This window comes from Mesoplodon densirostris, chromosome 11 (genome assembly GCF_025265405.1).
Source record: "Mesoplodon densirostris isolate mMesDen1 chromosome 11, mMesDen1 primary haplotype, whole genome shotgun sequence".
Lineage (NCBI taxonomy): Eukaryota > Metazoa > Chordata > Mammalia > Artiodactyla > Ziphiidae > Mesoplodon > Mesoplodon densirostris.
In genome coordinates, this window is record NC_082671.1 from 11,621,581 (window position 1) to 11,693,669 (window position 72,089).

At 43.5% G+C, this 72,089-nt stretch overlaps 2 protein-coding genes and 1 long non-coding RNA gene across 4 annotated transcripts in view; 1 reads left to right on the forward strand and 2 right to left on the reverse strand.

Annotated features, from left to right (window-relative positions):
* GPRC5D (G protein-coupled receptor class C group 5 member D) overlaps positions 1–687 on the reverse strand; it is a 946-nt gene extending 259 nt beyond the window's left edge. The window contains 2 exon segments of the mRNA XM_060113468.1: positions 1–3; positions 5–687. The exon segment at positions 1–3 is cut by the window's left edge and continues 259 nt beyond it. Of these exon segments, the coding sequence (XP_059969451.1) occupies positions 1–3; positions 5–687 (686 nt within the window).
* A 19,000-nt stretch (positions 688–19,687) lies between these two features.
* HEBP1 (heme binding protein 1) lies at positions 19,688–43,226 on the reverse strand. The gene is made up of 4 exons (XM_060113319.1): positions 43,070–43,226; positions 34,465–34,603; positions 32,539–32,719; positions 19,688–20,286 (listed from the first exon to the last, which is right to left on the reverse strand). The coding sequence occupies exons 1-4, from the start codon at positions 43,145–43,147 to the stop codon at positions 20,109–20,111; spliced, it is 576 nt and encodes a 191-aa protein (XP_059969302.1). The 5' UTR covers positions 43,148–43,226; the 3' UTR covers positions 19,688–20,108.
* LOC132499017 (uncharacterized) lies at positions 21,794–26,815 on the forward strand. 2 transcript variants are annotated; one of them, XR_009533820.1, is made up of 3 exons: positions 21,794–21,955; positions 22,397–22,564; positions 23,955–26,815. It is a non-coding gene; the product is annotated as an uncharacterized LOC132499017 (long non-coding RNA). The 2 variants fall into 2 exon arrangements; XR_009533819.1 differs by having other exon boundaries at positions 22,400–22,564.
* Positions 43,227–72,089: the final 28,863 nt, after the last annotated feature.

Sequence of the window (72,089 nt, forward strand, 5' to 3'; positions counted from 1 at the left end):
TGGGTTGCCTGTCGTGAGCATGGAGATCCACACCACCCAGGTAATGATGGAGATGAGCACGGTGACCAAGATGAGCCTTCCGTGCTGCTTCCAGTTCTCACACGGCCCACAGAAGGTGGCTTTGGAGACGAAGAACGTGAGGGCCATCAGGAAGAGGACGTAAACCAGGAGGACCACGAAGTCCACGTTGAGTTGACAGGGTGTCATATCCATAAACATCGTACCTCTGGTCATGATGAGAGTCACATACTCAGTGGCGATGATCGTCTGCAACAGGCTGACACTGATAGCAATGCACAGAATTGTCATCCAAGAGGAGGACACTTGACCCTGGACCAGCTTCACCAGGTTGGAGGCATGAGCCAAGAGGCACGAAAAACAGAGAGCAAAGAGGACCCCAAAGAGAAAGTAGCGGATAGGGTCAGTCTGCTGATTGAGCTGGATGATGAAGGCAAAAGCAAAGCTGAAGAGCCCCAGCCCACCCAGGAGGAGGAGGAACTGGGTGGGGAGGACATTCCACTGGCTGCGGTCTTGAACCCTTCTCATGAGGAAGAGAAATGCCAGGAGCAGCAAAACTGTAACTGCTATGCCAACTGCTGCCAGGGACTCCAGAACTATGCCCCATGCTCCCGTGGTGTCACAGAGGAAGTTATAGTCCCCAGTGGACTCTTTGCAGTCCTCATACATGGTGACTTGTAGGTGGACCTCACGAGAATGGTCTTTTGTTCCCGTGCAAAAAAAAAAAAAGTAAAAGAAAAAGGAACAGGGGCTTCCCTGGTGGTGCAGTGGTTGAGAGTCCGCCTGCCGATGCAGGGGACATGGGTTCGTGCCCCGGTCCAGGAAGATCCCAAGTGCCGCGGAGTGGCTGGGCCCGTGAGCCATGGCCGCTGAGCCTGCGCGTCCAGAGCCTGTGCTCCGCAACGGGAGAGGCCACAACAGTGAGAGGCCCGTGTACCGCAAAAAAAAAAAAAAAAAAAGGAACAAACATAACTTCATAACTTTACCTGCACCCTCAAGAACCCCTGTTGCGTAGTCTTGGGCAGGACACTATAACATCTCTGACTCCCACATGAAGACACCTGGACCTACTGAATGAAATAGGTCAAAACTATCAACCCCTCAAAACTATCCTAGCTCTATCCTGCTGGGAAAGGAGAACTATCTTCGCTTAGGGGCTCCAGATAACTCATGAATTTTCACGTCATAACTTCCACCAAGGCTTTTTGAGGGCTAAGGCGGAATCTTTTTCATAAAAATCGGGCATGTGACAACATTTGCATGATGGTTAGGACTCCAGTTATAGAGGCTCCAGAACAGGGGTTGTCAACATGAATGGACCATTTGCTCATTCAAGACATGAGGCACAGCTCGAAGGAGACAGGCAGATGATGTTTCCCAGTCATTTTAATGACTCTTCCTTCTTTTAATTCAAGTCAATCCAAGGCAGCTCATTACAGTTAAATACCCACTGGTGGTCTGTCAAAGAATTTTACAAAAAGGTCTCTGCCTTCGATGAACTTTTTGGAGAGTTTAGCGCCAAACTCTACGCCTTGCCTGGGGTTGTCTAGAAGAACATCACACACATTCATTTGGAAACAAGTACCTTGCAGCTGAATACCCCTAGATCTACTCCCCTCCAGCTATTCCCAAGCCAGCTGCCTGGAGTGACCCAGGCTGACAGCTGAGGGCATGGCCCCTTCAGTCCCACTTACCTCCTCTGTGTGCACGCTGGAGGCCGAGACTGCGGTGGCTGCGAGGTTGTAACTGCCAGTGAGTAAGAAGGAGACGACCTCAGCGTCTTTAATCTCTCCCCAAACGGGCGAAAGGATGGAGGCCCGCACTCGGGTTCCTGCAGGGCCTATAAAGGGGTGTGGCTTTAGGAAAGACCGCCTCCTCCCCACAGCCTCCGATGTGACCTGGAGGCTGCGAGAGGCCCTCTGTTGGGCTCACGTGAGGACACTTTGTTCTTCTTCTGACCTGCTCCCTAAAAAGCCATCTCCAGTCTTCCCTACATCTTGATCATAAGATCCAAAAGAGCATCCATCCCAGAGGAATAAGACGTTTACTGGGCCATAAAGAAGGGTTACGCACATTAAAAGGGCCAGTGGTTGGCATCAGTGTGAATTAGGGGAGATTTGTCTTCTCTGCTCTGCCCGTTTCTTTTCCTCTCCTGTGGAGGTGCTTCCTCAGGCTTTGGCGGCCCATCAAGTGGGGTCCCTACCTGGACCAGCTCTCCCAGGATTGCCAAAGCCTTTGGTATAATTTCCCTCTCTCCTTGCTCTCCTCACCCCCATCAGAAGGTACTCTTTCTGGGTCTCATTCCATTGGGTCTTTCCCGGGGCCCAAGATAGGAGAACTTGCAGGTAAAAGTTCCAGCTGATATGGGTATAACATATTCTTTTTCTCTGTGGTGATGTATAATAGAGCGCACAGTACAGGGTCCAGGCTATGCTGACCGCAGGCCACCCCCCAAGCTCCTCTTCAAATTTACTTAACTCCTTGGTTCTTTTCCTGGATATTAGCCTTTTAAAAAAATGTTTGCAGGTTTTCCTTGCTTTCATTTTTTAAATGAATTATTATTTTTATTTTATTTAAAAAAACTTTTTATCGGGGTATAGTTGATTTACAATGTTGCGTTAGTTTGTGCTGTACGGCAAAATGAATCAGTTATACATATACATATATCCACTCTTTTTTTAGATTCCTTTCCCATGTAGGCTATTACAGAGTACTGAGTGGAGTTCCCTGTGCTAGACATTAGGTCCCTATTAGTTATCTACAATTAATTTTTAAAAATTGAAGTATAGTTGATTTACAATGTTATGTTAGATTCTGGTGTACAGCAAAGTGGTTCAGAGATATATATATCTTTGCTGTTTATATATATTCTTTTTCATGTTCTTTTCTGTTATGGTTTATTATAGGATATTGAATATATGGATATTTGCATTTGACAGAGGACTTCTGAAGACCCCAATCAGTGCTTGTTAGTGTGGTTTCAAGTGTCCCTGTGATCTGGCCCCTCCCTCCCCCATCCAACCATATTTCCTTCAGGTCTCCTGACCCTGGGTTTTATTCAGGTTGGTTTTCTCACTCCCATCTGCTTGCCTTCTCTTAGAGGTTGTCCCTGTCCTGAACTGCTTTTTTTTTTTTTTTTTTGCGGTACTTGGGCCTCTCACTGATGTGGCCTCTCCCGTTGCTGAGCACAGGCTCCGGACGCGCAGGCCCAGCGGCCATGGCTCACGGGCCCAGCCACTCCGCGGCATGTGGGATCTTCGCGGACCGGGGCATGAACCCGTATCCCCTGCATCGGCAGGCGGACTCTCAACCACTGCGCCACCAGGGAAGCCCCTGAACTGCCTTTTGCTTTCCTCCCACTTATCCTCTGTGCTCAATTCCCATTGATCCTGCTTCTTACCCAAATACACTTTCCCCACCTCTGAGGTCTAGTTCATCTTATCTCCTCTGTGAGCTTCCCTGATCACCCTGGGCCTCACTGATCACTCCTGCTGGGAACTCTACAACATGGAGGGTCTGTGCTGTCCAAAATGATGGAAATAATATTTTCTGCCCATTTTACTTGTATTAATCAATTTATTAATAACTATAAGCAATAAATGAATTTAAATAATACATCTATTAATTACTTTTATTTGTAATGGTCTCATTCCCTTGATTAGGCTTGTAGTTGCTTGGGGGTTAGGCTCCACATTTTATGTCCCCATAGCACCTGGCCCTGTGGGGAGCACCTCCTAGGTGATGGATGGGTTGATTAATTGAAGGATTCTAATGATAGAATTCCAGGCCATGTGAAGGTACTTTTTAGCAGTGTGGTTTTCCAACCAATGTTGTTAAATGGAAACCACCTGCCAATAAATCAGAATCTTAACAAATCCTGGACAAATTCATTCTGCAGTGGTGTTCTATCATATAAAGGCTCTTTAACTTTATTTTTTATTTTTTAAAATTTATTTATTTATTTATGACTGCATTGGGTCTTTGTTGCTGTGCGCAGGCTTTCTCTAGTTGAGGTGAGAGGGGCTACTCTTCTTTGTGGTGTGCGGGCTTCTCACTGCGGTGGCTTCTCTTGTTGTGGAGCACAGGCTCTAGGCACGCGGGCTTCAGTAGTTGTGGCACGTGGGCTCAGCAGTTGTGGCTTGCGGGCTCTAGAGCACAGGCTCAGTAGTTGTGGTGCACGGGCTTAGTTGCTCCACAGCATGTGGAATCTTCGCGGACCAGGGCTCGAACCCGTGTCCCTGCATTGGCAGGCGGATTCTTAACCACTGCGCCACCAGGGAAGTCCCAAGATTCCTTAACTTTAAAAAGCTTTTTATTTCCTCTGAGAGAAGATGATTCTAGGGAGAAGAGTCCTCCCCTTTACTTGCTTTGGGCATAATCACGGTCTGTCTGAAGCTGTAAAAGCTAATCTAAAGTTTACGTTAAGTGTAAAGGAATTTTCCAGATGCTAAAATGTGACATCCAGGAGGATTCACTCAAAGACCCTGTGAGCTGTGAAACTGCTGTTAGTAGACCAACAGGAAGATTTCCCATTTAATTCTTCCAAGAGGACTATTTTGGTGACCCTGTCTCTCCTCCCATCCAGTTCTGGCTGGCCTTTAGTCATGGCATTCCTCACTGTTGTGAGGTTTGAGTTCCTGGTGTGTTAGTCTTCTAAGGAGCTTCCTCCTGACCCCATGATGGCTTGAGGCAGGTGAATTAATGGGTTAATGACAACAAAGCCCTATGAACACCTTAGATAAAAGAACTGTCACAGGTACTAATTATTGTTATTTTAAAATCTGGAGTCATAGAATTAGCCTATCTGCTCTGGGCCCTAAGGAAATGAGGGCTTCCTTTGCTTACACACATCCAAATTACTCACACCTCTTTACTTTTGTCTTTTATGTGGTGACAACATCACACCAAACAGCTCAGATATGGCTTTGATAAATCAAATTATACTGATTATAATGAGTCCATTGAAAATGGAGATAAAACAGTCAAGAGGCCAAACGCCTTTTGCCAAACATCTATTTGCATTGTTTCCTTCTCCCAGAAACAGAGCTGGAGGGAATGTTAGAGGTGACCTAGTCTAACCCTTTCATTAATAATAATAATAAGGAAGCCACCATTATAACATGAGGAATTTAGCAATAAGGAAGCAGAGGCCCAGAGTGACGAAGGGACGCGCCCCAGTGTTGTCTGACTCCTGGTCCCATTCTTGCTGCTGTACCAGGTTGCTTTCCTGACACTTCTCACTTCGTGAGGACAGGCCCTAAGAGAGATAAGCCCTTAGATGTGATAAGTTGGTCATGACCTAAAAGAAAAAAAAAAGATTAGGAGAGCGCATCACATACCCTTCATCCCCAAACAGCTGCCATGGCAACCATGTGAGCACCAGCCAGCTGTGTGAGATGGGGTGAGTTAGCCGGGAACGTCATTCACTCTTTTGCTCACTGTCCTCTCCAGGGCTGGCTTCATGGGGGGGCCACCTGTGCCATTGTTCAGGGCCCAACACACAGAAGTGTCCTGTACTTGGAATCTAATGCTTTGCTGTCACTGTTTTGAAATTCTTATTAATTTAATTTTTGAATTTGTGTTTTATCAGTGAAGTCAGATGGGACAATGGAGCGGGCACTGGGGGCTTGGAGCCTCGGCTCATGCATGACCTGCCTTCCATGGTGTCTATGTCTCATTGCCTCCCTCTCTCTCTGGGACAGGTTCTCAGCCACCCCTCCATGCCACCCCAGGTGCACTGGGTCACCTGGTTTCCCCGTTTCTGCCCCTGTCTCTCGACGGCTGCCACATTCCACTGGGCTCACCTGTCTGACGTGGGTTGGGGTGATGGGCCCTTGGAAACGGGGGATTGACTTATGTCCAAGCAGGGTCCTACATTTTCATTGTGCACTGGGCCCTGCAAATTATGTAGCTGGCCCTGGGCATCTCTTTCAGTTTTCTGGTATATGATGGCTAACTTGATCAATTTCCTATCAGGACGTTAATGTTGTACAGTTTAATTGTATATTATAATGTGCAGTTAGTTGTGAAGAACGACAGTGTTTTATTTGGGTCAGGAAATTGTGAAGACTCTCAACTGAGTATTATTTAATTAGTATTCAGAGTATTTTGGGGGAAGGAAGTTATCTGACATTTTTTCCCCAGTTGGTGGCTATTATAACTTTTTTTTTGGGGGGGGTGCTACATTGGGTCTTTGTCGCTGCGCACGGGATTTCTCTAGTTGCAGCGAGCAGGGGCTACTCTTCGTTGTGGTGCGCGGGCTTCTCATTGCGGCAGCTTCTCTTGTTGTGAAGCATGAGCTCTAGGCACACGGGCTCAGTAGTTGTGGCTTGCAGACTCTAGAGCACAGGCTCAGTAGTTGTGGCGCATGGGCTTAGTTGCTCCACAGCATGTGGGATCTTCCCAGACCAGGGACCGAACCCGTGTCTCCAGCATTGGCAGGCAAATTCTTAACCACTGCACCACCACGGAAGTCCCTATTATAACATTTTAATTGAACTAATATTCATTGCTCTTATACTGGGTTGTTTTATCATTATTAGTAGAAAGAAGATGATGGGGAAAATGTAGAGGTATGTTCAAGTTCAACTTCTCGATCTGGAAGTGTAAACATGACATTATTGAGAAAAATGCTGACCAATAAAAATTTTTGTTTTATTTGAGCTGCATTCTGAAAAGGAAGAATTAGATGCAAAACCTTATAATGAAGATTATTTAAGTGTGATTTAATAAAATATGCAAAGCTTAACAAAAATGAGAGACAACATATAATTTGTGATGAAATTTTTACAAATGAAAACTTAAAATCTTCAAAATTAAAAACACACCCGAGAAAATAACATGGTAACCTGTCAATAAGTCCCTCACATTTCCGAAGGGAAAATACATAAATTTATGAATGATTTCTAAGTTGTCATCTACTGTTAATGAAAGAGACTTCTAATAATCTATTTAACAATGTATTAAGTGGCAAAAAGGTAAACGGGTCACACAGCTGCTAAAAATTATTCTTCCAGTATGTATGGAATAGTACATATGATTTTTGAGGGTAAAATGATAGATCAGCTGACAAATTAAAAATTAAACCTCTTAATATCTCAGAATATCTCACCAAATCTGTACTACTGCAGAACATAGGGAAGCAACGCTTTAATGCAATTATAATCTGATATAGAGTTTGTGATTCAGTTTGATAAAAGCACTGATATAAATTTCCAACACTTTCGATTAGATCGGATATGAGTGACAAAAGGATTTTTTTCTTTTTTTAAAAATATATTTATTGGAGTATAATTGCTTTACAATGTTGTGTTGGTTTCTGCTGTACAACAAAGTGAATCAGCTACACATATACATATATCCCCATATCCCCTCCCTCTTGCATCTCCCTCCCACCCTCTCTATTCCACCCCTCTGCCACAAAGCATCCAGCTGATCTCCCTGTGCTATGCGGCTGCTTCCCACTAGCTATCTATTTTACATTTGGTAGTGTATATATGTCAGCGCTACTCTCTTACTTTGTCCCAGCTTACCCTTCCTCCTCCCCATGTCCTCAAGTCCGTTCTCTATGTCTGAGTCTTTATTTCTGCCTTGCCACTAGGTTCATCAGTACCGTTTTTCTTAGATCCCATATATGCGCTTTAGCATATGGCATTTGTTTTTCTCTTTCTGACTTACTTCACTCCATATGACAGACTCTAGGTCCATCCACCTCATTACAAATAACACAATTTTGTCCCTACAAAAGGATTTTTTGGTGGTGTTTAATTTCACTTACAACTGGATCATATCTAATGATCTCTGAGTTGGAAAATATATATATATGTTTTTTTAAATAAATTTATTTATTTATGGCTGCGTTGGGTCTTCATTGCTGTGTGCAGGCTTTCTCTAGTTGCAGCGAGCGGGGGCTACTCTTTGTTGCAGTGCACGGGCTTCTCATTGTGGTGGCTTCTCTTATTGCGGAGCATGGGCGCTAGGCGCGTGGGCTTCAGTAGTTGTGGCTCACAGGCTCAGTAGTTGTGGCTCACGGGCTTCAGTAATTGTGGCATGCAGGCTCTAGAGCACAGGCTCGGTAGTTGTGGTGCACGGGCTTAGTTGCTCTGTGGCATGTGGGATCTTCCTGGACCAGGGATTTAACCCATGTCCCCTGCATTGGCAGGCAGATTCTTAACCACTGCGCCACCAGGGAAGCCCAAAAATATATTGTTAATTCAGCCGTTTAAACTGGAAAACTGTAGAGGAATTACAAGCTTAGACAACAAATATGACCACAAAAATGACTAACAACCATGGTTTATTCATCATGAAGCTTTGGCACCTAAAGAAATTTTACTTGAACCTCACAAATGTATTGAAATCAAATGAAATGCCAGTGAGCAAAACCTTTAGACATATTTTGTTCAGATGTTGGAGCTGGCTATATCCACTTACGTACATGGTGGAATTCTTGGTTGCCAGATGGTAAAATACTAAGCTAAGCATAACACATACACTCAGAAATAAGATGTAGATTTCTTGAATTGAAAAACTGTCTCATTTGGCAGATATTTTTGGACATGGTATTCGGATAATAAAAGTGCACGTTTAACTGATTTTGGGACATTCTTAAGTACAATTTTGGAAGAAAATCATGATATATTTTAACATGTCAAACACATTCAAGGATTCCAAAAGACACGGTGGTTTTAAAAGATGGCTGTAATTCATCAAGAGATGGGGTTGAATTCCCCTCCGCTTGAAGCCCTGGCTGGCCTTAGTGATTCTCTTGTAACCAATAAAATGGGGTGGAGGTGATGATGTGCAAATTCTACCTAGCCTAGGTCAAAATATGCCTTGCAGCTTCAGTTTTGGTCCCTTGGAATGCTTGGTCTCTGGCTGCTTTCTCCTGAGACACAGTTGCTTTGTTCTTAGAATCCCAAGTCACACAAGAGACCCCATGTAAGTTCTCTGGTCAACAGCACCAGCTGAGTCCAGCCTTCCAGCCATCATGGCCAAAGCATCAGACGTGGGAATGGAAAAGCCAGTTGAGAAATGGATCCTCTTGTTCCAGCAGTTCAGTTAAACCTTCGCTAAACAGGATTTATGTACATGTCAAATGCAAGACTTACTTGCATTGCTATGAGTTTTCTACAAGTTAAAGTTTATTTCTATAGAGTTCTAAAATAGCCTAGTCGAAGCCAAAGGCACACATCTTTATAGGATCAGGTAATCTCAGAGGCACCAGCATTCCATCGAAAGGATGTTCATTCCAAAGTCTTTAAATTTTCCTTATAAAGAAGGTAATTCTAGCTGCTGTATGTTCCCAACGTAATTGTAACACATAGAATGGAAGGTTATAAAGTCAGTTTGAATGAAATAAAGTTAGAGATATGCACTGTTACATTTTGCTTTTCTCTCAAGGTCACAATCATTACTTTTTTGAGGAAAATATGAAGATTGAAAGAAAAATGTTTGAATAAAAGATCCATTTGAGGGACTTCCCCGGTGGTGCAGTGGTTAAGACTCCGCGCTCCCAATGCAGGGGGCCCAGGTTCGATCCCTGGCCAGGGAACTAGATCCCACATGCATGTTGCAACTAAGAGTTCGCATGCCACAACTAAGGAGCCTGAATGCCGCAACTAAGGCCCGGCACAACCAAATAAATAAATAAATATTTAAAAGAAAAAGATCCATTTGCTTTTCAAAACTGTGAATCAATAATTGAATTAAACTTGAACAATGAAGAGAATAAATGATTGCATTTAATTCTTATACTGAAGAATGATAAAAAGACATTATGTTTATCATGTGAATTAGGATTAAAGAAAAATTTCCAGTGCTAAATAGAGAGTATTACTATATTACTAATCAACAACAACCTATCTGGGTGAATTTTTAGGGTTTTCAATTTTGTTTGGATTTAAAAAGGGAAAGAACCAGGTCCAACAGTGTACCAGATGTACACACTGCTTTCTCCTCAGGTAGTCCATGGAATGAATTTACAAACAGGTAAGCACATTCGTTCACTAAATAAAAATCATGTCTAAATTTTTGTTTCTGTGTTGTTATTTAAAGTTTTTACATTCTATATAAATATCAATAAAATACTATGCTATGTTGTCTCTGCTATGCTTTTTAAAATGACTTTTTATTATTTATTTTGGCCATGCTGCACAGCGTGTGGGATCTTAATTCCTCCACCAGGGATTGAACCCATGCCTCCTGCAGTGGAAGCATGGAGTCTCAACCACAGGACCACCAGGGAAGTCCCTAACAGACTTTTTAGAAAAAGCAGTTTGAGGTTTACAGAAAAATGGAGTGTAAAATCCAGAGTTCCCATTCTCCCCCTTTCCCACCTCCTACTCCAGTTTCCCCTATTATTAACATCTTGAAATAATATGGTATATTTGTTACTATTGATGAACTAATATCGATACATTATTATTACCTGAAGTCTATTGTTTCTGATGTTTACATTTGTTCTTTGTGTTGTAAATTCTATGGATTTTGACAAATGTATAATAACGTGTATCCATCATTACAGGATCATATAGTATCGTTTCACTACTCTAAAAATCACCTGTGCTCCCCTCTTCATCCCTCCCTCTCTCCCCTACTCTGCTTTTACTTTACCATTGGTAGTAATGGGAAATACCTTTTCATAAAACATGTGTTACGTGTGTGTATGTGTGAGCGCTCGTTCTGGATTGAAAGGTAAAATGTATTTCTGATGCTGGGTTGGGATGAAAAAGAAGCTTGAAAAATACTAGTCTCATCAAATGAGCACTTGCTCACCCTCTGACTTGAGTTGGATGTTTGCTATGATCTTGGGCAAGTGTCTTGATCTCTTTAAGCTTAATAAATGTTTCCTCTTCCCTGTGGGTATATTTACATAAAGGAAAAACGGATTTTTGTGATCATTTGGTCTGGGCTTAGTTAAAGAGTTTTGAAAGCAACATGATGGTATAAACCACACCAAAAGTTAAGTAAGACTGCTTAACCTAAGAGTACTACGAATTTTAAAGGACTTTTATACCTTAATTATCAGCGTGCAAAGGATTATGTTAAATTCAAATGTTAGGTCTTACATATTAAAGTAGCCCATTTATTTACTCCTAGAACCTCTCCCTAGAAATATGTTGTTGGCATTAACTCACTCATGGGCTTGTTCATTCTTCTAATGACTTTTTAAAATTTTTTATTTATTTATTTTTGGCGTTGGGTCTTCATTGCTGCACGCGGGCTTTCTCTAGTTGTGTTGAGCGGGGGCTACTCTTCGTTGCGGGCTCAGAAGTTGTGGCTCATGGGCCCAGTTGCTCCGTGGCATGTGGGATCCTCCCAGACCAGGACTCGAACCCGTGTCCCCTGCATTAGCAGGCAGATTCTCAACCACTGCGCCACCAGGGAAGCCCCTCGCTCTACTTTTTAATTTTCCACAGCCTTTATTGCTTTCTAAAATATAATGTAACAAAGAATTGTTCACTCTCTCTATTCCCTACCCTACAAGGGCAAGGGTCTTTGTCTGTTTTGTTCACTGATAAATCTAATTGCCCAGAACAGTGCTTGGCTTATGGCAGGGGCTCGGGAAATACCTGTGAAATGAATGAATGATGAGAAGGACTTCAGAATGTGTTTAGCCAGAGGGCGGAGCCAAATATCACAAACAATAAGCACAGGCTAAAGCAGGGCGAAGGGGGAAGACTTAGAGGCGGAGTCAGCAAAAGGTGTGTGCTCTCCCAGAGTCCCACTCCTGACCGGGCACGGCTGCGGGCACTGCGGCTGACTTCATGCCGCAGGAGAGGATCCCCACTCCTCCCCACCCACCCCTCCATCTCCTGTAAGAGACACTGGGAGGCCAAGCCATCAAGATGAAATGGGGGCTTTCCTGGGGAAGGGCGGGGAATGGCCCTGTTGGCAGGAGGAATGTTCTGACCTCAGATGATAGCTGCGTGGGGAGGGGAAACGGCCTGTGGTCCATCCAGCAAATAAGGAAGATTTGTCTCTTAGGATGAGTTCCAGTTTTTTTATTTTTATCTTTTTACTTATTTTTTTTGGCTGCGTTGGGTCTTCGTAGCTGCGCGCAGGCTTTTCTCTAGTTGTGGCGAGCAGGGACTACTCTTCGTTGTGGTGCACGGGCTTCTCATTGCGGTGGCTTCTCTCGTGCAGCACGGGCTCTAGGTCCGTGGGCTTCTGTAGTTGTGGTATGTGGGCTCATTAGTTGTGGCTCGTGGGCTCTAGAGCGCAGGCTCAGTAGTTGTGGCGCATGGGCCTTGTTGCTCCGTGGCATGTGGGATCTTCCTGGACCAGGGCTCGAACCCATGTCCCTTGCATTGGCAGGTGGATTCTTAACCACTGTGCCACCAGGGAAGCCCTGATTTCTGGTTTTTTGACTTGAGCAAGTTCATAAATGGTGGTGCTATTTAGAGAGTGGAGGAAGGTGGAGGGAGGAAAAGGTTTGGGGGGATGGAAGAGTCTAAATCAAGACTTCTGTTCTGGGCATGTCGAGTCTGAGAAATCTGTGAATTACTTGTGTGGATACATCAAGCAGTTCGTTGGATCTGTGCATCTGGAGCTTATAGATTTATTTCTGCCTCTTTGTACTTTTTTTATGTCCAGCTTCCTGTTGGCATTGCAGATATACACCAAGCTGGAGAGCACACAGGTGGGCTGGCTATCCCTCTGCATCCTTATTTCCCAGCTTGCTTTCAGCAGTTGCAAGAATCAGGAAACATAATCATTCATTTATTCATCCCACAATCATACACTGAGCTTTCACTGGGAGCTGAGAGTACAGAAATGAATACTACTAAATATCAGCCCTCAGGAAAATCACATTTAGTTGGTGAGACATGCTGACAAATACTTGAGATTTCTGTACTCTGAGATGTGTGTAACTTAAAGAATAAATGAATACTTCCACCTCCTGCAAGAGAGAATGGATCTTAGCAGTGCCTTATGAGACCGTACAAGTGGTTATTTCAAAGTTTTTATGCTTTTTGTCACAAAACATGCAGGACAAAACTTGAGGGACAGTTCAGAGTATGTCTCAGCAATGAACCCATTTCTTACTTCTGCATGCCTGAGGGTCACATGTTGAAAGGAGATGGGATGCATAAAAAAATCAAGTCAGGAAAAGAGATGGGCTGGAAATGAGCGCTTGGGAGTCACCAGGACATGGATGGTCAGAGAACCAGTGGGTGTGATCTGCATCGTCACAGATGGGCTCATCTTGGGAGAGTGTGCAGAGATGATGCGGTAATAAGGGGACAGAGTAGGTCATCCTCCCTTCCCCCACCTCAGAGAACGCCAACATTTAAGGGCTGGGCGGGAGACAGAAGCCAATGAGGGAAGGAGGGAAGTGGTCAGAGGTGGGTGCACCTGCAGATTGACAGGTTACAGGTGCCAAAGGAGGAACTCAAGGGGGAAGGAGAGGTGTCAGTGTCAGCTGGTACAGAGGAGTATCCAACCCAGTGGGGACCAAGTGTGCCTGCTGGACTTTGTGGATGCAGATCAGTTTCAGAGGAAGTACCTGTCTATGAATGGAGCGACAGAGACGAACACTGTGCGCGGAGTGACTTGTTAGGCAGTTTGTGGGGGAAATGGGAGCCCTGACATGGTGCCTGGAAAGCCAGATGGGACCGAGGCAAGGTTTTCGTCTGTTCACGTTGGAGCGTGCGAGGGAGCACGATTATGTGGTAGGAGGAAAGCGCCACGGAAGAGGGAGAGACTGAAGTCATAAGGACGGAGTGAAACAGATGGGAATTCCGAGGGAAGGGCAAGACCTGGCTCCCAGCACAAGTGACAGGATCCGCCTTGTCTGGCAGGTGGGACACCTCATCCTCGAGAGAGAGGCCAGGAGGCAAGGAAGGCGTCCTCCACTGCGTAACAAGCTGCTTCTGCTAAGGATGAAGCCGACTCCCCAAACCCTCCTTCCTCCACAGAGCCCTTGCAGATGCATCCAAGTGCTGAAGGATCCTTCGGATTCTTAGAGTGGCTGAGGCTCTGCTGGGCTCTGCCTCTGGTTCAGGAGACCCCATTCATTTGTGGGTCTGCTCACACGGCAAATACCCTGCATGAGTCCACAGCGTGGCAGCCCGGAGGAAAGGACTCTGGGAGTGGAGAAAACATGGTTACATACATGCATTATATGTTCAGAGGCACATATGCCGTGGGGTGGGGGGAGAGGGAATTGGATGAAGGTGGTCAAAAGGTAGAAACTTCCAGTTATAAGATGAGTAAGTCCTAGGGATGTCATGCACAACAGGATAAATAGAATTCTCACTGATGTCTGTTACACAGGAGAGATGTTAAGAGAGTAAACCTGAAGTTTTCTCATCACAAGGAAAATATATATTTTTTTATTTCTTCAACGTTGGTTCTTTTTTTTTTTTTTTTGGCTGTGCCACATGGCTTGTGGGATGTTCCCCGACCAGGGATTGAACCTGGGTCCTGGAGGTGAAAGCCCAGAGTCCTAACCACTAGGCCACCAGGGAGCTTCCATTTAATGGTGTTTCTATATAAGATGATGGATGTTCACTAAACTTATTATAATAATCATTTCATGATGTATGGAAGTCATTATGCTGTACATTTTAAAGTTCTACAGTGCTGTATATTAATTATATCTCACTGAAACCTGAAGAAAAAAAAGTCCATATTTTGTAGACATTATTTAATGTGGGACAATGGTCCTGTGTTAGTACACCAGAACTTCTTTTAGCTCACTGTTTGTTTGTTTTTTTTTTTCCAGTAAGCGGGCCTCTCACTGTTGTGGCCTCTCTCGTGGCGGAGCACAGGCTCCGGATGCGCAGGCTCAGCGGCCATGGCTCACGGGCCCAGCCGCTCTGCGGCATGTGGGATCTTCCCGGACCGGGGCACGAACCCATGTCCCCTGCATCAGCAGGCGAACTCTCAACCACTGCGCCACCAGGGAAGCCCTTAGCTCACTTTTAATGTATAGAGGGAGAGAAGACAGACAGGGCTGCTGCTGTGACAGGGGGCAAATAGGTTGCTGCTGGGTCTCCGTGCTGTTTCTGGAGTTGTAAGTTCATGGAGTTTGTTTATCTACATTCCGGGCAGCGGCATACGCCCTAGGGACATAGGGATTATACCACTGCCACTGTGGTGGAGCCTTGGAATAAATGATACAGGGAAGAGGGAGCATCCACCCAGTACACTCACGTGTAGAGTCACATTCTGCTTCATTTCCTATCTTGCCAGACAAGGAAAACAGACATTGAACTGAGTGTTTAGTAGTATTTGGTCTTGGAGTTAAACTGCCTGCGTTCCACTCCTGGCTCAGCTGGGTACCATCTGTGTAGCCTGGAGCGTGTTAACGAACCTCTCTGAGCTGCTCCAGTTCATCTGTAAATGGGGAGAGATGACAGTGCCTGTGACTGCCTCATAGGACTGTGGTGTCTAATAAATAAGGTAATGCGTGTAATGAGCTTGCATAGTGAATGCTTAATAAATGTTAGCTGTCAATAACTCTTAAAAATTCAAATGGATCTACATTAAGAAGACTGAGCGTCTACTGTACACAGACCCTTATGCTAGGGGGTGACGTGGGGACTAGAAATCACTAGGAAGAGGGGTGTAAATGGAGGGCTCAGGGAAGAATTCAAAGACTCTTGAGCTGGGACTCGAGGGATGGGTAGAGGATGGATAGGGAGACGTGGGGGGCGGACTCTAGGTGTGGGAACAGAGCGAGTAAAGTGGGGGACAGTGCAGGGGAACCAGCATTTATTCTCGTTCTGCTGGAGGGTAAGGAACCCAAGAGAGAGGAAGAGGCATGGTCTGAGAAGCGGCTGTGTTTGGGCCAGCTCATAAACTGACTTTTTGATGAGGGTCTAATTAATTCATTTCCAAGGAAAAGGTAATTCAAGTTTTTTTTGTTGTTGTTGTTTTTGTTTTTGTGGTACGTGGGCCTCTCACTGCTGTGGCCTCTCCCGTTGTGGAGCACAGGCTCCGGACGCGCAGGCCCAGCGGCCATGGCTCACGGGCCCAGAACCACTGCGCCACCAGGGAAGCCCGGTAATTCAAGTTTTACCTGATGTTTGATTATGCGATAGCTCTACACAGCCCACACCAACTCCTGCCACACCTTCAGTCGACTCTGGCCATTTTCACCTTACACGGATTGGTTCTTTTTTTTTTTTAAGATTTTTTTGATGTGGACCTTTTTTAAAGTCTTTACTGAATTTGTTACAATACTGCTTGTTTTATGTTTTGGCTTTTTGGCCACGAGGCAGGTGGGATCTTAGCTTCCCGATCAGGGATTGAACCTGCACCCCCTACATTGGAAGGTGAAGTCTTAACGACTGGACCACCAGGAAAGTCCCCACGGATTGGTTCTTGATTCTGCATTTGTAGATACTGCTTGAGACTATCCCCTAATTCCTAGAGAATGCTGGTTGTTATAGAAACCAAATACTTTAAAGGAAAAACCTGGAGTTTGTCAAGGATATACATTCAAAGGCAAAACCCATGGCACTCGACCAAATAAATACCCATTCGTGTGGCATGCTATGAAGCTTTAATTACTGTGCTCAAGATCAAGGTAACATTACTCAAGAGTGGAGAAGCCAAATGTAAATGAAGGAGGTCTTCCTTAAACAGGTGATGACCAACTCCCTGAGCTCAGCCAAGAGTCCCACAGTATTTATACATAATCACCTGACGGCCTGTAAACACTCACATAAGCAGGAAAGTGTAGAATTGTGTTGTGGTACATGCAGGACAAAATTTATGAGGTGGTGCTCACAGAACATACAAGGGACATTTAAAAATTTTTTTCAATTTTATCAATATTTTAAAAATTGAAGTATAGTTGATTTACAGTGTTGTGTTAACTTCTGCTGTACAGCAAAGTGATTCAGTTATACATATATGTATACTTCTTTTAATATTCTTTTCCATTATAGTTTATCATAGGATATTGAATATAGTTCCCTGTGCTATACAGTAGGACCTCGTTGTTTATCCATTCTATATATAATCGCTTACATCTCTCACCCCAGCCTCCCACTCCATTCTTCCCCCAACCCCTTCCCCCTTGGCAACCACCAGTCTGTTCTCCATGTCAATGATTCTGTTTCCGTTTTGTAGAAAGGTTCATTTGTGTCATATTTTAGATGCCACGTATAAGTGATATCATATGACATTTGCCTTTCTCTTTCTGACTTACTTCACTTAGTATGATAATCTCTAGATGCATCCATGTTGCTGCAAATGGCATTATTTCGTTCTTTTTTATGGCTGAGTAGTATTCCGTTGTATACATGTACACAATGAGTTGCATACAAGAATACTAATGGCACAGGAAGATGGTCTGTGGTGGAAGGCAGAGCATCCTTATACATGCAACTCCAGGGAGGCTGCAGCCTTAAGGCTGTGATTCCGAGCATTACACCTAGAGCGCAGTTTGAATATTTGCTAATATCTCTACTGTTTACTGTTTTCAAACTTAATTATACAACAATCTAAAATACCGGCCATATGTTCTACTCCTCTAGGGAGAGGAGGAGAGGGATGGGGCCAGAGGGTCTTTTCATTGACCTCTATTTTGGGAAAGATACGGACAAGAAAGTGGGTTGGAGTTGGGAAAAAAGATTGCTTTGGGGACTTCCCTGGCGGTCCAGCGGTTGAGACTTTGCCTTCCAATGCAGGGGGTGTGGGTTCAATTCCTTGTCAGGGAGCTAAGATCCCACATATCTTGGGGCCAAAACACCAAAGCATAAAACAGAAGCAGTATTGTAACAAATTCATAAAGACTTTGAAAATGGTCCATATCAAAAAAAAATCTTTAAAAAAATAGATTGCTTCATTAGTCCATAGATTGACAACTAGCAACCCTGGTCTCTGTTGTTCTATTTTTCATTATTTAATCCAGAATGAGGATAAACAACTTATTTCCTTGGCTCCTGTCCCTCTCTTTTCTTAATTCACTGTTTGATGCCATCCTGTCAGTCACCTGTATCCTCACTGTGGGGCAGGGGCCTGAAAGCCCTCCCTTATCCACCTGATGACGCTCCACTGTTTGGGGTTTTTAGGGATAGACGAGAGCAAAGGAGCAGGAGACCCTGGAAGAGAGGCAGCAAAGTGCTCCTGAGCCACTTGCATTGGCTCGGAAGTGAAAATGCAGAATTAAAACCTTTAAGATCCTCTGCAACCTGGCTTCAACCCATCTCTCCAGCTGTCTCTCACTTCTCACCTTCCCTAACTCTTGATTCCAGATGTACACACCTAGTCATCGTCCCTTTGCAGAAAACCCTGGAGATTAGCTACCCCAAAGCCATGCTGAAAATCATTCTCCTCTGCTGCTCCCCAGCATAGAGGCTGGAAAGCCAAACACGCACACTTTCTCCATCTCCGTGGCAGGTATGGGTGGCTCCAAGTGTCAGTTCTGGTCCATTAGATGTAGGTGGAAATCTGCTAGGGCAACTTCTGGGAAAGCTTTTGTTTCCTCATAAAATGGGGCAGATGCAGCTAATACAGCCTTTCCTTCTCTCCCCTTTTCCAGCCCTGAACATGGATGAGATGGCAGGAGCTTGCAGCCATCTTGTAATCATGAGGGAAAGAGCAAGGCAAGTACAGAGACATAAGCACTGAGCCACTGACCTATCTCTAGATGTCCTGCTCCATGAGAAAATAGAGTTTTATTAGCTTAAGCTACTGCTGGTTTAGTTTTCTGTTACTTACAGCTTAATTCATTCTTAAATGATGGATGACCCTGAACTGAGTGCTGGGGATATAATGGAGAACAAAGCAGGTGCAGACCTCTTTCCCATCAAACATATTATCAAGTGTGAGACTTGGAACAAAAGGAAATGAGTAAGTCCAAACATTACAAGTGTTGGGACTCTCAGCTCCTCATGTTCATGGGGGTCATGACAGCACCTCCCTCATAAAGTGTGCATGGGAGGCACCCAGCATGGCCTCTGACAGCAGTCAAGGCCGGTAGCCACTGTGATTTCCCAATGATCTTCAGAAAGGGGGAAGCCCATCCCCTAGAAGAGACCACTGTTTTGAAAGGTGGCCAGGAAAGGTGAAGACATAGCTCTCATTCCTCTTTAGCAAACCCCATGGAGGACTGTGGACAGGACTGGCCCGTGCACCCTGGGAGGATGGCACGCCCTCCCAGTGCTGTGACCCACTGGCTCTCATCCTTACTGGTTCACCCAGGCACTTGGTTCCAGCTTAGCTACTTTCCCCACTGCCCCTCACAGCCTCGAGTCCCCTTTCCTTCTCTGCTGGCCAAGATGCACATTGATTCTTTCACTTCTATCCTCTTGAGTTAATGAAACTGGACCCCAGCTTTTCTAACCTCATCTCATCATCCTGCATAAACCCTCTGGGCAGTTCTTCCCGTCTCCACAGTTATGCATCTGGGGTAGTGATTTTTTTCTTCTTGGTCTATCTTTGTGGTCCCTGGAACCCTTTGTGGCCCATAGCTGCAAACAGTTTCCTCAACTTCAGAGCATGGAATCACTGTGACACAGTCACAGTAAGTGTCTGTGGTTTAGAGATGATCAAGCACGTGGTGAATGTCCTCCTTCCCTGGGATCTTTGGGCTTCTATTCTGAAGGACTTTGGAACTGTAAACACAGGATTCCTTCGACAGTAAACACCATCAATAGTATCTATACACCTGTGGAATCTTGGAAAATAACTACACAGGATTCGTCTCAGCTGTTTAAGTCAAAGATCTTTATTTCCAGTTTCTTTTTAAAGAAAGCTCTTATAAGAATCAGAGATGAAAGATCACACGTAAATCACACTTCTTCCTCAATAACAAAAATACGGTTTCAATAATTTTTAAAAATCAGTTTTTAGGGATCCAGAGAGCTGGGAAAATGCTGCTGGGTTTTTCTGGTCTAGCACGGAATTTTCTAAGTCATTTAGAAGGAGGCATATGTATCGTGGGTACCTTATTTCCCTCCACGAGAACAAGAGTCTCAGGATCTGGAACGTGCTTATTTCAGGAAATTGGCAGTGACTGATTGGCTCTGAAGGAAAGTCGGCCCTGCTGGAGCTGCACAGGGAACTTCATTTCCTCCTGGAGGAAGTGGGCACAGACGCAAGCATCCAGGGAGCTCTAGTTCAGCCAATTATTCATTGCTCTTTACCAGCCAGACCTCGTTGCGACGTCCGTAGGGCTTCATGGGAGGGTCATACCCAGTGCAGTAGTAGAAGTCACTCCGGCAGGTGGCTGTGCCCTCCAGGGTGGTGCGCAGCTGGGTGGCATGAGCTACGTAGTCAGTTTCCTTGGCATAACCGCCAAACTCCCTGAGGACACAGAGCAAGTCACTGGTTCAGACAGGACAGGGTCTCAGAGAGATGGGGGGATTTCAAAAGAGTCACTACTCTTATTACGACAAGCATGCTCTAGTTGGCAAGATTTCAGATCCGCCCCTTCCTACAGGGGTGGACTGGATCTCACTGAGCGTGAGCCTCGTTTGTAAAACAGGGACATGTTTCCTTTTTCTTCCCATCGGTTACGAGCATTAACTACAATCACGGATGTAAGAAACTCTAATGCAGGGCCTGAAACACACTACATTCGGCCCTCTGCATCAAGGGGTTCTGTACCCACAGATTCAACCAACTGCAGATTGAAAATATTTGGGGGAAAAAAAAACATTCCAGAAAGTTCCAAAAAGCAAAACTTTAAATTTGCCATGTGCCATCAACTATTTACACAGCATTTACAGTAATATGTATTATAAGTAATCTAGAGATGATTTAAAGTAGATGGAAGGACGTATGTAGATTATATGCAAATACTACACCACTTTAGATAAGGGACTCGAACATCCTTGGATTTTGGTATCTGTGAGGGCCCTGGAACCAGTCTGGAACCAGTACTGTAGTCGCCTGTACTACAGGCGAGCTTCCCTTCCCTTTCTGAAATTTCCTGAAGAGATGGGAGGCTGACTTTTCCCAAAGCCATGCCTTTACCCTTTTCTCTAGCTTCCTCTGCTGCTCCAGTCACCTCTCTTCCCTGCCTCTTTGTCGCCAGCTGGCGGGGAGGAGAACCAAGGGAGTTAGGGTGGAGCTGGAGCTCATGTTTCTCCCACTGCAGAGCAGTTCTAAGGACAAGTAGCAGCTTTGTTAAAAAACAGAGCTACCTTGTGACCACCTAGAGGGCTGGGATAGAGAGGGTGGGAGGGAGACTCAAGAGGGAGGAGATATGGGGATATATGTATACTTATAGCTGATTCACTTTGTTATACAGCAGAAACTCACACACCATTGTAAAGCAATTATACTCCAATAAAGATGTTAAAAAACAAACAAACAAACAAACAAACAAAAACAGAGCTACCAAAGGCAGGGCCCCGAGGCAAGCTTTAAGTATGCCCCAGATAAAGAAATCACTTCTAATAAATCCCTTCTCCTGCTCAAATCAGGAAAGCCTTCTTTTTCTAGTAAGTAAAGATGATTTTTCCTAATCAGGCTTTTCTCTTGATGGCAGAAGGTGGAGACAGAGAAGCAATAAAGTTTGTCTTTTCACAACTATTATTCTCTCCTTACGTCACCTGCCTGCGCTCCAAAATTCATCCTGTTACCTATCCTAAATATACCACTCTAAATCTGGGGCTGCATTACAATCTTTACTAGCGTCAAACACACCCCATTTCTAACGAGCTTTATGACTCAAAGGTCCGAGAATCTGCACCAAGCCAGGATTCGGCCAAATGCATTATTTTGGGTGGGGTTCTCTGACTCATGCTTTGCTCTTTTATACGCGGTTAGTCATGCTCGCTAAGCATTCAGCACATTGGTTACAGGGTTACTGCTTTGAAAATACCCAGGATTTCATCTCTAAGGAGTAGGTTATTCTAATGTCTAGACAATGGCTACAGAACATGGACAGGGCTGAGACCAATTTGGGAGACAGGAGGCTTGGTCCTTCAAGTCTATTGAAGAAAGATTATAAGGCAGATGGAGAAAGGTGAGTTCTAGCTTCATTGAGGCTCAAATGAGATAAAACGGGATTAGGAGGCAGAGGATGAATATTAGGGAAGGATTGTTCTGACAATAAAAGCCTGTAAGACACTGGGCTTATTTTCGAAGAATGTCTATAGATTGAGGACCACCTGTCTGAAACGAATCAGATGCTGGATGGGGGTGGGGTGATCAGGTGTGAAACGCCTCTGCAGCCCCCTCTCACGCTGTGATACGAAGCTGTTTTCTGTGTAAATCGATGATGTTGGCTCTTTAAGCTACTGGTTTCTACAAACGTCCAAAGGAGTGGTCCTCAAATATCTTCATTCATCAGTTGAGAGGCAAAAGGGCTAGTTGTGCGCTCACATCCTACCTCCGCCACCGTCTAGCTCATGGTCTTGGGCAAATGCTTGCATTTCTCTAACCTTCAGGTCCTTCCTCTGTTCAGTAGGAATGAGGGCGTCCCTTTCAGAAGGCGGTTGAAAAGATCAAAGAAGAGAAAACCCTGCAAACTCCTCACTCAGCCTCCTGCCCATCACGTGGGAAACGGACGGCAAACAGTAGCTATTGTTGTTACTTTGCAATTTGCTCAGAACCGTCGTTCAGTACGCCCGAGGTGAGAGACATAATGGGGATGTAAAGTAAGATCCTGAACCGAGCAAGAGAGCTTAAGGATGAACTGGCTCAATTAACAACCTCATCTTCTCAGTGAGGCCACCTCTAAAAATGCTTTCAGTCTTGTAACCCCACTCTGCTTCCCCATTCTTCCTTTCCCCTCCCTCCCTCCCTCCCTTCCTATCCTTTTCTTTCTTCAGAACTTCTCACCTTCGAACATACTATATAATTTATTCTAACATACTATATAAGTTATTCATTGTTTATGGTCTGAGGACCCTGGTAGAATACAGGCCCCACGAGGGCAGGGGTCTTTGTCACTCTTTGCCCACTGGTGTATTCTGAGCACCTAACACACATATTAGACCTCTTGGCTAAATGAACAGTCTGGGATAAATGACGGAAGTTGCTGTCTTCAGGTGGATAGACCTAAAGATGAGGGCCAAGTCTGTTGGCTTCCATCTTCACTCACTCGTAGAATAAAATCTGAAGCACCTACTAAGGGCACAGTGGTGGGAATTCAAACAAAGTGCATGGACTGGGGCCATGTTGGAAAGGGCCTTGAAGGTCACGCTAAGGACTCTGAGCCCGACCTTAGATGCAAAGATGGACTCAGGAAGGGGTTTTAAAGTTAAAGGACTGCCGTGATCAGACTGTATTTTGGAGAGACCCCTCTGGGGTTGGGGGGTGGGGGGATGAGGGGAAGGGAGTCACGGGGGGCCAGGAACAGCTGACGGAGAGATGACGGAGGCCTGGACAAAGGCAAATGTGGGAGGTGAGCGTGGGGCGGGGAGAGGCCAGGGCGGGGATGGGGTGGAGGGAGTCAAGGATTCTCCAGGGCTTCCAGTTAAGTCTCTGAATGGAAACTGACACCGCCAACCAGAAGGGGGATTCGGGGCTGAAGAGTCCCTTTGGAGAGGAGGGGTGGGTGGGTTTTTCATCTGGTTTGGGGCATATTTCTATGAAGGTGCCTCGATGAAACGAATTCGTGCAACAATTATTGAGCCCTTAAGTGTGTGCTGGGCACTGCGAAATCTCCCTAGACTTGGGCAGGAACTGGAGTCAGAGATACGACTGGGGAAAGAGACGGGTCTAGCGACAGAAACTTGGGCGTCACCTGTGAGTAGGTGCTGGCTATGGTCACAGCGAAGAGGGAGATGAGGCCCACGTGGTGAGCATACAGAAAGTCAGCAGGCTGTTCTCAGAAATCCTAGTCCCCCGGTGCTGGGAGGAGGATGAGGACTCGGCAAAGGCCACTGAGAAGGACCCACCTGAGTCCAAGGAGACCCGGCAGAGAGTGATGCAGAGAATGTCATCATTCAGGGATTCTTAAATTCATTACCAGAAAAAAAACCAACAAAAAACCCTTGACTTTTTATATTTTTTCCCAGGCTAAGATGCTCATAATGAGGATGAAAATTTCCCAATTGCTTCATCAAGGAAGCATTCTACTGGGAAACGAGCAAAGCTGGATGAGCTGCGGAACAGATCGCGTGTGCTCCCCACTGCCAGTCTAACCAGCTGACCCGAACCCCCATCACAGAACTGCACGAACAAGCCAGAGAACCAAACCCTCCCAGGCGCAGAGCCCTAAGACGTGAAGGAGGCTCAGCTTCCACGCAGCACTCGGAGGATAACCATGCTGCCGCCCCAGCTCTCCAAGCCCACGGGCACATCTGAGTGTGAGTCAAGGAATGCTCCGTAAAGCGCTCTGAGCTTCTCAAAGGAAAGCAACAGGAAGTCTATACATCATTTCTGCAAGCCTGTTAACAAGTGTCTAAGTCTCCCTCTTCAAAGCTGCTCACCACCACCAGGGCTCTGTAGTCAGAGCTCAGTATTCCCAAGAATTTGGTTACCATGGGAACCGAGGAAGGACACACATGCCCTGGATTCCAGAAATACAAAAGGAACTGTCTAAACAGGTCTGGAAGAGTTGGAGTTGGGGGGGGATGACGCAGGCGTCATTGAGGCGGGTTAACAGACGGAGACTTTGGTCCAAGGTCTGAAAAATCAGAACGTGTTATCTTTCAGGGAGTGCTTGGAGCAGGCACGCAGCGAGGAAGAGGAGAGATGGAATGACTCTGAGCCTGACCATCCGACGTGGCCTAGAACTTTCACAAGATAGTCTGCCACGCACATAGCCCTGTGCTAAGCAGGAGAAGCATAAGACGGAAGAGCTGATAATTCCACATCAACAGGAAAGAAGCTTAACCCCGTGTGGCATTTCATTCAATCAGATTGAACCAGGCTTATCGAGTTGAGCATCGCTCAGGTGGGAAACACACGCTCTTGAGAGCATAGAGCCCTAAAGACGATGGGGAAGACTTTCTACCCGGGCGAGGTCTCACCGTAGTGGCCAGGACAGAGACACACATAAAGATTAGGCAGGGCAGAAGAAAACACCAGAACAGAGGTACACACAGAACGTTCTGGGGGCAGGGAACAGGGAAGGATTGGTTTTGACTTAGAACATTTAGGGGAGGATGCTACGGACGTGATATCAAGCTGCTATCTCTTGAGCGTCTCTTCTGATGCCGGCAATGAACAACATGACAAAAATTCCTGCCCTCACAGAGCTTCCAATGAGCAGAGGTTGGGGAAGGGCTGAGAGGAGCTGGGAGAGTGAGTGAAGGTCTGGGAGTGGATATCGTATGTGTGTGTGTTTGAGGCGGGGCTTGGGAGGTGTGGGTGGGGTGCTCTGAGGCTAGGCAGACCCCTGGAGTGGGGCTGTGTTGTGGAGGACAGTACACACCACAACAAGGCATTTTACTAGGCTTCACTGCCTGGCCAAACATTTGGGGACCCAACCCAAAGTCCACCCATCTCCCTTCTTATTTTATTACTATATTGGCCTTGGTCCCAAACCTCGGGCAGAGTCAGGCGAGGCCCACAGCCAGAGCCAAACAGCAGGGGGAAGTAGCGCGATCGGTCCTGTGCTTTAGGGCTGGCGGAGACAAAAGGACATCTCAGAAGAGGCACAGGTGGAGGGACGAGAAACACGAAGGAGGCCTCGGCAACGGTTCAGGCAAGAGGTGATGAGGACCGTGGCCGTGCGGATGGAGGGGAAGGCACAGCCAGGAGGTGACTAGGACTCGGCCAACACTGACGTGGAAGATGAAGGAGTCAGGATGGATGTGGACGGGATGGGTAGGACGGAGGGGCCTCTAGGAAGACAGAACACTGGGGGTCAGATGTGGGAAGGAATGTGAGTTCCATTCAGACGTTGACTTGGGAGCCACCCGAGGAGGCTTACCCGGCGATGCACTAGCCATGTTGATCTGGGTTCACCCACCTGCAAATAGTGACTGAAGCCCCTTCCAAGTACTAGACCAAAGGGACAACTGAGCAGCTGTGGGGGGGAGTGAACGGTGATGGATTAGGTTTTAGTTACAGAATCTTATCACTGGCGGGGTGCTCAGAGGGGAAGGGGCTTAAATAGCAGAGGTACCCAATAAACATTTGTCAAATGCAGCCAAACTTGCCACTTGGGACAAATGTTGCGTGCCTAATTGTCGCACATCTGTTCAGATGGTATTTGAATTCCTCCAGGGCTAGGGCGTCAGCGCCGCATCATCTGTCCATTTTACTCTGAGACACATTATGCCAGAATGTATGTATACATGTATCTATTTATTCACTTTATTCTATTTTTTGTTTTGGTTGTGCCACACGGCATGTGGGATCTTAGTTCCCCGACCAGGGATCAAACCTGAGCCCCCTGCATGGGAAGTGTGGAGTCTTAACCACTGGACTGCCAGGGAAGTCCCGAATGTATTTATTTTTGAGTAGAAATAGGCTTCCCTGTAATTTCAGTTCAGACACCACTTCTTATCTCTGGAACGACACTGTCCTGAAATATCTCGAGACATTTGCTTTTTGTCTGTTTTCCCCACTACAATGTTTCTCCCACCTCAAGGGGCAGACGCTTTGCTCGTTCCCTGCTATATTTTCAGCACCTAAAACGCTTCCTGGCACAGAGTAAGTGAATGATGAAGATGTGATTTTTCTGAATGAATGAATGAATGCGTAAATGGCCTCGCCCTTGTCTTCGCATTGAGTCTGAGGAATGGTAAGACGCTTAAGGGAGCTGGATGGAGGTCAGGTAGGAGAGTTACTGATGGAAGAGTGACAGCTGAAGCTGAAGCTGTCGAGAGGGGCCGAGATCTTGAGAGAGGAGGGCAGGTGGCAAGGTCCAAGACTTTCATTCATTTACTTATTCACCAACTTTTCTGTTTTTAATTAAAAAAAATTTTTTTAAAGAGCCCTCAAATCCCCCCTTTTGTTTTGTTTTATTTTATTTTTACTTTTTTTGGCCGTGTGGCTTGTGGAATCTTAGTTCCCAGACAAGGGATTGAACCCACGCCCTCGGCAGTGAAAGCGCAGAGTCGCAATCACTGGATCGCCAGGGAATTCCCCTTATTCACCAACTTTTTTTTTTTTTTTCAATCCACAAGCATTTATTTACAATTCTGAAAACTTCCACATAATTACAAATGGGACAATACTAGTAAAGTACTATTTGGATAAAGACAAGACACAAGTGAGCACAACGTACACAACGTACAAACTTACAATGAGGCACAGTCGATTTGGTGCTAAGTCATAAAACATTCTTTTGCAATTTACGAAAAATATCCAATAGGCATGTAATATTCACCAACTTTTAACTGAGCACTTAGAAACCAGCCAAAGGCCCTGCCCGCAAGAACATTCTAGTGAGGGAGAGGACAGTAAATCAATGAACAAATAGGTATATAAAGCAGGTGACAGTAAGTGATGTGAAGAGAACTAAAGCTGAGTAAGGGGACAGAAAAGGAAGAGGAGCTATCTTCCATAGGATGGTCGGGTGAGGCCCCTGGAGGTTGACACGAGAGCGCTTGCGTGTTGAGCAGGCCAAGTAGGCAAGGCTGTATTATGTCACCCATGGCCCAAACCTCCTGTGATACAGATGAACGTTGGAACCCTCTAGGAGCTTGGCCTACACTGGTCTGTAGCTCTCCTAGGCAGTAGTATGGGAACACCCTAGAGGCTTAGCAGTTGGACCCTTTCCTCCAAACTCCTCTTCCTCTAGGCCGAACTTCCCAAGCTGCTAGTGGCCTCCGTTAGGAACTCTGGTCATTCAGAGACAGAAGCAACATCGGCAGCCCTAGAAGTGTTGCCTCAGGGCCCACAAAGTGCTATCATATGCACAACCTCACTGGACCCTCCCGAAACTGCGTCCTAAGTTCTACTTTATAGATGAGAAAACTGAAGCTCAGAAACCCAAAGTTATAAAACTCATAATTACTAGAGTTCAGGTTTGAACTCCAGTGTATCGGCAGTAGCTTGACTTTTTTGTTAACTCTAGTACAACTTGACCTAATTCTCAGAGGGCAGTGAAGTCAGGAAGAGAACAGGCTGGCATTCACTGAGTGTTTCCCTAACGTCTAGCAACATGCGGGCACTTGCGGATATTATATTTCATCCTCACAACAACCCCATGGGGCGCTACTCTTACCCCCATCTCACGGATGAGGACACTGAGTCACAGAGAGGCTCGGTGAGATGCCCAAGGTCCTCTGGCCATTAAGCGGTAGAGCTGAGCCTGGAGCACAGGTCACCCCGACAATAAGCTCCTTGTTTCCAACTCTTTCCTTTATACCCAGACATTTCATTAAGATCATGAAAGTCTTGTTAACACCATCGAACCTCTCCTGCTGTTGGTCTCTGTTGAATTGCACTGAGGAGGCTGAGCTCTAACCTAAGTGGCCTTCATAGAACACAGAGGGAGGACAGTGGTCTGGAATGAGGCCACTCATCGAAGTGTGAGGACAACTCTGTTGCCTCTTGTGAATACTGAAAAAACTCTGATCACGTTCATTTTTCATAGCCTTCTATTCATTTAAACAGTATTGGTAATACATACTGCTAATCAGTGGACATCCCTTCACAAGGTCATAAAAAAGGAAGACTGAGTTAAGGATGCACTGTGTATTTGAAACAGTACTTGTGCCTTCTATTATGTCATCAACTCTGCCTTCCACAGAAAGGTACTTTTAAACGCACACTTGACTGTGCAGTGACACCTAGTGGCTAGTGGAGGAATGAACAGATGCTAACTTAGGATCAGATGCTAACAGGTTAAAAAAAATTCATTGAGCCAGGCTAGATACCGTCTTTGTCACTCTCCTCTCTGTTTAGGTTGCAGTAAAGGAAACTTCGACAGACCTGGCCTGAACAGTACCTTTTAAAGAGATTCCCTTTCCCACCATAAGGAACCAGGTTCCTTGGAGAAATGGCTAATTCCAGCTCTAGAGCAAGCAATGTCAAGATGTGCTTGAAATATCCTGTCCTACCAGAAACCAAGGAAGTTACTGAAGATTACCAGGGTCATGTCAAAAGGACCAAGAAACCAACTTGAAGAGGTTCCCACTGGCCAAAGATGGGACAGTTTGAGCATCAGTGAGAATAATAACTGCAAAGAACTGAAACACATCAATTATGTTTGAATTCATATGTTTGTATCGGTACTCAAAAACCAGAGATCAACACTGCCTCCCCTTTGGAGGATGTTAAGAAATGAAATCATTATTCTGAAAACGGATAAAGAGAAGGCATCAAGCTAAAGAGAAGGTATCTGGCCTTTTTTCTACAACTCTATCTCAGGGAAACCAAATAGTAGATGAAGGGAAGTTTCTCTTTACCAAAGTACTCCGGCTAATAAATGAAGAAAGAAAAACAGAGAATATTATCATTTGACAACCTCTAAGGAAACATGGCATCTGGGAAATGGTGATCTAAGGTCACTAATATCACAAAAACAGAGGCAAGCAAACATCATGAGCCCCTGATGGAGGTACACAACACCATCTTTGAAATATCCTTGCCCAAAACTCAAACTTGAATCTGATTATGCCTCTAGTTCTGACTACTAATTTCAGGCAATACAGGGGCAGAGAAACAGGTTAAAATGTCACAGTAAGGAAACCAGCAAAATTCAGACTGTGGGAAACACTAGGATAAATGATCCATAAACGGCAAGGAAAAATGAAAACGTGTGGTGGTGAGAAAATCAACAGATAAAATAAAAGCTTAAAAGATGTACCAATCAATTGCAATGGATGCATCTTATTTGGATCCAGATTCAAACAAACTGTAGGAACAAATTATGAGCTAGTAGGAGAAAACTGAACACTGGATATTTAAAATTATTTTAACAGTAATGAATTGTTAAAATTTTAGGAATAATAAGATATTATTTTTGTATTTTTAAAAAGTCTTCAGTAGTCACAATGAAATATTTATGAATGAAATAATATAATGCCTGGAATTTGCCTAAAAATAATTTAGGGTCGGGACCAGGTTGAAGTTGTGAGGATACACATGACACAAAATTGGGCTTGAGTTAATTCTCATTAAAGATGAGTGATGGGTACGTAGGGTTTCATTTTCTTATTCTATCTTTCTATAAGTTTGAAGATTTCCCTACTAAAAAGTTAAAGGCAGAAGAAAAAAATGGGACCAAGTTATTATCCTGGGTTTGGAAAAAGAAATGATTAGAAACTAGTCCATTCTGCTTGAAGTCTTACGTGACCTGATCTAATCATGTCAACCTCATTCCTTACGAAATAAGAAGGGACAAAGAGAAATAATTACTGAAACCTACTACAGGTCATAAACATTAAGCAGTTTATAAATAGCATCTCAGTAAATACTGGAAGATAGTCTCTAACAATAATCCTGTGAGGTAGATTATATTATCAGCACTTACAAGATGGGAAAACCAAGTCTTACAGAGGCTGAGTAACTTCCCAAGCATCATCCAGGATTCAAACTAGAATATACTTGTTCATCATATTACACCAGGCTGCCTCCCAAGACGCAGGACAGAGGATTCAGAGGCCAGAGTGGGAAGTAGGATGAGATAGCTGAGATACCTGGGGCTCAAGATTTAAGGAGGTGCTCACTCTCAGGGCCAACCCTACATACACTTGGACAACTGTGAGACAGTGTCTCCTTAAATTTTGCACAACAGGTGCACCCGCTTCCTCACCCTAGTCCCAGCTCTGGGAATAGATAGTCTAGGTATCTTTAAATAGAGTTTGCTTTCTCTGCAGCCTCTGCCGTGAAGGCTGGAAAGTCTGAATGAGGGCTGGAGCAGAAGAGGTGGAGGCTCCTGTCACACAGGAGGATTTTAACAACTGGGGAGTCACGGATTATCTAGAAGAGACCCGGCTTCTGCAGGGAGGTTGAGGCCTAAAGAATAAAATCACGCAACCACGTGCACCTGCTATTCTCTAAAGTCAAGGGAACTGGACCCCAAGTAAAGCCCTGGAAACAGGAGTAGAATAATAGGAGGCACATGTGCTCTGCTGAAAGGCCCACAGACCATGAATAACTAAGGCGGTAGCAGTCTGGCTCTGGCAAACGCTCCCTGCCCTTCTGGCATTCAAGGGGAGTGTGGGGTAAAAACGAAGTATCTCTAGCCCTTTACGCTCCCCAGATACTCATGACCCCAAACTACAGATTGACTTAGATATTCTCTGAATCTCCCAGAACCCGGCTGTGGCTAATGTAGATGTTCAGCTTAAGCTGAGGGGATGTTCTCTATATCCAGGGATCGAACCCGTGTCAGATTAAAAAGTGGGCAGAGGATGCGAATAGACATTTTTCCAAAAAAGATATACAAATGGCCAAGAGGTACATGAAAAGGTGCTCAACGTCACTAATCAGCAGGGAAATGAAAATCGAAGCCACATGAGATGCCACCTCACACTTGTTAGAATGGCTATTATGAAAAAAGACAAGAAGTAACAAGTGCTGGTGAGGATGAGGAGAAAACGGAATCCTTATGCACTGCTGGTGGGAATGTATATTGGTGCAGCCACTGTGGAAAACGGTATGGAAGTTCCTCACAAAATTAAAAATAGAACAACCATATGATCTAGCAATTCCACTTATGAGTATATATCTGAAGGAAATGAAATCACTAGCTTGAAGAGGTATCAGCACCCCTATGTTCACGGCAGCATTATTTACCATAGCCAAGGTGTAGAAATGACGTAAGGGTCCATAGACAGATGAATGGATAAAGAAGATGTGGTACATACATACAATGGAATATCATTTAGCCATAAAAAGAAGGAAATCTTGCCATTTGCAGCAACATGGCTGGACTGTGAAAGCATCATGCTAAATGAAATAAGTCAGAGAAAGGGAAATACTGTATAATCTCACTCATACGTGGAATTAAAAAAAACAACAACTGAACTCACAGATACAGAGAACAGATTGGTGATTGCCGGAGGGTGGGAGATCTAGCTAAGGGTGGTCAAAAGGTAGAAACATCCAGCTATAAGACAAATTAGTTCTGGGGATGTAATGTACAGCAGTGACCACAGTTAACAATATTGTATATTGTATCGTATATTTGAAAGTTACTAAGAGAGTGGATCTTAAAATTTCTCATGGGGACTTCCCTGGTAGCGCAGTGGTTAAGAATCCACCTGCCAATGCAGGGGACATGGGTTCAAGCCCTGGTCCGGGAAGATCCCACATGCCGGGGAGCAACTAAGCCCGTGCGCCACAACTACTGAGCCTGTGCTCTAGAGCTCATGCTCCGCAACAAGAGAAGCCACCACAATGAGAAGCCCGCGCATCGCAATAAAGAGTAGCCCCTGCTCGTCGCAACTAGAGAAAGCCCGTGTGCAGCAACGAAGACCTAATGCAGCCACATAAATTAAATAAATAAATAAATTTGTAAAAAAAAATTTCTCATCTCAGGAAAAGAATCTGTAACTTTGTTTAATGAAGGATGTTAACTAAATGGTGGTAATCATTTCATAAGATAAACATATATCAAAGCATTATGCTGTATTTTAAACGAATGCAATATTATATGTCAATTCCATCTCAAAACTGGAAAAAGAAAGTGCAAATGCTCACTGCAGATGATTCAAGTGCTACCCGTGTATGCCTAAAGAATCGTTTCCTTACGTGGAATAGACAGTGATGCCTTCCCTGTCTTCGATCTTAACGCTGTCATCGCTGGGAGCTGGTGGGTTGCTTTGAAACTCATTTGGAATCCGGAACCAGACTTTTAATTTCTTCTGTAGGGACCCATCGGCACTGGGGAACACGGCAAAGGAAATAGGAACCGTCATCCCCATCCCGATTCCTGAAAACACAAAACCCCACAGAGGGACGTGGCTGTTAGAGACAGAACCTGCTCAGGCCCATGGACCATCTGCTGGTCTCATTCTTCTTCCAAGACAATATTTGTTGTTCTTGAAATTTATAATAAGCATTTCAGGCATTAAAACATATCATCAGACACAGACAAAACACCTCTTATTTGTATATATTGGAGGTAAGAGCATAGTGATTCAACTCATCTGGAAAAAGTTATTTGGTAATATATATTTAAGACTGTAAATATATCAGTATCTAATTACTTCCTATCTAATTGTTGATTTTAATGAAATAATCCAAAATAGGGAAAAGGCTATAGGTAATAGGATTTTCCTTGCAGCAGAATTTATAATTGTGAAAAATTGGGATTCATATAAACGTTCAAAATAGGAATATGTCTAAGTAAATTATAGGCACATGATGCAATTTGATTTATCCACTAATAGTTATGCTTAGGACTGTTTAGCTACAGTGTAAAATAATCATGAAATAAGTGACAGAAGCAGGATGTATTGCACAAACACTATGATTACATTTTAAAAACCTATTAAAAAGCCCTAAAAATTACATTTGAAGACGACAATGATTATATTAGAAAAGATGGATTAGGGGTGCTGTTTTGTTATTTTCAAAAAATTTTTAATGAGTTTATAATTTTTACACATATCTTCTTCTAAAGAAAATGTTATGACAGTGCTAAGAAGGAAAAGATTTCTTCTTGACCTCCTACTGGTCACCTTATATCCAAAGCCTGATTACTTTGGTCCTAGTAAATGTTACTAAGGTTAATACTAGTTTCTAACTTTCTCAATTATCAGCTTGAGATATATCCTAAAAATTCAACACATTGTCTCTTTCTTCACCTTGTGTTCTGACCCATTTTGGGTTTGCACTGATTCCAAAGTGCAGGACAAATTAGCTAAAGGGTTAAATTCGTACTTAAATATGGTTTACATGCTAATAGGCACACTGAAACTTCAGGCCTCTCATTTTAAAAACAGGGAGGCAGCCAGCACAGACTGCCAAGTCTTTTTATTTATTTATTTGTTTGTTTGTTTATTATTTTTAGGCCATGCCACGCGGCTTGTAGGATCTTTGTTCCCCGACCAGGGATTGAACCTGGGCCCCCGGCAGTGAGAGCGCTGAGTCCTAACCACTGGACCGCCAGGGAATTCCCACGGACTGCCAAGACTTTAAGAGGGGAGCAGCCTAAGAATTCTCAGGCTCTTTATTTGCCAGAACAGAGCCATAATCATCACTCACTGATCTTCAGTATCCCCACACAATCTGAGCTACCAGGCGGCTGACTCTGGAGATTGCCAGCCTGGGGGCAGAGGTCTCATGTCAGAAGCTGGCCTTGTTCTGTGGCCTGGCTTATCATGGGCACACCTTACCCAGTCCACCAACCCAAAGACATGATAAGCACTGTAGGGTTAAAAAATAACAAATAAACAAACAATGAAACAAACAATCAGCGTTGTATCTCCACACCTGGAAGAGAAGCATGAACTCAGTGCTACTGAGCGGGGATCCCACAAAGTCGGGGAAGGCTGGCATGAAGTCAGCGGGTCTCCCCAGAGCCTCCCTGCCCACGGAGCACAGCAAGTTCGCGTGCCACTGAAACAGGTAGTGACAGGTGCCTTGTGGTCCCTCCCTGTGCTTTCCAGCGAGGACGTGAGACTATGCAGCCCTGGCCTATGAGACCAGAGAAAACCCTTCAGGGATACTCACCCTTGTCATTGGTACCGCCCACATACTTGACGACTTTGGGCATTGCTTCCCGTAGAGCCTCGTCCACAGGCTTATCAGTCACTTCCACTGTGGCAAACTTCCCACCTTCACAGGCCCTCTCCTCGTAGGAGACCTCTCCCTAGAGGCAGAGAATATACAGCGCTTGAGAGATATAAAGTAGCAACCTGTGGTGACTCTAGAAACAGTGAAAGTCCAGTTACCAGAGGCACACACTGCTAAGGAACTTTCCATAAAGAGCCCAACTCTGGTGACAGGGAAGAGACAGGCCAGAGTATGAAGGGCCATGACAGACAGATTCTGAGATTTCTTACAGATGTAGAGACAGCATAAAAATCTTCATATAATCCATATTCACAGAGAAATAATAGGAGATATTACAACCCAAACCACCAAGAACATCCCCAGAATGCTGTAAAAATAGACCGTTCTGAGATCAAAGAGCTCTGGGAAATTAAAAATATAACAGACAGGAAAAATTCAGTGGAAAGGCTAGAAGAGAAAATTGAAGGAAATCTTCTGGAAAGTCAAGTAAAAAGGCCAAGAAGTAGAAAATAGAAAAGAAAATCAAAGGATCAAGCCAAGAGATCCAACCTCTGAATAATAGGAGACCCAGGAAAAGAGAAGAGAAAATTGAGAAGGAGGAAACAAAGAAATACAGCAACAATCCCACAAAACTCTATGGCCCCAAGATTAGCCTCAGTCTAGTAGAAGGGCTGCAATTCAAGAAGAATCAGAGTAGTTCTTTTCACACTGTACTCCCAGATGCAATTCCTCTTCCCAATCTGTCTCACTAAGTCACACCCCCCATGCCCCTCAATGACCAGCTGCACTGTCACTTCCCCCCCAAACCCTTCCTCCTTGGCAGCGATCCCCTCTCTGTGTTGAGTCTCTGTCCTAAGGTCATTACCCTTTCCCTATAGACCCACACAGCTCTCTTTCACTCCTCTTACTCCTCCTCACCATTTGATGTCTGATATGAAAAAATTTTGTATTCCTGAACATACTGTAAGGCAGCGCTTTCAAACTTTAAAAAAAACCACAATCCATAACAAGAAATACATTTTTACACCACACCCTATCATGAACATACACGTTTGAAGCAAAGCTTCACAAAATAACACTTCACCCTTATGGACTGGATGCATTATGATACATGTCTTTTCTTTTTTTTTTTTCAAATTGAAGTATAGTTGATTTACAATGTTGTGTTAGTACAGCAAAGTGATTCAGAAATTATATATATATATATATATATATATATATATATATTTCTTTTTCAGATTCTGTTCCCTTATAAGTTATTACAAAATATTGGGTAAAGTTCCCTGTGCTATATAGTAGGTCCTTGTTGGTTATCTATTTAATACATATAGTAGTGTGTATAGGTTAATCCCAAACTCCTAATTTATCCCTCCCCCCACCTTACCCTTTGGTAATCATAAGTTTGTTTTCCATGCCCGTGGATCTATTTCTGTTTTGTATATAAGTTCATTTGTATCATTTTTTAAAGATTCCACATATAAGCGATATCATATGATATATATCTTTGTCTGACTTACTTCACTTAGTATGATAATCTCTAGGTCCATTCACATTGCTGCAAATGGCATTGTTTCATTCTTTTTTATGGCTGAGTAACGTTCCATTGTGTATATACACTACACCTTATTTATCCATTCAACTGTCGATGGATATTTAGGTTGCTTACATGTCTTGATAATTGTAAATAGTGCTGCAGTGAACATTGGGGTGCATGTATCTTTTCAAATTATGTTTTTTTCTGGATATATGCCCAGCAGGATTTCAGGATCACATAGTAGCTTTATTTTTAGTTTTTAAAGGAACTACCATACTGTTCTCCATAGCAACATGTCTTTTCTTTCTATCCTGTTTATTTCTATTCTGCTCTACTCAAGTGAATTTTAGTCTAGTCCACTAAAAGAAAAAAAACCTTGATCTATATTAATTTTACTCTCTGGTAATGGAACACCAGTACAGTTTGAAAAATCTGCTAGAAGCTCTTTTTGGACAGAAACTATATCCCAGAGCTTTACATGTTAGATGCTCAAAAGATATTTATTTATTGATTAAGGAGGTGCCTCTCTTACTAATGATTATAAAAAATAGACACATGATAGAGGACCTGGCTGTCCCGGGCTGGTCAGACAGGCCTTCCTACAACATCTTAGACTGAAGATTCAACTTCCAAGGGGATATAATGAATCTCTAGAGGAGGGTAGGACTGTGAGTGGCCTATACAGTCTGAAAAAGTACACTTAATATTATAATCTTATACCTAGAATGCAAAAACACCTATTGTTTTTGTAATGCAAAACTGAAGGAGAGTAGTGAGAAAGGGGTCAGGGAAATCTGAACATAAACCCTGAGTGCCAATTTCATATACTTCCCTCCACATGGGGCAGGGGAAATTGCACCAGACCAAGAATGGAGAGGCCACAAACTGGCCTTGACTTTGCGGTACTGTGCCTACTAATTCTGAGGACTGCTATGAGGCCCTCCCCTTAGTGAGTCTGACACTTCCAAAGAGCCTTCAGTAGCAAATTGTGTTACATAAACCTGGGGTATTTTGCTCTTTCTGGCCCTGTCTGTCATAGCAGAGACCAGACCCAGCCTTCTTTGGAGGTCCCACTGAGTCTTGCCACTTAAAATGTTTTAAATTCCAGAAATGTCACTCTGTGAGTCACAGAATTTCAGCCTGAAAGAGGTTTCAAGGTTCACCCAATCAAACTAATTTTACCAAAGAGGAAATGAAGAACCAGAGAGACTGAGTTGCCCAAGACCACACAGCTGCTGAGTGAAGCTGGAACCAGAATTCAAATCCCCAAACTCTGGTCTAATGCTTGTCACAAGGCTCTATGCTCCACAGGGGATGAACTGGGTATTTTTTTAACCTCTTTCTGTAGCTACTGAGGTAGTTAGTTCTGACAGACATTTGTAGGTTCGTGTCACACTCAGAACAGGGCCATCAAAAGCCATTCAATGCAGCCCCTTCTCTTACAAATGAAGAAACCAATGACCAATTCTCACGGGAGAAAGAGCTGGCTGGCTCTCTCCTTGTTTTCTTTCCTTCCTTTACTCATTCAACCAACAACTAAAGAGATGAAAGACATGGTCCCTGACATCAGGAGGCATGGTCTAATAGAAGTAGCCAGGAAAACAGGTTATAATCTGATGACATGTTTAAGGGGAAAGGTGCTCCAGGGCAGTGTGGGAGCATGGAAGAGGACCACCTAGGTTAGTTTGGGGGACATGGGTGTCTGTTTACAAGTTGGGGTAGGCCAAGCTGAATTTGAGGTGCTTACAGATCATCCAACTGGGCATTCAGTCACCGATGCATTGATTCATCGAATAAACATCTACTGAAAACCTCTGCCAGGTGCTACAGATTTGGAGCTTAATATGATACGGGCAGTCTCGTTGGATGGTGAGAAGAATTACATAATTATTATATGATGTAGTAAATGCTCTGATAGTTTAGGGAGGGCAATTTCACGTAGCGGGCACCCTAGGGGTAAAAGCAAAGAGCTGAAGAACATGATGATGATGGTGAAAAATATAAGTAGTTCACTGCCCCTGGAGCAAGAACTGTCCAGCAGGGCATGGCAAGAAAGGAGGCCAGAGACTCTGGCAGGGGCCAGATTTCCAAAGATCTGAAGGCTCTCACAGGGAGTTGGATTTTGGAACCATTAGTCCAGTGATGGTGATCTGACGGCAAGTCCATTTCGTCTACCCCAAATTAGTTCAACCTACTTTTGTAATCTAAATATAGGGTTTTGCAGGTGTGTCTGAGTCTTGAGTGAGCATGTTCTCAGCTTGTTCCCCGAGGCAGAAAAGTCCACGGCCAGAAAGGAACGGCTGCAGAGAGAGGAATCCAGGTTGATCCAGGGAGCCCAGCCCCCATGACAAGTCTACCATCCTTTAAGGCTGAGCTCAACTCTACCCCTCCTTCCTGAATGATCCTGCTTTCCCACGAACGTCAAAGACAGGTGACACTAGAGCTGGAAGGGCGCTTACAAATCCATTGGTTTATCTGTCTCCTGTTACAGATGAGCGAACTGTCCATTGTACAGTTGGACACAAGGGTCTGGACTCAGCAGGGGCCTGGCTCAGTTAGGATGCATCAGCATAAGGGGCAACCAAAGCTGTGAATGAGGCTGTGCTGCCCAGGGAACATACACAGAACATTCTATATAAATTAATCACGTTAATTAATCCCCCTCCTAAACGCTGTCATTCACCAAGTTCTTAACTCATCTGTGATGGTCCAGGCACCACTGAGCTTCTTCCTACTTTGCCGGCCATACCCAGAGCACCTCCTCACGGGCCTTCTATTTCCTTCAACGCCACGGTCATTCCTGCCTCAGGGCCTCCATACCTGCCTCTTCCTCTGCCTGGGGGATTCCTCTCCTGTCTCTGCCCAATGAATCCCCAGTCACCCAACAGGTCGCAACCTAAAAGTCACTTCCTCAGAGAGGATCCCAGTTTAAAACAGGTTCCCCATGATATTTTTATAGGCCCTTGTATTTTCACAACATAGTATATTGTAATGATAATTACAATGGAATTATAATGGAATATAATTACAATGGAATTATAATGGAATATAATTACATGGAAATTGTAACAGAATAATAGTGTGTTTAATCTCCAACTGCAATCGTAAGCCCCATGGGGTCAGGGACTGTCTGTATTGTGTACCGCTGTATCTCCCAGTATCTAAGACCACGTCTTACACATATATATAGTAGGCCCTCTATAACGATTTGTGGGAAAGGAGGCCGTGGAGTGAAGCCTGGCTTTACTCTAATGAAAAGGAATATGGTAGCCATAGCTGGTTGGAGAGATGAGAACCTAGCCTAACTATATATATCCATCCTGGAGGAAGGTTGTGTCACATTGTCTGAAGGTGGTTCTCCAACAGGTACTGCCTGTTTTCACAGCATCTATGTCTGTAACTTCTCATTTGAACCACTGGATCACTACGAAAATTTAGCTCTGAGAGATGGATATTATCCAACTATTCTGATTTTCCAGGGAGCTGAATTTAAATAGAGTTCTATTTCTGCAGAAAATAAAGCACCTAAGTTAACACTGTTAGCACATGTGATTCTTCAAATTTAACATCTTGAGTGCATTTCCTTGTTACGGGTAACAAAATAATGGCCTTCCCTCACCCCACATTCAGCTAGCTTGTGCTCCCACATCAGTAACTAGATGAGGATTTCAGCCAGTGGCCACAGATAGCAGTTTTCAACATTCAGTGAACCCTGGTCAGGTTCAAGTCCCAGACAGAGATGTTGCAAGAATGCCTCTTGCTATGAGATTTGCAAGGTCCTCTGCAAGGCTGTTTTTTTTCTCTGGCCACCTGCTGTGGTTGGCATACATGCTGATTTGGGAAGCCAGCTTTCTCACTATAAGAAAACAACAATAATTATTATAATAATGATCAACCTGAGTACTTTCTATGTGTCACGTATTATTTTAAACACCCCTGTGAAGAAGTAAGTGTTTTTATCTTCATTTTCGGATGAAAACAAGAGGTTAAGTAACGTGCCCAAGATACAGTGGCAAGAGGTGGGGTAAGGATTCCAAGCCAGGCAGTGGGGTCCTAATCAATGTGCACAGGCTGGAAACAAATCCCATAAAGATGTCAATTACTAATATCAGTCCTGCTCTCAGCACCCACAAGACCCACCCAACCCCACACAGAGAGCTGTGCATCCTCCTCCCTCCCCAAGAAACGCAGAAGGACCTGATAAGGTCCGCAGCGGCCTGGGCCTCCCCACCAGGTGCCTGGAATCAGTCCTGAACATCTGGCTGAGCGTGACTTGGAGCTACATGGGGCACCCTGTGTAATATATTCATTCACCCAGGAAAGTGAACAACGGTTTCTGACCCAGACTGTTTCCAGGAAGAGAGAGATCATTTCAGAAAGAGGTTCTCTTCACAATAACAACACCCCGAATTTGTATATTTTTTTAAAAAAAGATGACAAGAATCTTTGTTTAATTAATTGTCACATAAGCCACTGTCATTCTCATCTTACAGCTGAGGGATTTCAGGGTTCAGAGTGGTTGAGAGGTTAAGTAACTTAACCGAAATTACCTGGAAAACTAAGGGAAAGCGAACAATCAAGTGCTAGGTATTTTGTTGAACAATTTATAATTGGTTTTCTCCTTTAAATGTCAAAACAATGTTATAAGACGTGGATTAGTATTTTCTCTCGTGATTAGCATCAGAGAGGTTAAGTGAGCTGTGACCACGAAGCTAGTAAGAGTGGAGCTGAAATGAGTTCCAACATAACGATATTACTACATTTGTAGGGTGTATTAGTTTACAAATCATTTTCATGTTTCTTAATTTAATATTTCTAGCAACTCTGGGAGTGGATGGGGAAGATATTTTGATACCCTTTCTACAGTTGCAGGAACTGAGGTTCATTCAGGTTAAATGATTTGCTTCAGCCTGGTAACAATATCCTGTATGGCTCCATATTCTTATCAAATGTTGAGGGAAGATACTGATCAGGGAGCTGCATTTATCCCTGGAGACACCAAATCAGTGGCAGGTGACACTGTACTATAAGGGGCTAACAGAAAACCAAATGACTGGAGTATCCCACGTACCGCAAAAAAAAACCGGACACAGTTGTTCTACTTAAAACCGTAGCCTCACCCCTAACGCTCTCTAGTCCCTCCTCCCCTGCTTTATTTTTTTAATATTTATTTATTTATTTATTTATTTTTTTTGCGGTACGCAGGCCTCTCACTGTTGTGGCCTCCCGTTGTGGAGCACGGGCTCCGGAGGCACAGGCTCAGCGGCCATGGTTCACGGGCCCAGCCGCTCCGCGGCATGTGGGATCTTCCCGGACCGGGGCACGAACCTGTGTCCCCTGCATCGGCAGGCGGACTCTCAACCACTGCGCTACCAGGGAAGCCCCCCTGCTTTATTTTTGATCACAGCACTGATCACCACCTGATACATGAAATATTTGACTTCATTGTTCATTAGTCACTAAAAAAGAAGTTCCATGAGGAAAGGGATTTTTGCCAGTTTTGTCCACTGCTTTATCCCCGTTGCCTGTAAGAGTACCTGGCCCACTCAACAGTTATTTGTTGAATGAATAAATTTTAAATTTAGAGATTTCACATGAAGAGTCTGGATTGCTGGTTTTCCTTAAAAACCCAGGAACCCTGGTTCACATCACTGCATGACAACTGCCTTGAATTACCCTTTGCAGATGGGGACTTGACTTCTCTGTCTCCAACTTGCCTCAGTTCGCACCCTGCCTTATAGTTTGTCACTCACTTTCATTATGTGCCTGGCTGCTTGTAGGCACCTGAATAGGTCACCTTTGATCAGGGCTAAAGTGCTTATTCTACGTAAGGCTAAGGAAACAGATATAGACAGATGAAGTAACAGGCCTCTGGCTATGGCTGCTTGAAGAGTCCAGACTCTAGTTGAGGGCTTTTGTGTGATGATCAGTGTAATGGGTACCTGACTTTGGCCCCCCAGACAACACGGTCCTTTAATAGATGAAGCACTGGGCAGGGAGCTGAGTATACAGCCGTGAGGTGCACAAAGTACCTGTCCACAAGGAGATGATCGTCCAGTGGCAGATTTCTTGTTTTCAGGGGGCAGTCCAATTTGCCTGGGTGAGCACTAATGTTAATTTGGGGGAAAACTGCAATGACGCCCTCCTCACTCATCCTGTATTCTAGGCGTCCAACTCCCATAGGCCAACAAGCCATTTGACAGCTCTGGGCTTTTGCACGGGCTCTTCTTGTTTCTGTGCATTCCTGCACATCCCGGAGGCCTAGCTGACGGCACTTCCTCTGCGCAGGCCCCACTATCACCCTTTGGCTGAACTGACTGCTCCTTCCCCTGCGCTCCCGGCCTTCGCAGCGCAGATCTTCTTCTTCTTTTTTTTTTTTCTTTTTGCGGTATGTGGGCCTCTCACTGTTGTAGCCTCTCCCGTTGCGGAGCACAGGCTCCGGATGCGCAGGCCCAGCGGCCATGGCTCACAGGCCCAGCCGCTCCGCGGCACATGGGATCCTCCCAGACCGGGGCACGAACCCGTATCCCCTGCATCGGCAGGCGGACTCTTAACCACTGCGCCACCAGGGAGGCCCATGATCTTCTTCTTTTATATTCAGTTCTCCACCAAGGACAGTTTGGGAGTTTCTGAAGGACAAGCACTTTTCCAGTCTTTCCTGCAACCGAAGGCCTCTCAGCGAACAAATATTCATCAAGTTTGGAATGTTTAAATGGACGAATGCATTCAAGAGGCGCAGTCCATCTCGGTAAGCTGGGATTCTCCCCTCAAACCCATCCTGCCTCTTTGTCTCCCCTCCTCCCAGCAGAGCCCTTCGCCCCGCTGCACCCGACCTCCTACTCCCTCCTTCCCAGTCCAAGCGCTGGGCATCGGAGGGCCGTGGCCAGGGCAGACGCCAGAACGCACAATCCCGGGCACGTTCCTGCCCCACCTGTCCACGCTCCAGCCGCGAACAGGGTGCGGTGGGCGCGGCCCCCCTTCCGCTCCCCGGCAGCCCTGTGGGCCTACCTTGCCCCCTTTGCTCAGGATCTGCCAAGGCCAAGTCTCTACGCTCCCAAACAGCGAGTTCTTGATTACGCCCAACATGGTGTCGCCGCGGTGCTCTGGATGCGCGGGTAGAAGCTGGGTGGCAGCTGCGGCTGGCGTCAGCTGGTCTACCCGGGGGTGGGGGGGCGGGCAGGGCGTGACGGATGGGCGTGGCGAGCGGGGAGGGTGTAGCGTGACGGATGGGCGTGGCGAGTGGGGAGGGTGTAGCGTGACGGATGGGCGAGGCGAGCGGGGGTGGGGGTGGGCGGGACGCCTCGGGCTCCGCCCCTCGGAACGCGCTCGGGGAGGTGGGACTCGGCGGGAGGGGCGGAGCAGGGGCCGCGCTCTGCCTCTTCCCGGCCGCCTGCCAGGGGCGCGGAGCGGTGGGTGAGTCGGTCTACCTCTGCTCGCCCTGCCTCCAGTACTGACTCTGACCTCTTCCCTGGGGGCCTGAAACAGATGCACCCCGGTGTGAGATTTAGGCAGCGGTGGTGAACACCCCTCTCCCCACCCTCCCAGACTGTCCCCCGCCGTGTCCTCTCTCAGGTACCTGGGCGCTAAACTGCAGAACTTTCGGATTCCTCGCATGCTTTGCCCGGCCTCCACCCTCAGGCCCTGTCCCCAGGCAGGTGTTATATCAGGTTCACAGGCTTTGTAGCCGCCGCCCTTAGGGACCCCTGGCTGCTGCATCTCCACCGACGATGTCCTATTTTGCCCTCCGCCCCTGCCACCTCTCATCCAGACGATTGAAAAAGCATCTTAACTAGTTTTCGACTTAGTACTTTCTTTCTCCAGCCCGTTTTCATCACAGATTCTACGTTAATTTCCCAAATCACTGCTTTGCTCATTCACTTCTTCTGTTCAAAACCTTCGAACCAATTTTATTACCATTTATTGAGTGTCTGCACTCCCTGCCAAATACTTTACAAATATTCCCTCTCCTCCTCACAGCACAAAATGTAAGTATTTTATAGTCATTTTACAAAGGAGGAACCGAAACTCAAAATAATTGTGACTTTCCCAGTAAAGTGACTTTAAAAGAATAAAGTGACTTTCCCAAGGTCAAAAACCAGTGTGAGGTTTGGTCAGGATTTGAATCTGTGACTGTGGTTCAGTGTCCATCATGCTTTTGTTGCACCCCTGTCACCCAGACTTTTACAGATCTCCATACACCCTCTGAATTCTGCCACTGTGCCACGCTGACGCCTCCACCAGGACGTCCTCCCCTTCTAACTCACCCCTTGAAATTCGACTTCTCTGAAAATACAACTTTCACTGTGTTTCCAGGAACAATGTGCTCTTTCTGTCTGAACTCATTGTACCATTTTGTTTATTCAAATGTTCTGGCCACATGAGGGTTCTTTTTGCACATTTCCCCACTGGTTACACTGTCATCTGAATTTGTTAAACTAACTGTTAGCCTAATTTGTGCAGGCTGCTCTGACCCAACGCTGAGGAACCTCTTGCTGTGCCTGCCTCTTGGGAAAGAAGACCTTGAACCTGAGCCAGACAGTAGGAATCAATAATGGTGATGCTGATGACCTCCAGTTTTGTGGTAACAGATATTAACTTTATTACCTACGGATAAAACGATTTACTTTTTGGCAAATATTTGTTGATTGCTATTAAAGAAATGGCCATTTAATTATTTTATATTTTCTTGGCTCTTACATAAGAGGCTATTGATTATAAGAGGCATGTTATTTTATGTGCTATTAAGATAGAAAACAACTGCTAACAAGTAAACTGTGATGTTCAATTGATTTTACAGCATCCACAGATATTAAAATATGAAGTAGCATGCAGCTTACAATTCATGAGAAACTATGTTGCTTTGTAAGTGTCCCTGAGTATTTTTGCTGCTCATAGGTATGTCCCTTTATTACAGACGAAGCTCTTAATAGGGCAAAGATCTATTTTTCTATAGCCTTTTCCTATCTCACCACACCCAGGGGTTGCTTAACAACTGTTGAATGATTAACAAAACTGTTCTTGATATTAGAGCTAATCATCTATTTTAGTTACTAAACTAGGTACAATGAAATGGGGCCTAATTCTCCCTGGGGTCACGTAGCAAAAGCATTTGGAAATCAGAGGATATCTGGTCAGAAGATTACAGGCCTCAGTTTCTACACCTGCAAAGTTGGGGTAATAATGTCACCACACAGTGCTGCAGAGTAGATTAAAAAAGCCTGTCAGGCACTTAAAAGCACTGTGTACACTGTTAAGGGCTAGACTCTCTCCCTCCCTCCCCTGGCTACTTCAAGAGCATGGCATAAATGCAGCATTTTAAAGCACAGATTATTAGGTATTTTCCTTTATCTAAAGACTTTGATGTGGTATGAGACACTTTCCTTTGCAATTTATTAGGTATTATGATTGAATAATGTTCAGTGTGTGTGTGTGTGCGTGCGCACGCGCGTGTGTGCTGTAGGCACATGTATGTATGTATCTGTAGACAGATGTATGTATTTTTGCAATAGTTTTAATAAAAATATTATTAGGATGAAGCAGAATTTGGTAGGAGACAAATAATAATAACTTACACTTATTGAGGGCTGGGTATGAGCTGGTAAGCATCATAAGTGCTCTATTTGCTTTATCACATTTAACCTTCACAGTAAGCCTAGGAGGAAGGTACTATTATTTCCCCAACATTGAAGATTAGGAAATTGGGACTTAGAGAGGGTAGGTTATCTACCTAAGAGCAGGCAGCTAGTAACAAGCCTGTGCTTTTACTCAACGCTTCTCTCACTGCCTAGAGCTGTCAGGGCAGGAAGTTGAACTCCAACTTTCAAATCACCAAGTGCTGAAAACGGTGGGAAAAAAGACACCAGAGGACTTTACAGTTAATCAGAGCAGTTGCTGCAATTCTCAGAAGCAACTTTCAGAAGCAGAGCTTACCTAGCCTGAGAGTGAAGTCACAGAAGTCATAATATTTATGTGTAAAGCAGAATAAAGCAGAACTCTGTCCATAAAGCTGCATACATGTTAGTTGTCTACGAAAATTTTACAAGGGGAAGAAAGCAAGACCGTGATGATCTTCCCATGGGAAGAGATGCTCAGGGGTGAATGTCATAAGGAGAGAGAGGGAATTCAGCTGCTGAGGAGAGAGGAAGATTTTGAGGCAAGAGACTGGAAAGGGAAGCTTTCCTTTCTGATACACAAGACAATTGCCTCCTCTGTCTCTGTGGGAAATGTTCATCAAACCGACATACTTTCTCAAGGCAATGGGGTTGTATGGGGCCAAGTTGAGACTGGCTTTAAGAGGAGATAAAATGGGCAAAGAAGATTCAACCACTTTGGGGTTACATTTCGTTGACCTTGATTTTTACCTTTATTCTTCCTTTGAGTTAAAACTCAAAAATAGGCTATCTACTGAGGTGGTGCCATTTTATACAGTCTTTCCCCCTAAATAAGACTGAGTAATGAAACCTTGTTCTTCCATTTCTGTCTATTATTGCGATCAGGCCTGATGAGCCATTTCCCTTTTGGTCTCCCCCCTTTCAGAATGGGTTTTAATTTACTGTTTTAAAAATCACTCACACATTAAAAAATTGGCATTTTAGTTGCCAATTTTTCTTCATGATGGGTAGGATGAATTGGGAGATTGGGATTGACCTATATACACTACTATGTATAAAACAGATAACTAATGAGAACCTACTGTATAGCACAAGGAACTCTATTCGGTGCTCTGTAGTGACCTAGATGGGAAGGAAATCCAAACAAGAGGGGATATACGTATAAGTATGGCTGATTCACTTTACTGTACAGCAGAAACTGACACAGCAGTGTAAAGCAACTATACTCTAATAAAAATAAAACCCAAAAAACAAACAAAAAAATTCTCGATGAATATGCTAACAACACCACCAGTAACATCAATGCAATGAAAGTAGACCCTAACCTTTGGTGTCTTTACTATGTGACAATTATAACTTAGTTTTCCCCAAGAGAAAATGTGCTGCTGCTCTGAATGTGCTGGTAAACCAAGTTTCTGAGCCTCAAGAGCTGAGGCTGAGAATTAGGATCAGGACTGTGGTGTCCCAAGGGAGAGATGTAGGTTGGAGAAATTGATATGAAAGTCATCAGCATCTTTGGCTAGTCCCTGGCACCTTGGAAGTGATGAAATTGCCCAGGTAGAGTATGTAGAATAGGAAAACAGAGCCTAGGATGGGAGACTGAGGAATGTCAGCATTCAAGGGGACAGGCAGTGGGGGACAATTGCACCAAGGAGGAGGAAATCCAGGGAGCCACTGAGCCAAGTCAAGAGAAGAGGATGTTCCAAGGAGGAGTGATGGACAGTGTCAGATGCCGCCAAGAACTCAAGTGAGAAAAAGACTGGGAAGTGGTTATTGGGTGTAGCAATGAGAATGCCTCTGACCTTGGCCAGAACAGTCACAGTGCAGGCTGGTGGGTGCAGACCCCAGGAGTGAGTGGATGGTAAAGAAGTGGACTCAACACAGTTTGGCTGTTAAAAGGAGGAGGGAAACACACAGCAGCTCAATGAAGAGGTCGGGCCAAGATACTTTTTTTTTTTTTTTTTTAACATGGGAAATACTGAAGCAAGCTTTAATTTTGAAAGGAAAGAGCTAGGAAGAAGGAAGATGTTAAAGATTCAGGGGCAAGATGGTTGACTGAGTGATATTCCTGAGAAGTTAAAAACAAACGTGAATCAGAACATGGGAGGTTGGATATAGCTTTCATTATAAAAAGAAGACATACAGATGGCTAAAAAGCACATGCAAAGATGCTCAACATCACTAATTATTAGAGAAATGCAAATCAAAACTACAATGAGGTTATCACCTCACACCAGGCAGAATGGTCATCATTAAACAATCTACAAACAATAAATGCTGGAGAGGGTGTGGATAAAAGGGAACCCTCCTACACTGTTGGTATAGCCGCCATGGAGAACAGTATAGTGGTTCCTTAAAAAAACTAAAAATAGAGCTCCATATGACCCTGCAATCCCACTCCTGGGCAAATACACAGAAAAAAACATAATTCAAAAAGATACATGCACCCCAATGTTCACTGCAGCACTGTTTACAATAGTCAAGACATGGAAGCAACCTAAATGTCCATCAACAGAGGAGTGGATAGAGAAGATATATATACAACATATATACAATGGAATGTTACTCAGCCATAAAAAAAGAACAAAATAATGCCATTTGCAGCAACATGGTTGGACCTAGAGATTGTCATACTGAGTGAAGTAAGTCAGATAAAGACAAACATCATATATTGCTTATATGTGGAATCTAAAAAAAGTGTACAAATGAACTTATTTATAAAACAGAAATAGAGTTACAGATGTAGAAAACAAACTTACAGTTACCAGGGGGTAAGGGGGGTGGAGGGTTTAACTGGGAGATTGGGATGGACATATACACACTACTATATATATAAAATAGATACCTAACAAGGACCTACTGTATAGCACAGGGAACTCTATTCAATACTCTGTAATGGCCTGTATGGGAAAAGAGTCTAAAAAGAGTGGAGAGATGTATATGTATAACTAAATCACTTTGCTGTACACCTGAAACTAACACAACCTTGTAAATCAACTGTACTCCAATAAAAATTAATTTTAAAAAAAGGAGGGAAAGAGGGACAGATGCGTATAGGTGTACAGACTTTTGTAGGTTGGAAGTGGGAGGTTTTGGGAGCTCATGTTGGAAGGCTTTCATTTTCTCTGTGAAATAGGTTATGATGAAGATGGAACAGGTAGGAGGATAGAACAGGTACCGGCTGTTCTTTCCATATTAGCAAGGCATAGGCTAATCCAACAATAATTGGCAATAAGGCATCAGAATACGGTTGTCCTAATACTAAGAAGGCCAGAATTTATTGTCAAGGTAACGGGGATCCATCCCACTAAGATGTTCACATTTTACATGGCTAAATAATTGGTATTCCTGCCTCACATTAGCCGAGAGTGTCTTCTGGTGCAACCAGGACTCTTGGAGAGCGCTGGTCCAAGAGTGTGAAACCCAGGGAGGGAGTTCCCGCCTCATTACCCTCAGTCCTCCATCTCCACGAAGCCTACCTTCCCGGTGGGTCAGCGTTGCTTATCCAGCACGGGCCTTGTACCTGGTGTTGATTATGGACATGTTCCAGCCTTCAGGAGACGCCCCCTCCCTGCCCATCACAGTTGTGCTGGTCTCATCTCTGTCTCCTCTTAGAGAACAGTGTGTGATCAGTACCACAGACATCCATTCTCCAGGGAATCACCTCCTTTCATTTTTCCTTCCAGATTACAAGATGAAAGTCATCTCCTTTAATTTTCAATGCTTCTTCAGGTCTGGTTTGTGTAGTCTTAAATTCATTTTACATATTTGTCTGTTTGCTTGTTTATTTTTAAAATTGAAGTATAGTGGATTTACGGTGTATTAGTTTCAAGTGTACAACAAAATGTTATACATATGTATATGTCTATTCATCTTTAGATTCTTTTCCATTATAGGTTATTACAAGATATTGAATATAGTTCCTTGTGCTATAGAGTAGGTCCTAGTTGTTTATCTATTTTATATATAGTGTGTGTATCTGTTTTTATAACACTATAAAATAGTGTTTGGTACACACTATTTTATATATAGTGTGTACCAAACTCCTAATTTATGCCTTCCCCAACCTTACCCTTTAGTACCATAAGTTTGTTTTCTATGTCTGTGAGTCTGTTTCTGTTTTGGAAATTAGTTCATTTGTATCATTTTTTTTAGATTCTACATATAAGTTAAATCATATGATATTTGTCTTTCACTTAGTATGATAATCTCTAGGTCCATCCATGTTGCTGCAGATGGCATTATTTCATTTTTTAATGGCTGAGTAGTATTCCGTTGTGTATATATACCACATCTTCTTTATCTGTTCATCTATTGGAAGCAACTTAAGTTGCTTCCATGTCTTGGCTATTGTAAATAGTGCTGCTATAAACATTGGGGTGTATGTATCTTTTCAAGTAAGAGTTTTCGTCTTTTCTGGGTATATGCCCAGGAGCGGGATTGCTGGATCATATAGTAGCTCTATTTTTAGTTTTTTAAGGAACCTTCATACTGTTCTCCATAGTGGCTGTACTAATTTACATTCCCACCAGCAGCATTTAAGAGGGCTCCCTTTTCTCCACACCCTCTCCAGCGTTTTTTATTTGTAGACTTTTTGATGATGGCCATTCTGACTGCTGTGAGGTGGCACCTCACTGTAGTTTTGATTTGCATTTCTCTAATAATTAGCAATATTAAGCACCTTTTCATGTGTCTGTTGGCCCTCTGTAGACATGTTTATTTAATACCTGCTATGTTCTTAGGTAGGCTCTGGGGTTATAAACTGTAGCAATGAGCAAAACAGACAAAAATCCTTGCTTTCTTGGAGTTGACATTTCAGTGCAGGAGACAGGCAGGACATAAGGACACTAATAAATATATAATAGGTCAGGAGGTGTGGGTAGAGACACAGGTGTGCCAGCGCATGCCACTTTAGTTGGAGAGGTGACATCTGAACCCAGACCTGAAGAAATGAGGGTATAATCAAGGAGATAGTTGGGGGAGAAGTTTTCAAGTCAGTGAGAAGTGCATGTGCCAGGTCTTGTGGCGGGAGGATACCGGTATGCTGAGGAAAGTGGGGAGGCTGGTGTGGCTGACGTCACAGAGAGGGAGAAGGTAGTAACAAGGATGGCTAAGCCTGGACCCTGGAGCCTAGCTGCCCGGGAGCCAAGCCCCAGTTCTGCTGCTTATGAATCGGGAGACCTCAGGCAAGTTACTTGCCTTCTCTGTGCCTCAGTGTTGTCATCTGTAAATGAGGGTAATGATAATATCTTCCTCATAGGCTTGTTACAAGGATGAATACTTGTAAAGCCCTTGGAACAGTGCCTGACACATCATAAGTCAAGGAAGATCTGTAGATATCTATGTATCTCATGGGGGTTCATTTCTCCAGAGAGCCCCGGCTAATACAGATGGGGTGCAGGGCGGATCTTGTAGGACCGTGTGGGTGTGAAAGGAAAATAAACATGGAGTCGGTATTGCTAAGAGAGCTCTCTCTCTAAAATGGAGCCAGGAGGCCATAGAGGAAGTATGACTTATGCACGTCAGCCTGCGTGGAATCTGGCCTTTTGACCACTTATTGTCCCAAGGCAGGCATCCAGAACAGCTGGAAAATGTTCCAGAAGCTCAAGATACCTATCAGACCCTTACCCTAAAGTAACTTGTGAACTGTCACAAGTTCTTATGACAACTTATGACAGCTGTCATAAGTACCTGCTTATTAGACCCTAAAACAGCTCGTGACAGCCTATCCCTTAGGACAAATATTTCTTTTTTTATGTCAGGCTATAGCTTTGTGGCTTAATAGGCCCCCGACTCTTCTCTTCCCTGGAACACTCTTTCAGTTTTACCCTAATCTGTGTCTCCTGAATTGCAATTCTTAAGACCCCAAATAAACGTTTTTCTTATTTGCAGCTTTCTGTGGGTTTTGGTTTGTTCGTTTCGTGTTTTTTTGTTTTTTTGTTTTGGTTCACATAGGTCATTCATAAGGACTTTGGCTTTATTCTGAGCAAGATAGGAAACCACTGGAGGGTTTAAAAGGGCCTCCCTTACCCGCTAGGCGGTCGGGGCAAGGGCAGAAACAGAGAGACCAGGAAGCCGGCCCTTGGGTGATGCAGTGAGAGACACTGATGTTCCGACAAGGGTGGGGTCTGTGGGGACGGTGAGGAGCGGTTTTGCTCTGGATGAACCGGGAGGAAGAGCTAATAGGCTATTGCTGGCGAAATGGGCTGTGAGGTGTTGCGGGTGACTCCAAGGTGTTTGACCTGAGCACCTGGAAGAATGAAGAACTTTAAAAATCCAGCAGGTGGGACGGCAGCGGTGGGTGATCTTTACAGCCCTTCCTCAGGAGTGGGTGCCGGTGCCGTCTGTCCATCTGCCTCTCCTGAAGTCTTCTTTGCCTCCCATATTCACCTCTGGGTTGCAATTGTTCAAATAAGGACAAATAGATCTCCCCCAAATAGCCATTAGTTCTTAGCTACAGTACAGTCTAAATGGACACTTTTTCCCCCCCAAAGAGATGGTCTGCAGAGCCGGCCTCGGCTCACACACCGACCATGCATTTTGTCAATGCTCTGACCTCTGGTTCCTGGGAGTCGCGGACCCTCAAACACTGTCATTTCCCACCATGGTTTCTGCTTCACATTTGCTAATCTAAGTTGCCCATTTGAGCAGTTTTCCCCAACATAACAGTCTGCACCAGGAGGGCATTTGAGCCTCTAAGGTAACACACACACACACACACACACGCACGTTTGCAGTGTTTGTAGTGAGTCTTTCAGTACGTACCATTCCTGATAATGGTATTTAAATATTTTACAGTCAGATTTCAGCCAGCATTCAGTCTCTGCTCCACATCAGCGGTCATAGCAAGGAGCACTTTGTCGTGAGTAGCTCAGCCCTGAGGTAATGACCGAGAAGGCCACTTCCTCCCTGCCACTCCCTCTCCATTTTACATCTTTGCCCCCTGAGTCGGTGGCTTGGATACTTCGTGCCGTGAGCAGGCTCAGCCCAGGACTTTGGCTGACTCGTGTTCTGGAAGTCTGCCCAAGCTCTAGTCCTCACTCAGGGGTGACATTTCTGAGTCTGGAGAGAACACAGCACAGCCACGACCTGCTGCAGAGGGAGATGATGTGCATACATGGTTGGAAGTGAGGACCCAACAATTCGAGAAAAGTCGGTGAGCTCGATGTGCCAGGTGCTGGAGTAGAATCACCAGCCTGCATGTGTGTCCAGGAAGCTTCTCGATCACGGAATTTCATGCTTGTAAGAACTGGCGAGGATTTATGTTCCCTCGTCATAGACTGAAAGAGACACAAGACATGGCAGCCAAATGCATTGTAAATACTGTCTTTGGACCCTGATTTAAACAAAAAGTTTGAACATTTCCCCAAATAACCCAGAAAATCGAACCCAGGAATTACTGTCTGTTTTGTTGGGTATAAATTAATGTGTTTATGTTTAAAGGGCTCCTTTGATGAGGAGTAAGATATCTACATGCTCTCAAAGTATCATTCCACAAAGAGTAACAAGGCAGTGGAGAAACTAACAATACCTTCCCACAAATAATCACAATTAACATTACCAACACGGGATAGCATGCCTCTGGATTGATGCTCTGAGAACACAAAATCACCCATGGGGCTTTCCAGCCATAGATTTGTAACCTGAATCTAACCATAAAGACATCAGAAAAACCCACATAGAAGCAATGAACTTACTTACCAAACAAACAGAGTTACAGTTGTATCCATAGACAACAAACTTATGGTTACCAAGGGGGAAAGGGGCTGGGGGAGGGATAAACTGGGAGATTGGGATTGACATATACACACTACTGTATATAAAATAGATAACTAATAAGGACCTACTGTATAGTTCAGGGAACTCCATTTAATACTCTGTAATGGCCTATATGGGAAAAGAATCTAAAAAAGAGTGGATATAGGTATATGTAAAAAAAATTTAATAAACCCAATCTGAGATAAGCTAAAAAAAGCAAATTCTTTGAAATCACTGACCTGTATTCTTTTAAAATGCCAATATCTTAAAAAACAAGTGAAGGCTGAGGAATTGATTCAGGGGGAAGGAGCCTAAAGAGACGTGACAACTAAATGCTGTCTGTGATTTTGGACTGGACCTTGGACCAGAAAAAATGCTATAAAGAACCTAGTGGAATAGTTGTTTACATTGGAATAAGGACTGTGGATTAGAGAAATTATCAACATTAAAGTTCCTCCTATTGATTACTGTATTGTGGTTGTGTAAGAGAATATCCTTGTTCTTAGGAAATACACACAGAAGTATTAAGGGGTAAGAGGGCATGATACCTGTAAACTACAATGCAATGGTGTAGAGGTGAGTTATAGTACATATATACACACGCAGCCGCCTTCTTTTATCTAATATTTTAGTATCCTCCTCCTAGTTTACTGTACTCCACCCGTACTGATCTTTGCACTCCTCAAGAACGTAAGCATGCTCGAGATCAGAGCCTTTGCACTCACCCTTCCTCTGCTTGGAATGTTCTTCCCCCAGAAATTCACGCGGTTAGCTCCTCGTCATTTCAGGTCTCAGGTCACCTCTTCAGAGAGACTTTCCTTGACTACCCAACCTAAAGTGTTCCGTCTCCCCCAGAGCACGTATTACTATCTGAAAATATATAATTTATTTCTATGCTGTTTTCTTTTGTTTGCCCCCTTCCACTAGAATGTACACATCATGGGAGGAGGGACCTTGATCAGGACTCTGTCCCTGGTAACTAGAAGAGCGCCAGAAACATAAGTTCTCGGTATATGCTCGTTGAATGAATGAAGGCGGGACAGGATGGGATGGTGTGGGAGAAGCAGGACGCTAGGAGGAAAGTTAGCACCATGTACTAACATGGTTATTGGAGAGACTCTGTGTGTGTGTGTGTGTGTGTGTGTGTGTGTGTGTGGTGTGCGTGCTGGTGTCTACCACTCCATCCTACACCAAGTACAGTTTTTAGAAGGGAGAAGGAAAAAAGTTGTGCACAGTTCTTATTTGAATCTTAAAGGTTGATCGTCATCAGCAATTTTGGAAAAAAAGAGGAATCCAAAGAGAGGAGCTCTATTGACATGTCTGTAACTTAATTTGTCACATCAGCCATTTCTTTCTGATGACACAGTCTATATTAAAATTGCAGTCAGAATGGAGAAAGGATCTAGTTCTCATTTACATCTGCCTGGATGGATTGTCCTTTATTTTGGAAAATTCCCCTTCCATCTTATCCTATTGAGGACAAGGTTATAATTTCCCCATTCTGAGGGACCAGAGCCTGGAGGTCATCTTAGGCTCTCTTCATCCTCTTTTCCTTGTGCTTCCCCTTTTATAATAATTTTATACGTGGACCTGTGAGGTGGATTTATGTTACTCACAGTGTGCTCCTTGCATCTCCTGTATCACTTGGGAAACCCGTTAATAATGCAGATTCCTTGGCCCCAAATCAGAATCTCTGGGAGGGGACAACAGGGAAACTAACTTTTAAAATTCCATATATTTTTGGAGTAAAATATATATTTCAAAAATTAAAAACATACTGAAGGATGTGTAGTAAAGAATTTCCATCTAGCCTCTGTTTTCAACCACCCATTTCCCTTTCTCAGAGGTATGTCTTGTTACGTTAGTTTCATATATATTTTTCCGAAGATTTTTTTGTACATAGACAAGCAAATACATGCATATGTTCTTCTCCCCTCTCCCTATTACACAGATGGTAGCCTACTATACTCATGGTTTCTGTACATTGTTTTCTTTCCATGTGCCTATATATCTTAGAAATTATTCCATATTGGTATATGAGAACAGTCCTCATTTTTTCTGCAGCTGTATAGATTCGCATGTGTGGATGTGCCATACCTTCCTGAACAAGTAGTCACTCAATGGACATTTACATTGTTTTCAATCTTTTGATAATAAGAACAATGCTGTAATGAATAACCTACTACATATATCATTTCCCTTGTTTGCAGGTTTATATAAATAAAAAATTTCCTGGGCTAAAGGATAGGGACATTCTAAGTTTTGATAGATCTTGCTAAATTATCTTCCATATAGGTTGTTAAATTCACCAATGAAGCCATCTGGGCCTTGTGATTTATTTTTTGGAAGGCTACTAACTATTGATTCAATGTCTTTGAGATAGGACTCTTCAGGTTATTTATTTTTTCTTGTGTGAGTTTTGGTAGTCTGTGTCTTTCAAGGCATTGGTCCATTTCACCTAAATTATCAAATTTGTTGGCACACAGTTGTTCATCGTCTTCTTTTATTATCCTTTTAATGTCTATGGAATCAATAGTGATGACCTCTCTTTCATTTCATTTTTAAAAAATTTTTATTGAAGTATAATTTATTTACAATGTTGTGTAGTTTCAGGTGTACAGCAAAGTGATTTAGTTATACATATACATCTATCCACTCTTTTTGAGATTCTTTTCCCATGTAGGTCATTACAGAGTACTGAGTAGAGTTCCCTGTGCTATATAGTAGGTCCTTGTTGGTTATTTTATATATAGTAGTATGTATATGTCAATCCCAATCTCCCAATTTATCCCTCCCCCGCTTCCCCCCTGGTAACCATAAGATTGTTTTCTACATCTGTAACTATTTCTGTTTTGTAAATAAGTATGTACCATTACTTATATGGTATGTACCATACCAATAAGTATGTACCATTTTTTTTAGATTCCACATATAAGTGGTATCACATGATATTTGTCCTTCTCTCTCTGACTTACTTCACTCAGTATGACAATCTCTAGGTCCATCCATGTTCCTGCAAAAAGCATTATTTCATTTTTTATGGCTGCGTAATATTCCATTGTATATATGTGCCACATCTTCTTTATCCATTCCTCTGTCGATGGACATTTAGGTTACTTCCATGTCCTGGCTATTGTAAATAGTACTGCAGTGCACATTGGGGTGTGTGTATCTTTTTCTTTCGTTTCTGGCATTGGTAATTTGTCTTTTTTCCGTAGGTTGGCTAGAGGATTATCAATTTTACTAATCTTTCAAAAGAACTGGTCTTTGGTCTTGTTGATTCCCTCTATTGATTTCCTGTGTTCAGTATTATTTCTTTCAGTGTTCGTATTCAGTATTATTTCTTTCTGCTTTATGATCAAATTGCTCTTCTTTCCCTAGTTTCCTAAGGTGGAAGTTCAACTTATTGGTTTTAGAGCTTTCTGCTTTTCCAACATGGGCGTTCCATTTCCCTATAAACACTGTTTTTGTTGCATCTCTTAAATTTTGATAAGTTGCAATTTTATTTTCATTTAGTTCAAAATATTTAAAAATTTCTCTTGAGACTTTGTCTTTGACTCATGTGTTATTTAGAAGTGTGTTTAATTTCCAAGTATCTGGGGGATTTTTCAGCTATCTTCCTATTGTTAATTGCTAGTTTAATTCCACTGTGATCTGAGAAATTCTTTTGTGTGATTTTTAGTCTTTTAAATTTGCTAAGATGTGTCTTAGGGCCCAGAAAGTGTTCTTTTGAGGTGAATGTTCTTTGTGGGCTTGAGAAAAATGTCTGTTCCTGCTGTTTTTGAAGGCAATGATCTATAATGTTAATTAGATCAAGTGATCGATAGTGCTGCTCAGGTCAACTATCTCCTTATTAATATTCTGCCAGCTTGATCTACCAATTGCTAACAGGAAGATGTTGAAGTCTCTGACTATAATAGGCAATTTGTCTGTTTCTCTCTTCAGCTTGGAGTTGAACAGCTTTATGATTGGTATATCTTCTTGGAGAATTGATCCCTTTATCATTATGCAGTACCCCTCTTTATTGCTGAAAATTTTCCTTGTTCTGAAATCTGTTTGTCTGAAATGAATAAGCTCTTCTAACATTCTTTTGGTTAATGTTAGCATTATCTATATAAATATATCTTTCTCCATCCCTTTACAGTTTTTTTTTTTTTTTTTTTTTTTTTTTTTTTTTTGTAGTACACGGGCCTCTCACTGTTGTGGCCTCTCCCGTTGCGGAGCACAGGCTCCGGACGCGCAGGCTCAGCGGCCATGGCTCACGGGCCCAGCCACTCCGCGGCATGTGGGATCTTCCCAGACCGGGGCACGAACCCGTGTCCCCTGCATCCGCAGGCGGACTCTCAACCACTGTGCCACCAGGGAAGCCCCCCTACAGCCTATATTTTTATGAATCTCTGTACATCCCATTCCCCACTGTTGTAAACTAATTATTTTGATTTTGCACTTCAGTGTGTTCTCTTAATCTTGGTAAAACGCCTTTGCCAACTCTTTCTGAAACCTGTAGCCCAGGGTGATCTCTCCCTCTCTGAATTTTCTTGAATCCTTGCTTAATCCTTTCTACTTTTGGCATTCTTTGGCCTATTTAGAGGTTCACGGTTTCAACTATTTCTTAATTTTATTGAATATTATGTTTGTGTTTGTGTTTCTCCTTCTCCTTGCTGTTTTGGGGTAATTTTCTGAGAGTCGATGGATAAATTCTGCTTTTACACCATCATATTTAATTAAAAAGTTGGTGTCCAGGGACTTCCCTGGTGGCGCAGTGGTTAAGAATATGCCTGCCAATGCAGGGGACATGAGTTTGATCCCTGGTCGGGGTCTGGGAAGATCCCACATGCCGCAGAGCAACTAAGCACGAGCACCACGACTAGTGAGCCTGTGCTCTGGAGCCTGCGAGCCACAATTACTGAGGCTGTGTGCCACATCTACTGAAGCCCGCGCACCTAGAGCCCATACTGTGCAACAAGAGAAGCCACTGCAATGAGAAGCCCGCGCACCGCAACGATGAGTAGCCCTTGCTTGCTGCAACTAGGGAAAGCCTGCGTGCAGCAACGGAGACCCAATGTAGCCAAAATAAATAAATAAATAAATAAATAATAAAAAACATGAGCAGTAGCTTCTAGCATTCATAAAAGCTGTTTTAAAAAAATAATAAAATAAAAAATAAAAGTTGGAGTCTGCATTTTGAAAGCCCCTCCAGTGTTAAAGCTTTAAATATGACCACAGATTCTTTGATATTCTTCCCACTGAGAGGTGAGGTCTAATTTGCCTTCCCCTTGAATCTGGAATGGCTTTAGTCAGTCACATAGAGTAACCCACTTTTAATAGAATTAAGCAGAAGTGACACTACATGACTTCTGAGGTAGGACAAAGAGCTTCTGCCTTGTTTGCTGGAGCACTTGCCCTTGGATCCCTGAGCCACCGTGTAAGAAGGTTGACTACTTGAAGCTGCCATGCTATGAGGAAGCCCACACCACATGGAAAGGCTCCATGAAAAAAACTGGCTTGATGATCCCAGTTGAGCTCAGCCTTTGAGTCATCCCAGCCCAGGTAGCAGACATGTTGGTGAAGAAGACTCCAGCTTATTCCAGCCTCCAGCCATTTGCGACATCCCCAGCTATAAGGCTTTTCAACTGAGTGACCCAGACATTGTGAAGTAGAGACAAGTTATCCTCACTGTGCTCTGAATTCTTGATCCATAGAAGCCCTGAGAATAATAAAATGGCTGTTGTTTTATGTCACTAATTTGGGGGAATTTTAGTCTGTAGAAGTAGACAATCAGAATGCCTTATGATACTTTTGCACAATAAAACTTGAGGACTATTGTTTATAATTTACATGGAACTCAAGAAAGTTGGTGGGGGTGTTTGAACCTAGCTAAGCTAGAACTGCATTTCTTAGAATTTCTTTCCCTGTGTGGTTCCAGGTTGGGGTTGGTGACAAAAGGAACTTGTGCAAGTTTCTGAAAGGTGGAAGGGAAGAAGCAGCCATTTTTTAATGCTCTCAAGGTCAGTGTAGGGCATCAGTTGCTACTGCAACTCAGATGTGTTATCACTGATCTGCTGGTTTACCTTGTTGGCCTGGAGCAGAAACCTGTAGCTCCTTCACCTTCTGATGGACCTTTTCCTTTGACTTCTTTGTGTTTTGGGCAAAGGAAAAAATGCAGCTCCATGATGAAAGATGCCAGAAGCTGGGAGAGTGAGCATACCCCTGGGACAAAACAGTGAATGAGTACTGCTGTCCATCCCACATTAAAAAAAAAAAAAAAAAGCTTTTCGTCCTCTTTATTGCTAGGAATTGAAACAAATGTGCTTGCCAGGTCAGTAGTGTATACCAAGTGACAGAAACTGTGTTGTTCTGGGACTACCCCTTGCTTAAGTTTATATCAGTTTATGGTAGTGAACCAGCAGCTGTCAATCTTTTTTCTTTTTCTCTTTTCAGGATTAGAAAGGTAAATTAAACTGGGATGTGATGGGGACCACCATCTCTGCTTTCTTTAATACTTTGAAGGTGGTACTCATTTCTGTAATTCTTCCCAGTATGTGGTATTCCTTCTGATATACTATCATGGCGTTAAGAGGAAGCAGGTAATTTCAGAGGCGTTCACTTGGCCCTTTCTACCATAATGACTCTTACTGAACAAGTCAAGGAATAAATATGAGGGGTTTTCCTGTTTTTAAGTATATCCATCCCAAGGATGCACTCAGGGACCTGACAACGTTCATGCCCACATTGTACCCACCATGAGATGAACTTGGGCTAAGACACCATTTCTCTCCTCGCTTTCATAAGCTTCACTCTCACTTGGGAACTATGATGGCATCACTGTCAGTCCAGACTGTGTATCCAGTAGGTCTGGGTATTCCCCTTTCCCTAGTGTGTCTAGAAAGTGGCTGCAGATTCCTTTGGGGAAGGAATAGGGACGTGATTATGTATGTACTTGACGTGGCATTGCAAGGTGTTTTATCCAGGGGATTAGGCATCCTTTTCAGTCAGTAGGCTCTAGGTCTCAGAACTGTCCTAGAACTGATAAATGAGATTGGAAGTAACTATTGTAGTGACTGATAGCAACCTTTTTCTCATTAGCTTTCAATTTCTGTGTGGTTACATAAACCAAGTAATATTCTATTCTGTTGTCCATCTGTATTGTTCCTCGTAACACCCTGGTCTATTAGCCATTGCCACAGGTCCTGGTAGGTCAAGGGACCTTGACTATCATCCCAAGCTTGGTCTGTATTACAATAATCGTGTTCATCTTGACTCTTAAGTTTAGGTGTCATCATCTGGCCTCTGCTGGTCTGGAATCCCGTCACCCCATTTGATAATAGAGAGTTTGACTCCACGGCAGAATCTCCTACAATCAGTGGTGTCGTACAGAGGTCACTTATTGCTGGACTTCTCGAAGATGCTGGCGCCCCATGACCAGTGTCATCTCTTGTTGCTCTTGTGATGGGAGTGCCCTCTGGGCCTTCCTGGGGGACCTAGTTAGGTATCAGGTTCTCCGAGTCATATAGCAACCATTCTAACATTTCTACTTTCCTGAACCTTCCTCCACACTCTGTCAAGGCAGTTCTAGCATTTCTATCTCATGGCCAACCAACATTGTGTTCAAGCCTGAAGGAGTCATCCCAACAGCACTTGAGGACTGATTCAGGTGTCTTTGTCAGGACAGTAAGCCCCAGGTCATGAAAGAGTGCTCCCATGTCAACAACTGCTCCCTTATCCTGCCTTTTATTTTTCCCTCTCTGTCTAACACCCTTGAGTTCCATTTCCATACATGCCCCAGCTCTTGTTGCTATATGCTGGCCAGTTATTCATATTCACAGAGTGCATATACAATATGCTTCCAGAGGAGTAATTCCCCACTTGGGTTCCACTCTGACCTGCCCCTAGTCATTGGTTTGAAGGCAGGTAGGCAGGTAGGGAAGATGGAGCCAGATCTAGAAGAGAACAAGCATCATTTTGTGAACTACCTGCCTCAGGTGTGGTCTTTTGGGAGTCTCCGTTTTAATGGAGGCTGTTCTCCTTTAGCAAGGGGGGAGGAAGCTGCTTTTGCCAACCTGGAAGATTAAGAGGTATCTGGGTTCAAGGTGGTTAGGCTTATGCACCCAGATATCCCCATGGTAGGTCTCTGATTCTCAGCATCATGATATCGGGTCCTTGAGCTTGATGTGAGACCTGTTTAGACTGTTGTTCAGTATTCTTTGAGCTCTGCTAGCCTAGCAGTTAAATCCTGGACTTGATTTTCAGGCCCCTGTGAAAAAGGGTAAGAACCTCTTTAAACACGGCCATGGAGGCTTTCTCACTTTCACAGTATGTCTAGAGCTGTCTGGTTAACCTGAGCCCATCTTTTTTTATTTTTTATTTTTTTTCTTCAAGGCCTTTAAGGCCATGAAAAAAAGTCAGCCAAATCCATAGTCTTTCTTACTTATCACCAGTAGTGGAGTCATTACTGATGTTTGACCTATCAGTGACCCAGTTCCAGAATCTCTTCCTGAGGGAACAACTTTTGAAGAACCCTAGGTTCTTCAAAAAGGCAGAGCCTGCGACAAGGACTTGCATGATGGTCATTGTTTTGGAAAATGCTCCTCCAAGGAGCAGAAGAAGGGAGAATGAAGCAGGAAAGGAGGAAAAGATAACCTGAGAGCACCTCACTGAGTTGATCTTGCTGTGGGGAACTAGAAGTTCATCCTGCTAGGGACACCCTGGGAAGTCATGTAGAGTGCCCGTGAAGAACTGTTGCTTGAAAGAGAAGAAAGGGGTATTTACACTGACTCCTGTCCTTGTAGGAGGCTTGCTTCGTGGAGTATTAATTCTCTTGCATTTCCAGTTTTTAGAAAAATTATTTGGTTCTTTTGTATCCTCTAAAGGTGATCGATGAGGCTTTTAAAAAAGTATCATTATAAACTTGTGGATTTTAACATATTTTATATGTTTCACTCTACTATGATCATTATTCTTATTGATAATGTTGCATCTTTGGCTATTGGGAGCCCCTGCAAATTGTTTCAGTTTTGACCATTGGCAACTCCTTCAAACTGGTTCCCGTGGACTTTTTTACATGACCCCAGTGAACTTTAATAGCTTCCTTGTTTTCTAGTATGACTAGGTATTCCAGGCTCATTCCTGCTTCTGACAGGAATTCATCCATTTTCCCAAGGAGCCCGGGTTCCTTTTCATGGGAAAAGGTATTTAGAGAATACAGTCTGGGCACTAGGGGTCCTCACTGGGCTGGTCATTGCTTCTAGGTCGTTTCCTTGGGCAGAGCTAGAAACATTTATTCTTGTATTCTAAGTTAATACTTGTATTTCCAATTCAAATAAAATATCACATTGTCAAAACCTAACTTCTTTGATTTTATATTTGTGTCTCTTTATGCTTACTCATTAGCATAATTACTTAATTTGCCTTAGTTTATTCTATGTGTATATATAATAGTTTCAAACATCATTAATGGATTACTTGTTTTATCCTATTATATATATGTGTGTGTTTAACAGTTTCATACTTTTGTTATTAGCAATATGACTCCTGAATACAATTTAAGATTACTTTGCAATTCTATTTTTCCTTTAGACTACACCTTACAAGGAAGGTACAAATCGCTGTGTTCTGAAGTTATTGAATTAATTCTTCTCTGTATAGTTAAGCCATCAACTTGATATATTTGATTTTTTTTTGTTTTCAATTTTCAGGATTAATGTTTTCCTATCTTGATTTATTTTGGTTTTATAATTACCTAAACCATTTACATGGTTTCTAAGTTAAAAGCTATAAAACAAAGTATATTCAGAGAAGTTTATCTTCTAACCCTGTTTCCTCAAACCTGCTTCTTCCTTCCTCTTAAAAGTAGTCATTTCCCATTACATTTTAATTTGTTCTTCCTTTTTTGAAAATACATGCACTTTCTCATTTTGCCTCCCTTTTTAGGTAAAGGTACACTGCTATACACTTTATCCTGCACCTTGCTTTTTTCACTTAGCTATGCATCATGGAATCACTCCATAGTGGTACATAGGAATCATATTTTTTTCCCCACAGCTGCATAGTTCTCCATTGTATGAATTTATCCAGGTATAAATGGAGGACAGCATCAAGAGATTTGGAATCAGTATCTAGAAGAATAGAATTATCGCTTACTGTAATGGGGAAGACAGGAAAAAGAAGAGGTTTTGGGGGGAATATCAAGAGTTTGGTTGAGGACACATTTTGTTTGAGGTGCCTATTAGACATCCAAGGAGAGTTATGAGTAGACTGTTTTGGATAGACAAGTCTGGAGTTCAAGGGCAAGGTCCAGGCTGGACATATAATTTGGAAGTTAATAGCCAGGGATTATGGTGAAGTGGTGGAGGAATAAATGCTCCAGGCTGGTCACTTCACCCCTGTTTTTGTTAACTCCTAACTCTAGCTGAGATCTTGGTTGCCTGATTTTACCCCCTGGACCCCTATTTCACTGATTTCCCTGATGGACAAGAAGGCAGCCATTGCCTCAAAACAGAGTATGGAAGAGGCAGGAGGGAATGTCAACTTGTTTTCACTAACGTATTTCTCCCAGCCAGTCTTCTGCCCCAGGCTCTAGCCAACCCATATGTCCCCACCCCTTTCAGGTAGATAAACCACATAAATGGTTTATGTAATTATAAAACAAAATTAAATCAAGATAGGAAAATATTAATCCTGAAAATTGAAAACAAAAAAATCAAATATATCAACTTGATAGCTTAACTATACAGAGAAGAAGTAATTCAATAACTTCAAAATACAGCAACTTGTACCTTCCTTGTAAGGTATAGTCTAAAGGAAAACTAGAATTCCCTTTCAGGTGCACTGTTTCTACCTCCCCAGAGGTTTCTTACCGTCGATGTCATTAGTTCCTGGAATTCATGTTCTCTTGAAGCTTTTCCTTGTTTGACTCTGGGGAAGAGAGCCAGCCATCTGTGCCAGTTTACCATCTTTGCAGGAACCAGAAATGCTATTTGAGTTTTAAAATTAAGCAAAGGAAAAGAATATTTTTTTAAGAGGAAAAAATATGGGGGAACTCTAGTTTATCACCTCTTTTCAAATAGCCTGTGAAAACATCCCAAAGAGATTGAACCTGATTAGAGTCAGGTTCAGGAAAACAAGGATTCAACAAACCTAGGAACTGCAAACTGAGTGAAAATATAAAAAATTGACTCTTTATGAAGAAATGTTATAATATAAGAACTCTGAAGTTCTACTATGGGTAAAGGTGTAATGTCTCCTTAAGAAGTATTTCCCTGATCTATAGTATGCATGGGAAAGATGTCAAAGTTCATCACTGACTACTTCATAGAAAAGTTACAATCAACCTTAAATATGATCACCATTAAAATAACAAGATGTAGATTATGATATTAAACTAGATGACATAATTTGAGGTTAATAAAATGTAAATAGTTATTAGAAAAGAATTTCAATGGAAATTAACATCTACATTTTATATAATTTCTCTTGATTGATTCTAGGTTCTTAGTATATTTTCTTTTTTCTGTTCTATTCTGGTGGCAACTTTAACATTTTTTAGAAGAAATATATGCTTATTATCCACTTATACAAGTGAATATGGAGTCAAAAGTGAAAGTTCTCTTATTACACTTCTCTCCTTTCATGGATGCAATGCAACACACCTCCCATAGATAATCATTCTTGACAGTTTTGTGTTTATCTTTCCTTAGTCCATTTAGGCTGTTCTAACAAAAATACCATAGATTGGGTAGCTTATAAACAACAGAAATTTATTTCTCACGGTTCTGGAGGCTGGGAAGTCCAAGATCAAGGTGCCAGCAGATTTGGTGTCTGGTGAGGGCCCGCTTCCTGGTTCATAGAAGGCCGTCTACTTGCCATGTTCTCATGTAGCAAAGAGGCAAGGGAGCTCTGTAGGGATCTTTCTTTTTTTTTTTTTTTTGCGGTACGCTGGGCCTCTTACTATTGTGGCCTCTCCCGTTGTGGAGCACAGGCTCCGGACGTGCAGACCCAGCGGCCATGGCTCACGGGCCCAGCCTCTCCGCGGCATGTGGGATCTTCCCGGACCGGGGCACGAACCCGTGTCCCCTGCATCGGCAGGCGGACTCTCAACCACTGCACCACCATGGAAGCCCTGTAGGGCTCTTTTATAAGGGCACTAAGACCTTTCAAGGCCTCACCTCCAAATAACATCACATTGGGGATTATGTTTCAACATATGAATTTCAGGGGGACACAAATATTCAGCCCATTGCACCTTTTATACACATTAATCATTTTTACACGCACACACACATACACATGATAGAGCATTATAGATTTATTTCTGAAATTTATGATGGGCATGTTCTCATATTAGTACATTTAGATCTATGTCATTATTTTGAGTAGCTAAAATTAATTTTGTACACATATTAATAAATTATATTGTTATTTCATTGAAATGATATACACAAAAATCAAATTGAAATGAATTATACCTTCTTTTATTCTTTAAAATTAAAACATTGTAAATATAAACTGAAGTAGTGGGACTTCCCTGGTGGCGCAGTGGTTAAGAATCTGCCTAATAATACAGGGGACACAGGTTCGAGCCCTGGTCTGGGAAGATCCCACATGCCGCAGAGCAACTAAGCCCATGCGCCACAACTACTGAGCCCCTGTGCCACAGCTATTGAAGCCCATGCACCTAGAGCCCGTGCTCTGCAACAAGAGAAGCCACCACAATGAGAAGTCCGTGCACCACAATGAAGAGTAGCCCCTGCTCGCCCCAACTAGAGAAAGCCTGTGCACAGCAATGAAGACCCAGCGCAGTCAAAAATAAATAAATAAATAAATAAACTGAAGCAGTTCCTGGTCATTGGTGCCAGTTGTATCACTTTTTCTCTAAGTTGCCAGTTTGTAACTTTCGTCCCTTCATTAAAAGGGATAACAAATCCACAGATCTATAAGGCTAAGGTGTGGAAAGCAATACTTTTGTAACGGAAGCAAATAGACTCTTGCATCCCCGATCTTTAAGACTGGGGAGTGGAAGAAAATATATTCAACAATTTTTCAGATAAGAAAAAAGAGATGCAGGATTAAAATTAAGGTTAAAAAAAGAATTTGTAAGGTTAAAAAATTTTGTAAGGTTAAAAAAATAATTTGTAAAAAGAATTTATATGGACTAGGCAGGAAAAAGAATTTATATGGACTAGGCAGAAAAACTTCCTGCAAAACTCCTTTCTCTAAGGTGCTTTCTCTTATTTAAGGTTGGTCTAGTAAAGAAGAAAAAGAGCTTCATTCTTAGACATGAGAACAAAACCTCAGGTCTTTATGGTTAACTCAGTTCGTGCCCCGGTCCAGGAAGATCCCACATGCCACGGAGCGGTTGGGCCCGTGAGCCATAGCCGCTGAGCCTGCGCGTCCAGAGCCTGTGCTCCGCAACGGGAGAGGCCACAACAGTGAGAGGCCCGCGTACCGCAAAAAAAAAAAAAAAAGAAAAAGAAACAAAGAGAGAGTTCTCTGATGTCATAGGTAGCAGTAGCTCCAGGTACATTCTCTTCTCTAAATAATCCATTCTTGCTCTTCACTGGGCATTTTCAGCTTTTAGAATACATGTCTAATGTCTAATGTCTTTAAAGATTTAAAGCCCAAGCAGTGAGAGAAAACATTTCTGAGGGGAAGGAGGAATTAATTCCATAAAAAAACCTTCTCTCTAAGGAATGTGAGTGTTGACTACTGAAGGAGAAATTAATGTCAAAGGAAGCCTCTTGCGTTGGGAGACAAAACTTCATGTGCTTAAGAGAAAGAGCAAGGAGGGGGGAGAGACAATATTTTTGATAGAAAGGAGGAAATAACTTCCAGCAAACGTGCTTCAGTATTTCAGGCCTCTTAAGGGTCGCCATATGGAGCAGGGATTAGGCCTTGTTCGTTGCGGCTTTGGGAGGGAAAATTAGCTTGTGGACTGGTGAGCATGGGCAGCAGTCACATCATCCAGCAGTGGATTTCGGCTGCACACCACGAGCTCTCGGGAGCTGATGTTGTCCAAGCAGGGGGGACGTGACGGAGGATTACAGAAGCCATTCCTACTCAGCGGGGATTAGATTTGCAGACCTCTGAGATCCTGTCCAACATTGAGATCCAGCGCTATTAAAAGGAACAAAACACCCACTCTCAAATCCCCTTCAGCCAGGCAGACACTGGACACCGGGGTGGGAGTGACATAGGATGGCTCTGTTGCCATGGAGAGGCTGTTGGCGGATGGGGGCAGAGGGATGACCTCGGGGAAATATTTCTAGCAGGGCTTCAGCAATATAAAGAGTTTAATTGAAAACGAATGGCAGGGGCTTCCCTGGTGGCGCAGTGGTTGAGAATCTGCCTGCTAATGCAGGGGACACGGGTTCGAGCCCTGGGCTGGGAGGATCCCACATGCCGCGGAGCAACTGGGCCCGTGAGCCACAACTACTGAGCCTGCGCGTCTGGAGCCTGTGCTCCGCAACAAGAGAGGCCGCGATAGTGAGAGGCCCGCACACTACGATGAAGAGTGGCCCCCACCTGCCACAACTAGAGAAAGCCCTCCCACAGAAACGAAAACCCAACACAGCAAAAAAAAAAAAAAAAAAAAAAAAAAAAAAATTAATTAATAAACTCCTATCCCCAACATCTTAAAAAAAATAAAACGAATGGCAGAATTCGTAGACATGTGGGTGGAGGCAGGGTCAGAGAGCTCCCCTAAGGACGGAAACCGGAGCTGGCACGGGCAGCTGGGCCTGAATGGCCCACATGCCCACATGCTGGAGGAGATTTAGAGCATTTCCACACAAAGACACTTCAAAGCCTGAGGCATAAGGCTCCCAACAGAAGCCCCCTTTGCCCCCATGTGAAGGCTGTACTGTCCTTTCCTCTGAAATCGCCATTCTGGATTTGCATAGAAGAAGGCATGATGGTCGATGGGGAATTCCCTGGCGGTCCAGTGGTTAGGACTCCGTCACTGCTGAGGACCCGGGTTGGATTCCTGGTCCTAAGATCCCACAAGCCGTGAAGTGTGGCCAGAAAAATAAATAAATAAATAAATAACAAATAAATAAATTTGGTCGATGAACAGCATCTGAGGCAAATATATTGAGTGTGATAAAGATGAAAGAAGATTTTTATTTATCATTCCAGTTTAAATTTTTTGACACATTTTTTCCTTTAAATGAATACTTACGAATATCTAGTTTCCCATGTACTAGAAACTGGAAGAGACGGTGTGTCATCAATGAGATTAACATTTTAAAACCTGGATAATGATGTAATGGAAGACAGATTGGAAATTAAATTGTCACTCCACTGGGAAAGGATTACATAATATAAAGCCAAAGGTAATGAAATGAAATTCTTCAGCGTCTAATATTTCTAGCCCTAGTTTCAAGGTGAAAGAGAAAAGATGTACACAGATTTTCTCAATAAGAGGACTCGATCATTAGGTATTGAAGGCTGAGGAAGAAAGAAATTTGTCTTCTGAAAGAACAAGTTAATATTGTGTGAAATGTCCTCTATCAGAAATCTACTTGTCTTAAAAGATTTTTTTTAGTGAAGGAGAGAGTAGTTTTGTGTAAATAAAAATCTCTGGAATAAGACAACAGAGTTTCACAACTTTAAAGCCAAGGTATTAAAGGGAAACATAACAATAAACATTTTTCACAGGAATGAGAAAGGATAAAAGAATCATATCTTACCTCTGAGGGTGGTAGAATGAAAGTGAAGTGTATGTAATGGTAATAAGAAAACAGCTTCCTGTAAATCTCCCTAAGAATACTACTAATAGTCTTTAAAGCTATTGACAAGGCAAAGACTACAACGACAGAAACGCCCAAGGTCTGTAACTCCAAGGAGAAAGAGAGAATGAAGAAGAAATATGTCTAATGTCGTGGACGAGTAACCCCATGCCATATCATCTCTCCAAAAACTCCTCCTTGGTTTTATTTTTAGCCTTTTCCCAAATTAGGACAAGTGCCCTTTGTCAGCTGGACTGTACCTTGATGCTTTTGATCTTGAGATGGAAATTTCAGACCCTAAATGCCAGAGGCCATCAGAGGATTTCTCATCATCTTTGTGAGCTTTGTGGCTCCTGTTCTCTGCCTGAGGTTGTCTTCCTTAAAGTTCCCTGTGGTCCTCTGCCCAGACTCAGTGTCTTTGTCCATCAGGACATGAGCGAGAGAGGGCAACTGTCTGCAGGCATGACCCAGTGACATTTCCAAGGACTTAGATTGTTTTTCACTCCATGTGTTACTGTGCTCAGAGCAGATCCTGTGGGCATAGAGATATCCATATTCTCTACTTCATTTGGGTCACCAAGGGGCAAGTTTATTCCTATCCTCTTAGAAACATGAAAACATACACACATGGTTTTTCCATAAAGAGAGGCTTTTAATGGCGCAGTTGTAAAAAAAATTCTGATGCTTGTGTCAGATGTTCAGCCTGGCTTCTGGGAAGAGGTTTATGAATCCTGTTGTACCTTGTTTAAGAACAATAATTAGGAATTATTAGGTCTGTTAATCCCATCTGCTTCCCATGAGAAGAAACAGTCACTATGGGGCTGGATTAGGGTCCCTGGCTTCACACTGAGGTATCTCTACCTCCTACGGTGGGTGTTAAAAGCCGGACTAGAGAAGAAGAAATTAGCTTGGGGGAGAATCTTTCTAAGACAGGGCAGGAAGAAGAGAAAATAATATTTTGGAAAACTACTATATATAACAAAACAAAACTTCACATCTATCAAGCAGAGATACACAAAAAGAATATTTGAGATCGTTGAAGCTTTGGGGGGCCAATAAATTAATACCCATCTTCCCTGCATAGCTCCCACTGACGGGAGAGTAGACCAAAGAGATACGCAGATGAAGATAAAAATATCAGCTTCACTATCGAAAGCGAGACTGAATAACGTGGCTTAGATTTGTGGCCAAGAGGGCTTGCGGCTTCTTTCTTTGAATTAGAGAGGCTTACTCAGTCTGGCATAGCAGGAAAACTGCAGACTCCTTAAGCCACAGCAGAGGAGACCGAAATGCACGCTCTGAAAGCATGCAGATCACTCCTAGTCTTTCCTTCCTCGACCTCTCTGTAGCATTTAAACAATTGATTAAGTACCGCCCCCCTCATCCCCAGACACTTTTTTCTCTTGGTTTCCCGGACACCAAATTCCCCTGGTCATTGTTTGATCTCACTGGCTACTCCTGCTGGTTTCCTGCTGGTTTTCCCTCTTCCCTGTGACCTGTGAATGCTGATGCTTCACGGCTCACCCTCCCCTCCCCTCCCCTCCCCTCCCCTCCCCTCCCCTCCTCTCCCCTCCTTTTAGTGACCTCATTCAAATGTGGACTCTATGCTAATGCCTCCCAAATTTGCATCTTCCCCTAGGACTTCTCCCTGAACTCGAGGTTCTTCTATCCAGCTGCCTAGTTCCCACTTCCACTTGCACGTCCGATTGGATGTCCACTTTAGCACATCCCAACCCAAACCCCTGACCTCCCTTTCTAGCCTGCTTCTCCTCCAACTCCCCTTTTCCAGTTTTCCAGGTGCTCAGGCCAAAGCCTCAAAGCCTCCTTGGTTCCTCTTTCTCTCACATTCAGTTCATCAGCAATTCCCATGGGGTCTAACTTCAAAATAAATTAAGAATCTTACCACTTCTCCCCACCTCCAAAGCCACCACCCATGTCTGAGCCACCATCAGTTCCCGGCTGGATTATTGCAGTGGCCAAAAGCTATTCATCACCGCTACCATCCTGATCCAAAGGGATCCCTTTAAAATCTAAGTCTTACTTATTTGTTTGTTTGTTAATTAATTAATTAATTAACTTCTATTGGAGGAGTACAGTTGATTTACAATGTTGTGTGAGTTTCTGCTGTACAGCAACGTGCATCAGCTATACATATACATATATCCACTCTTGTTTAGATTCTTTTCCCATATAGGTCATTACAGAGTATTGAGTAGAGTTCCCTGTGCTCTACAGTAGGTCCTTATTAGTTATCTATTTCATATACAGTAGTGTGTATATGTCAATCCCAATCTCCCAATTTATCCCTCCCCCTGCCCCTGTCCCCTTTGGTAACCATAAGTTCATTTTCTATCTGTGACTCAATTTCTGTTTTGTAAATAGGTTCATTTGTTCCATTTTTTTTAGATTCCACATATAAGTGATAAAATCTGTCTTTTAAAATCAACACTTCTGTGTCCCCAAACTTTAAATAGCTCCCTATTTAACATAGACTAAAAGCCAAAGTATTTTTTTTTTAATTTTACAAATTTAATCAGTTATACATATACATATGTTCCCATATCTTTTAGTCTATTTAACATAGACTAAAAGCCAAAGTTTTTGCTTATACCTGCAAAGTCTACATAGCCTGTTTCTGCTCTGGCCATATCTGAGCTCATCTTTTGCTAATTTCCCCCTAGAACCATCCTTTCTAGCCACATTCTTGTTGGTCTTCAAACAGTCCAGGCATGCTTCTGCCTCAGAGGCTTTTCGTTTGCTATTCATGCCCCCTCCATAAATCTTTGTTCAAGGGTCACCCTCTTACTGAAGCCTTCTCTAGACATCAGATTTAAAATTGGGGGCCTCCCTGGTGGCACAGTGGTTGAGAATCCGCCTGCCAATGCAGGGGACATGGGTTCGAGCCCTGGTCTGGGAGGATCCCACATGCCACGG

Coding starts and splice junctions, on each gene's coding strand:
- HEBP1 (XM_060113319.1), bottom strand. CDS start 43,147: ATGTTGGGCGTAATCAAGAACTCGCTGTTTGGGAGCGTAGAGACTTGG. Junction 32,720..34,464: donor GGGCGGTACCAATGACAAGG/GTGAGTATCCCT, acceptor TTGTGTTTTCAG/GAATCGGGATGGGGATGACG. Junction 20,287..32,538: donor GGCATCACTGTCTATTCCAC/GTAAGGAAACGA, acceptor CTGTGTCCTCAG/GGAGTTTGGCGGTTATGCCA.